The following is a 72,089-nucleotide window of genomic DNA, read 5'->3' as shown; positions in this document are numbered from 1 at the left end:
CCTGACAATACATAAGTTTAGTTATAAAGGTACATTTGAAATATTATTCTTAATAAAAATATGACATTATGCTTACATAGTCAAATTTTATTTAGTGCTTAAATTAAATGTTACTATTTTAATTTAAGTTTTTAAATTAATGGCATAATATGGTTGATCCTTTAAGTTTTAAATGCTATTTATTTTTAAATTTGTTATTGATTATTATGAAATTGGTTTTATAAGTCTACATTCACATAGTATTTTAAGTTCAATGTTTGCTTTTCTTTAAAATCTTTTTAGTAAGAGATGATACATTCAATTGTGAATATTTATTATTATTTTCACATTAACTATTTCCTATCATTTAGATGCATGGTGTTGTACTTTTCTTTCATCCTAGTTTTTTATTTTTTATTATTATTATTATTATTATTATTATTATTATTATTATTATTATTCTTTGAAATCTCTTTGCTTTTATGTTTGTTTTTTCTATTGGGACATAAAGGTGGACTTATAAAACAAATAACTTTGATATTTAGATAACTTTGATTGGTTGTACGTATAAAATAAATTACTTACTAATAATTAAGTTGACCTTTTTAGATAACTTTCATTGCAATTGTCAAGTTTATTTCAATTTTTGAGTTTTTTAAGAGATGGTACATTCTGAGTAATTAAATAAATTTTATTACTTGGGAAAATCATGTTACATTCTATGGATAGGCGTGGATAAATCTCATGTCAAGAGTTAGTGAAAAATACATAAAATGAGTCACTAGTTTTTTTTACTTTTTTTTTGCAATATCATTTGAAGATGAAAAACTTTGGTGTCATTGTGTTAAATGTGTCAACATATTTAGCGTTTGTAAGAGAAATGCATTTGTTCACATAATATGTGATGGCTTTCTCAAAGGATATGTTCGATGGGTATTTCACGGGGAGGTCTTGGATGCAAGTTTACTTACTGGAACAACTAATGATGAAGAAAGAGGGTTAGGTCCTAACATTCATGATTTATTACACGATATGATGGCTGAAAGAGCTATGAATGTTAATGTGGGTAACATACAAGCTAGAGATACTAGTGAAGAGCAACCCCAGGTCATAGAATTGATAGTCACAAGTTTTATGGTTTATTTAAGAATTTTTTTCATGTAGAAAACATGAGCAATTTATTAAGAGGCATAATCACTTTCCTCAGCTTACACCATATGAGATACCAAAGTTGTAAAGCGAAACTTTTCATGACTGGTTTCGTGATCATGTAAGTTGCACATCATGGTTTGGCATATGCAATTAAAGTTTTTATAGTTAGATTATTATTTTAACCAAATATGAAATTGGATAAGTTGCCAATTTGGATCAACAAAGAAATGCAAATATCATAAATCAACTTAGATGGCTTGATCATAATCCAACTAATACTATTAGGAAATAAACTAGTTATATCGTTAATGGTTTTAGATTTCATACAAAGGCACATGAGAGATACTTGAAAACTCAAAATAGTGGAGTTGTTGTAATAACCAAGATGATGAGTTATGCAAGTATAAGAGATGCACAACCTATTAATGGGGAAGTTAACTATTATGGGGTTTTAAAAGTTATCATTCAATTAAATTATACTAGCAGATTGAAAGTTGTGTTATTTAAATGTGATTAGATTGATATAAATAGAGGTTGCAAGAAGGATAAATTTAGTTTCACTCTTGTGAATTTTTCACATCTAGCTCATAATCAAACTAATGTGGTTCATGATTCTTTTATCTTGGCATCACAAGCTAAGAAAGTTTTTTATGTTAAAGATGAAAGACATAATGGTTGGGTTCTTGTCAAGCATGCAAAATTTAGAGATATATTTGATATGGGTGATGAATCATCCTTATATAAAGAGCAAAATAATGGAGAAATCCATGTTGAATTTGATGACACCAATAGTACTTCAAATTGGGTTAGAAGTAAGTTGATGATGAAGGAATGAAGGTCATGCCAAATATGAAAAATGAGCATGTAAAAGATCCCATAGATGAACATAATAGAGAGGATATTTTTTAATTCTATGTAATAGTTTAAATTGTTGTTAAGGTTTTGCAATGTAAGACATAGTTCATTATTATTATGTTTTTGTGTTACTAGCTTGAATTACTTAATTTTGTATGATCATGTAATATATTAGATTGTATTTGGTGCTTTATATAGTTTGTCACTATCAAGTTCTCTTTTATATTGTACTTAGTATATTTTATGTATTATTAGACTTGAATGGCATAGCATAGATGATTGAATATCACTAGGCCAAATCATGCCTCTAGTTCTCAATTGCAAGCATAATCTAAAGAATAGCATGTGCTTGTAGATCTAAAAGCTTTACAACATGAGCCTTTACAAGAATCTCAAGAATTAATTTCTCAATCTACAAATAATGAAGATCAAGATGAACAAGTTGAACATAATTCAAGTATAAAAACACTATATTCTATTAGTACAATTCTTTATGTGTTATAATGTTATAAAATTTCATTTTTTTAATGAATTTAATTATTTTTTTTACATATAATTTTTATATGTAGGAAATGTTTAACATAAAAAAGCTCGAGGTCCTACACGTATGGCTAATATTTAGGATTTGGAAGAAGGGGAGCATGTTATTGTTAAGGCCAATGACAATGCTATACCTATCGGTGATGAATCTTGCTTTTTAACTTGATTTATTAGTACCATGGTGAGAATGCCTACCTTTGCACCAATTAATTATACAAATTAGCATGAAATGTCGGATGATAAAAATGAAGAAATGTGAAAAATATTACAAGTATCAATACGATAATGTTTTAGTTGCTTGCTAATGCCATGATAATATTCTTTTAGTTTATAGTTAATAATAGCAATTCATATAATAAATATTGACATTTTCTTTCCAATTACCTCTTTCAAATTGTAGTCAAAGTTTGAATTTCACAAATCTAATTCTGATGAGCTCGTTGATGAAGAAATATTTCAAAAAATTAAGTCTTAGGCAATAAGAAACATGAGTGCTAACTGGAGGTAATGAAAAAACAAATTGAAGTCTGAATTTTATGATGAACACAAGACACTAGAGGAAATGGTTGCAAAGGTTGATGATTCATGAGTCAAAAAAATTCATTTCCTGTTTCTTGCTACAAAAGTTTGAATTTCACAAATTTGATTTTGATGAGCTTCTTGATGAAAAAATATTTCAAAAAATTAAGCCTTGGGCAATAAGAAACATGGGTGCTAAATGGAGGCAATGGAAGAATGAATTGAAGTCTAAATTTTATGATGAACACAAGACACCAGAGGAAATGGCTGCAAAGTCAGGAATCTCGAGTAGACAAAAGTCAGGAATCTCGAGTGCTAATGAGCTTGTTGATGAAGAAATATTTCAAAAAATTAAGTCTTGGGTAATAAAAAACATGGGTGCTAAATTGAGGCAATGGAAAAACGAATCTAAATTTTATGATGAACACAAGACACCGAAGGAAATGGCTGCAAAGGTTGATGATTCTCGAGTAGACAAAAGTCAATCCCTATTACTTGCTACACGTTAGTTGACTAATAAAATGAAGGTAAATGTTTACAAAATATACTATTTACTTTGTTTTAACAGTATGATAATAATTATAAAGTTATTATAATATATCTTTTCTTATTCATTTGTTTAAAAGGAATAAAGTGAGACAAACAAAACAAATTGCTCAAAATTAGATGAGCCTTATTGCACTGAAACAAAATCATTCTCAATGATCATTCAAACCTTGGTACATGTATTAATTTTTCTTGTCACACTCAGTTAAATGAATATAAAGTTTACTTTTTATATGTGTGATTTTGTCATTATAGTAATTAATGTTGTACCTCTATAGAAATAAGAAGCTAATGGAATTCTACCATCATGTGCTAAGGTGTATGTTTTTTCTTGTACACGTAAAGATGGAAGTGTTGTGAATGACAATGTAGCTGAAAGTATGGTATTTAATATTGTTATTACTCATTTTTACTTATTTTAGTTTCTTTATACTAAAATGTTTGTTTACAATTTTAGGAACTCATGAAAAAAGTTTGAGCAAAATTAGTGCTTAGAATTCTAAACAGAGTTCATGGAAAGATGATGTTTATTCAATAGTTAAAGGACCGAAGAGAAAAAATGTGTTCGTTGTATGGGTACAGTATCTACTTCATTTAAACAATATGGTTTTTCATCTTCTGAATTGGTTTAGCATAAGGTAGAGGTACAAGAGTTGAAGGCTAAAATTAAAGACTTGAAAAAAACTTTAAGTACTATTTTATTGATATTTAAAAGATAATTTTCTAATGAAAATATGGATATCTTGAATACTGTTACTCACATGGTGAATAGAGAGATATATATAACATCTATTTTAGTTTATATATATGTAAATTATCATCTTACTCATGAATCTTGAACTCTATTGAAATTTTTGTTGAATTATTTTTAGACTCTTAATGCTAGTAATGCTCCAAAAATCACACTTCAAAACTATCATTTTTCAAATTTAAGTCATCAACGTAATCCAAATGAAAATGGTAAACTCGTCATCACATGATGTATATATAGAAATGCTTTCTTGATACTTGTTTCTTAGATAGAATACCAAATCAATTTTGAATCTAGGTTTTGAATCATGTAATTATGTTCTTGAAACATTACCTATTGTCTTTGCCATAATCATTAAATTACACTATGATTTAACGCTTACTCTTTTTCCTTTGAAAAGGCTTTCTTGCTTTTTTTTTTCCTTTGAAACTTTCTTATGATGTAAGCATGCCTTGTAGTTGTAAACTTGAATGTTATAGTGAAAATATTTGTTTAATGATAGTTTTGTTGACTAAAATAATTTTAGGTTGGTTTCATTAAGTTATTATTTGGAATTAAACTAAAAGAATGAGGAGATTACACATGCAAATTAGGTTATTTCTTGTTTATTCATGCATTGAACTAATGAATAGGATGTTTATAAAATTATTTTTACTGCTATATAAATGGATGATTTCCTTCTATATATATAAATGAATAAGATGTTTATAAAATTATTTTTACTGGTATATGAATGAATGATTACCTTTTTACCTTCTATATATATAAGATAAATTACAAGAATTCGAATTGAATTTTTTATGCTATACAGGTGCTTCTTTGTAGAAATCTATGATGGGATCATTTATTTTATGAAGTTATTTATTTACTTTGAGCATTATGTTTGTAGGGGAATTTGGTTTTGTTTTAGATGTTATGCACTTTGTTGAAATAAGGCTATATTGAATACTGTTATTGAGCTGGATTCATTGAGCTTGTTAGTTATATGATATGGCTGCACTTGTTCACTTTTTCAAGACTTGTGATATTTTGTATGAAGTATAATATTTTGGTTTTGGAAATGGCTTGTAATAGGTGCATGTATGTTTTTTCTTATTGAGGTGGTTTTGCAATTATTTATTCATTTATGGATTTTTTTAAGATTATATAATTTTTAAAAAAATTTACCAACATCTTAACATTTACACTAATGCACTTAATCGTTTGAATATTTCAAGCGATACTAACAGTCACTAATTGTTAATAAAATATAATAACAAATTAAAACATATAAGTCTATACTAATAATCTCTAACCATCAGTATAGGTAAAAAAAAAATTAAAGCATACAATTTTATACCAACAGTCTCTAGCAGTCTGTGTAGGTAAGAAAATTAAAAAATACAAGTCTATATTGACGGATGCTAAGAATCGATATAGGTAAGAAAATTACAAGTTTGGCAGGCGTTAACCGTCAATATAGGTAAGAAAAATTAAAACATATAAGTCTATACTAATGAGCACTAGCCGTTAGTATAAGTGAAAAAATTAAAACATACAAATCTATATTAACGAGCTTTAAGCGTCAGTATAGGTAAAAAAAATTACAAGTCTATACTGACGAGCATTAACCGTCGGTATAGATAAAAAAAATTAAAACATATAAGTTTATACTAACAAGTGTTTACTGTTGTTAAAAGGTATAACAGTGAATCATACAACAGATGCTATACCAATAGATATACATTTATTGATAGTCTTAAACTGTAGGTATATCTCTTCGAGTTATTCTGACACTTTAAAAATTATTAGTATAAGTTTATATCAACAAAGGATATACTGACGGTTAAAAATTTATCAGAATACACATTTTTTACTATCGGTATAGGGTTTATTGTGCTATATTGACAGATTTTTAGATTTTAATGATGGTTTTTTTAGCGTCACTATATGTTAGATTTCTTATACCAATTAATAAGTTAAAAATCAAAATTAACCTAAGTGACTTAAATGCATTGGTTTCATTAGTTTTTTTTATTCTAATTTGTCTGGCAATGAATGTATATATATATATATAAACATATAGAATTGCATAATAATGTACACAGCCACATATCTTAAAAATAGGAAAATCTCAAATGTCTTTTAAACTATTTAGTAATATAATAAAACTAATTAAATCTTTAACACTAATTAATAACACACAAGATTGATATTTAAAGCTAATGAAGTTGCAAAACAACTAACAACAAATCTCAATAACTAATTTGTTTTTCTAACACATATAGAAATAATTAATAGATATCATCATTATCATCATCATTAATTAAAGGAGAAAACAATCCCATTTCTTATTCTGTATAGAATACAAAAGCCCAACTAACCTTTTATTGACAATGAGCCATGAATGACTTCTAATGAAGCTGTGGAGGTATGTTGGGCTATGGTGGCCTAGTGGTCGACCATAATGGTTGTATCAAACTTGGTCGAATGGCTATTGAGTTTCAAAACTCAAAAGTGAAAAAATGAAGAAGGGTGAAAAGATGGAGACACCAAAAAGGAAAGAAGGGTGTAAGGATAGCTAGAGAGGTAAAGAGGTGAAGGTGTGAAGATAATTGGAGAGACAACTAGCGATAGATGGACAACTCAGTGGTAGAGAGTGGGGTATGAAGTGGCAAGGAAATGTCGTAATGTTAGGAAAGTTTATGAGGGTTAGGGTTTTTTTGTAATAAAAAAACTATAAAATAAAATTATAAAAGGTAAAATAAAATTATAAAAAAAAGTAAAATAAATTGGTATTCTCAAACAGTTTGATTCCCTAAATCCAACATAAAAAATCAACCACCTTAACCAATTAACTAATCAAAATATTGAAAAAAACTGAATAACTTGATCCGATTTACCCAAAACAATAAGTTTTGGTTAGTTTTTCTAGTTTGAACCGATTAATGCTTTGACCTAATAGTAAAGGTTCAATTTTCCCAAGCAAAATAGAAGTTTTGATTCCTTTCATATTTGTACGCAAATCTCTGAACTAAATTTTTTTTTATAAATATAGGACTTGTGATCTTAATGCCTATAACCAATTTTCTATTTTTGACTAAAAATTAAGTGATGACTCATAAGTTGTAGTCTGATCTTGCTTTAAATAAAATGATAAACTAACTTCATACATTTGGATAACTTTGAAATAAATTATATTTTTAGGTTTTTGATGAGTTCATCCATTTAAACTATCAAATTTTAAGTAGAATTTGTTACAACTTTCTTGATTATAAAAGGTCTTTCTTAATCTATTATCTTAGTTCAGAATCCTATAACCAACATTTTAAATCAACATGTTAAAACTTATCATTTAAAGTGGTCTCAAACCTTTAAAATGAACTACTAATGACCTCTTTTTCACTACCAAGGTGTTAACTTCATGCTCATTTTTTCATGATATTCTTTAATGTTTTTCTAGCTAACTCAACCATGTAAATTGAAATTATATCAATTGACAATATTTTATTTGCTAGACAGTCAACACTATTTTAGGAAAAAAGTTTTAATGCATTTATAATAGTTTCCATTCCTTTGCAAAAATTTTGATGGCTTCAAAGATAGAATGAATTGGCTATTAATGGTTTCTTCTAACCATTAACCTAGCCTTAACCTACATTTGCTTGCACAACATTAGTTTGGTTTTGTTTAATCACTTGACCTAAGTTATACTATGCACCTAAATTTATGTGTACCTGTGTACACAAGCCTTGGTTTGATTGTATCACTACACCTTGACTAGCTTATGCCTTCAATCCATAATTTGGCTAACCATCTACACTTTGATTAACTTAGGTGCCTAAACTTGAAATTGGCAAAACATGCTCTAAAATCCTAGCTAATATGAATAATTGAGATTCTTGATCCTAAATTAGGTAAGACACCTAATCCTTGGTTAGCTTGCACACTTGGGCTTACATTAGGTTGAACTTCATAAGATTAGATTTGAACTAACTTGTGGAGCTAGCTACAGGTTGTGGACTAGGAATTGCCTTCTTTTTCTTCAAAACTGAATTTGTTCCCTGAGTCATTTGTCTTTGACTAATTGCAATTAATATCACCAATTTTGAGAATGGTCTTTTGCCTTATTTGTTCAATTCCTAAGCTAGGCATTTTTACTAAGTCTTTCTGATTGGTTACTAACTTGATTCACAACTAAATTTCCTAAGATATTAGCTTACCTAAATTAGACTGATCTAAACTTGGATTCTGATTAACCTAATAAGCATTAACATTTGCACTTTAGCCTTTTTAGGTATAGCATATAAACCTATTCTAGCTTTTGTTGAATTTCCTCTAATATTAGCTTGCTTATAAACTTGGATTCAACTTAACTTGATAAGCCTTAACATTTATCCTTAAGTCTAATTTAATTAAAATAACTAAACTTGTTTTAGAGTCTCCTTTAAGCTTTGATTAGTTTAGGAACCTAAACCTTAGTTAACTTGTATTTACAAGTCAAGATTTGGTTGAACCCTTGTAGCTTGAGTAAATTATGCCTTTAATCTTGAGCCTAGTAGAAAGCTTGCTTGTACCCATAAGTCAAGGCATGATCAAGAAAACCTTGGATAAGTGATACAAGTTGCTTAAGTTGAGAAAGAGGAAATAACTTCTTCTATATGTAGATAATTAGCATATGGAAGAACAGAGAAGAAAGATAGAGAAAGAAAAGAGTAGGGAAAAAGGAATGCAAGAATTGTATTACTCTTGTATGAATTTAATGGCCCTTACAAATTGTGTATCAATCATTGAGATACCCTCTAACAGACTCGAACATTAGCAAGAACAACTAATCCTATAAGTAACCTTTATTAACAACTTAACTAACATTTAACAAGTTTAACAAACTCTTTTAATTTTTGGACCTAACATGTTAAACACAATCCATTAGGCCCATATTACTACTTGCTTAAGCTTGTCTTACTACCAACCTTAATTTCATATTGTAACAAATACCCTTTTCTTCAAAGGATCGTTATCCTCAATGACCAAAACTAATATGGTTATGTTAAAATTTAGACAAGTTCTTTGAAGATGATTTTTCAATAATGCAAGTTTTCCATCTAATGGTAACATGGAAGCAAGTTAATAGTCATTGCTTGGTTTTTTCTTTGTAGCAATAGAGACACGTTTTGGGTTCATAACTTTAACAAGAAGAATAATCTATTCATTTATACCTTTCAAGCATTTGTCACCGTAAACATTGTAAACACCATCAAGTGTTTACTTGTGGGCTTGAATCTCCATCAAGCAAATAGGCTTAAGAAGTATTAGCTTGGCTATAAGTTGATAACCATAAAAAGTCCTCCTATCAATTAGAGCAATCTGACCACCACTTTATGGATGGCATCGGCATTGAGAATAACATTAAAAACTTTAAAACAATTAATTTTTATGTCCTCTTCAACCATTGTTCCTTCCTACAACGCCCAATTAATGGCCTTTGTGAAACCTTTCTCCAAGGATCGAGATTTCATGTACACTTGGTTGTATTTGTTAAAAAATCATAGTTTTACAAGACCTTTTAGGGACGGTCACATGGAATGACACAACAGGATCTAATTTAATGAAAGCACCATGATGTTAGTGTAAAAAAATACAAAACGTATACATTGTAGAAAATCTCTAACTGCCTTGTCGCTCTATTTTCTAATATGTCTTTTTATAATGTCTTATTGGACTTGAAAACAACAAATAACTAACAATGAGTAACGTAGTCTCAACCATATGAACTGAGAGTTCAATAAAACCCTTTTCTAGAGTTAAAAATTTTCTAAAGCTATTTACACTTACAATAAGCATCTTAACTGCCCTCACTTCAATTACCTCAATATTACATTAGGCTTTAGCCAATCATCAACCCTTTCAACTTTACAATTGCATTGCGTAAGTGTTTTGCTAGTCTTATGTAAGCTATTATCATAATAGGCTTTTTTATAGACCCTAAATGGTAAATGTTCTTCATTAGTAACTTTGCAACTTCTAAAGCAACATAACATAATCTCTTTCATAAAAATAGCTACGTACATAAATTGGAAATAACTTAAGAAGTCAATCACTATAAAGACACCCAATAAAGCATGGATAAAACAACTAACAAAACAATAAAAAAGAGATTGTTAAGTGGTGTCATTTCCTTATAAAAAGGACATGGCTTCAACATCCTTTACAAAGTAGCACTTGATCAAGTAATTTTTCATGAAGTAATTTTCAATATCCCATAACCATTTGTCATGATGGTGCCTTATACCAAAATTTTAAATCCAACAACCTCACAAAAAAAAAAATGAACTTCTAGTTTAGTGGTAGTGAAATGATCATAGATACTCAAAGCCTCAAAGCAAGTGAACTTTTACGTCTCAACTTTTTCTCCTTTCTCAACTAAAGCTCTCTTATTTGAGTCACTTCTTTTCAACTTGGATAAACAATGAGCAACAAAGTCTAGCTACAATTTTGTTAGCTAGTTAACCACTATCATCAACACTTTTCAGAAGTGTATCAATGCCACTAGCATCAGCAATGAACCTACATATTTCATCATTCACAACATCAAACTTTAATGTTATACTTATTGAAACCAGAGTAGGTGAACCAAGCCTTCCATGAAGTGATTCCATAAAAGCTCTTGCAATTTTGTAAATCATTACAGATAACCTAAAACTTAAGAAGCAAAAGCATAATTATTATCCAAGGTTAACATAACACATATATCATTTTACAAACTTTGAACATCGTATATAGGTTGTCGATTCAAAACTTGTAAAATCAGCTCATCAACCCATTTCATAAATCATTACTTAACAATTTCATTACCATGTGCAGCTATGATCACAATAGCAAAACTAAAACATATATTAGAATTAAGAAAGGTAGTGATTGGTATAAAATCTGGGGCTTGAATAGTGATGAACCCAAATCGATTATGGTCGGAGTAGGGACTAAAATAAAAAGCATAAAAAAAAAAAAGTAAGGCATGGGTTAAAAAAAGTAGAGAAAATGAAGGGTTTCTTAAATTTAAGATGAAAAAATAAGATTAAGTAAAGAAAAAAAGAGAGGTATGGCAATTCTAAAAATTTATAAAATGGTAAATAGAATTTCCATTCATTTGATAATTTCATGCTTTATTATGAGTTTTGGTAGTTTCTTAAGAAAAAAGATATTACTAAAGCTTTTGATACAACATTAAACTAGATATCAAGCTTTTAAGCCCCCAAGTATTATTCTAGGTTACCAGAATCATTAGAGGTACTAGACTCCTCTATTGACTTTTGATGTATCTCATATGACTTAAGTTCTAATAGTTTGTTTGTTGGTGAGTCAATCTCAACTTGATCAATGGTCTCTAAACTCTCTGTTAGGAATAGTGACTCAAATCTCATAAGAGATTTATTTGGGATTGATTAGATATTGTTTGATGAATAATAAGACTTGCAAAAAAAGAATTTTAAAAGAAAAAAAATTCTTAAAAGGTAAATTTGACTCGCAAAAGAAGAATTCTAAAAGAAAAAAGATTTTTAATAGGTAACATTGTATGGTTATAAATAAATGAAGTCTCAACAGGATTAGGTATAAGAAAAAAAAAATAGAGTTATAAGATTTTATAGGATAAACACCTATAAGACTATTGGAGATTTACATCTTATGAGTATATATGTTTGAATGGATTAAAAGAGACTGAGAAGGTCTACATAGGTATGGTGCATGTGAGTGAACTAAAAGAGATTGATAAGGTTTACATAAGTATGATAAGTGGGTACATATAGGTATATTTTTGTTTATGTTGAAAGAGTGCACATGGATTTATGTTTTTTGGGTAGCAAATATCCCTTAAGACTAGAGGAGATTGAGAGTGTCTTATGTGTATTGATTGTTAAGTGAGGTTGATATGATTTGTATATTTGTAATTTTTTATAACTAGTTGATCTTGTTTTTTATCCATGAACGTAGGTCGATTAGATCGAACCACGTTGTATTGTTATCTTTTGATTATTTGATTAATTGTTTGATTTTGCTTCCGTTGGTTTGATTGATTGGAGGCTTTTTGTCTAACAAAAGGTATCAAAGTTAAAGGTTCAAAACATGAAAAGAGCTAAAGGTTCGAGCTATAAAAAGAAACAAGTTCAAAAGAGCTTGATTCAATAGAAGAGTTTAAGTTCATATTTTAAGGATTGAGGATTGGTTTACGTGAAGCATAAAAACACATAAAAGAAGATAATTGTGAGACTTCTATTATAGGTAAAGCCAATATGTTTAGCTGAAGATAGATGATTTGATGTAATTTAAGTCAAATTGGAGATTATTGAAAAAAATGACTCAAATCTCATAAGAGATTTGTTTGGAATTAGTTAGATATTGCTTGATGAACAAGAAGACTTACAGAAGAAGAATTTTAAAAGAAAAGAGATTCTTAAAAGGTAAGTTTGACTTACAAAATAAGAATTTTAAGAGAAAATAGATTCTTAATAGACAAGTTTGTATGATTATAAATAGGTAAAATCTCCGTAGGGTTTGGTATGAGAAAAATATATAAAAAAGTTGTAAGATTTTATAGGATAGACACCCCATAAAACTACTGGAGATTTACATTTTATGGGTATGTATGTTTGAGTAGACTAGAAGAGATTGAGAGGGTTCACATGGTATGGTGCATGTGAGTAGACTAGAGGAGACTAAAAGAGTCCATATAGGTATGATGAATAGGTACATATGGGTATGTTTTTGTTTGTGTTAAAATGGTGCATATGGGTTTTTTTTTTTTTTTTGGTGAAGAATACTTTATAAGACTAGAGAAGATTAAGAGTGTTTTATGAGTATTGATTGTTGAGTGAAGTTGATATGATTTGTATATTTATAAGTCTTTACAACTAATGGATCTTGTTTTTTATCCGTGAATGTAGGTCGATTAGATCGAACCCGTTAAATTATTATCTCTTGATTGTTTGATTAATTATTTGATTTTGCTTTTGCTGGCTCGATTGATTAGAGGCTTTTTGCCTAACAAGAGGTATTAGAGCTAAAGGTTTAAGACATGAGAAGAGCTAAAAGTTCAAGCCATAAAAAGAGGTAAGTTCAAGAAGCTTGATTCAAGAGAAGAGTTTGAGTTCATGTTTTGAGGATTGAGGATTGGTTTACATAAAGCATGAAAACACATAAACAATGATTGTGAGATTTTTATTGCAGGTGGAGCCAAGCATGTTTAGCTGAAGATAGATGATTTGATGGAATTTGAGTCAAAGTGGAGATTATTGGGAATAGTGACTCAAATCCCATAAGATATTTGTTTGGGATTGTTTAGATATTGCTTGATAAACAAAAAGACTTACAAAAGAAGAATTTTAAAAGAAAAAGATTTTTTAAAGGTAAGTTTGATTTACAGAAGAAGAATTTTAAAAGGAAAGAGATTCTTAATAGGTAAGTTTGTATGATTATAAATAGGTAAAATCTCTGCAGGGTTATGTATGAGAAAAATATCTAAGAAAGTTGTAAAATTTTATCAGATAGACACCATATAAGACTATTGGAGATTTATATCTTATGGGTGTGTATGTTTGAGTAGACTAGAGGAGATTGAGATGGTCTACATAGGTATGGTGCATGTGAGTGGACTAGAGAAGACTGAAAGGATCTACATAAGTATGATGAATGGGTACATATGGATGTATGTTTATTTATGTTCAAAAAGTGTATACAAGTATGTATTTGTTTGGATAGAGAATACTTTATAGGACTAAAGAAGATTGAGAGGATCTTATAAGTATTGATTATTGAGTGAGGTTGATATGATTTGTATGTTTGTAATTCTCTACAACTAGTGAATCTTTTTTCTAATTCGTGGATGTAGGTCGATTAGATCGAACCACGTTAAATTATTATCTCTTCATTGTTTGATTAATTGTTTGATTTTGCTTTCACTAGTTCGACTGATTAGAGGTTTTTTACCTAACAAAAGGTATTAGAGCTTAAGGTTCAAGACATACGAAGAGCTAAAGGTTCAAATCATAGAAAGAGACAAGTTTAGAAAAGCTTAATTCAAAAGAAGCGTTTGAGTTCATATTTTGAGGATTGAAAATCAGTTTACATAAAATGTGATGACACACAAGAGAAGATGATTGTGAGACTTCCATTATAGGTGAACCAATCATGTTTAGCATAAAGACAGATAATTTGATGGAATTTGAGTCAAAATGGAGATTGTTGAGAATAGTGACTCAAATCTCATAAAAGATTTGTTTAGGATTGATTAAATATTACTTAATGAACAAAAAACTTACAGAAGAAGAATTTTAAGAGAAAATGAATTCTTAAAAGGCAAGTTTGACTTATAAAAGAAGAATTCTGAGAGGAAAGAGATTCTTAATAGGTAAGTTTGTATAGTTATAAATAGGTGAAGTCTCTGCAAGGTTAGGTATAAGAAAAAAATGTAAGAGAGTTGTAAGATTTTATGGGATAGACACTCCATATGACTACTGGAGATTTACATCTTATATGTGTGTATGTTTGAGTGAATTAGAGGAGATTAAGAGGGTCTACATAGGTATGGTGCATGTGAGTAGACTAGAGGAGACTGAAAAGATCTACATAAGTATGATAAACGGGTATATATGGGTATGAGTTTGTTTGTATTGAAAGGGTGCATAGGTATGCGTTTGTTTGGATAAAAAATACTTCATAGGACTAGAAGAGATTAAAATTGTTTTATGAGTATTGATTATTGAGTGAGGTTGATATAATTTATATGTTTGTAATTTCCTACAACTAGTGGATCATGTTTATCATTCATGGATATAGATCGATTAGACCAAACCATGTTACATTGTTGTCTCTTATTGTTTGATTAATTATTTCATTTTTTTTCGTTGGTTTGATTGATTAGAGGCTTTTTGCTTAACACTCTCCACCACCTTCGATGAACCATCTAATCTAGACATTATCTGTTTAAACATTTATTTATCTCATATCAAAATTTATCAAACTGAGCAACCACCTCATGTCTCAGCTAAATAATAGTGTTATCCAATTTCACCTCCAAGTTTTCAACATTCTTTCGTAACAAAATGATATCCCTCTCCAATTGAATCATTTTATCATTAATCATATCAGAATCTTAAGCCATGATACCAATGATACAAGCTACTAAGGGCAAGAAGGAGGAAATAGCTTTCGCTATATACAGATAGCTAAAAAATGGAAGAATAGAAAAAAAAAAAAAAGATAAAAAGAGAAAGTAGAGAAAGAGGAATCCAAGATCTGTATTACTATTATATTAATTGCATGACCCTTATAAACCTTCTTTCATTAATTGAAATACCCCCTAATAGACTCTTGACATCAACAGGAACAACTAATCTTACAATTAACCTGTACTAACAACTTAACTAACATTTAACAAGCTTAACAAACTCTATTTTTTATTGGACTGAACATGCTAAACACTTGAACAGTCCACTAGACCCAAATTATTACTAGTCTAAGCCTTTTCTACTACCAACCTCAATTTCAGCATGTAACAATAAGAAAGCATTTGGTTCAAGTGAAAGTTAGATTAATAGTTAGATTTTTACCTCTCAAAATTTAATTCCTTAATTTGGTTCACTGAATCTAATTTTTTCTTTTTTTTAAAATTCCTAACAGTGTTAAACAAAATACTGATAGCCCTAAATAAAAAACCCATATCTCTCTTCGATTTTTAAGATTCTTAGAGGATTGTAAAATTTGTCCTATTTTTTACTTTGAAAATAATTTTTTTACAATCAATTTTACCCTTGAAAATTAAGGTAATTGCATGATAAATAAAGATCTATTTTGACACACAAAGCTGGATTACTAACCACACAATTGGACGCCAAACAATGATCATGTATATTTGAATTTTTATAAATTTAAATATTTGTTTTCAATTGGTAAAGATTCAAAAAGATAATGTTTTTGAATTATAAACGTAGTTGCTCTTGCATAAAATAAAATTTTCAATAAAAAAATTTCATTTACACAATGTTGTTATGTCGAAATGTAGTAATATGTTATGAAAAAATTAATTATAATAAAAACAACACTTTTAGAAGAAAAACATAGTAATTGTTTCAAAATTAGGATTTTGAAATTTTTTTTTTATAATAAGCACTACATTTTTAACATATAAAACGTAGTTGATCTTAGAAAATAATAATAAAATAAATTTTATATTTTCAAAATCAACAACATTTCTTAGTATGAAAAAGGTAGTAATTGATAAAACATAATGTTTTCTTCTATAAAAACATAGTTGTTATATAGTTAGTATAATATAATATTTATTTTACTTTTAACTATGTTTTGTATGTAAAAAACATAATAATTGATAAAACTAAATTTTGGTTTATATTTCTCTATATCAATGGCTATGTTTCTTGTTGTAGAAACGTAGTCATTAATAAATCATATTAATTGATTACTTGTAACTAATAATATTTCTAAGATAGAGAACGTAATTTTTGTTGAAAATATTAAAAAAAATTATTTTCAAAGTTTAATAAAAATGATGTTTCTAAAATAAAAAACGTAGTTTTTATTGAAGACATGAAAAAAGTATTTTCTAGAATTCAACAAAGACGACATTTCTAAGATAGAAACCGCAATCTTTGTAAGAAAATATTTTCTAAGAAAAAAATACAATCTTTGTTGAGAACATGAAAAAATATATTTTTCAAAATTCAATAAAGGTTACGTATCTAAGAGAAAACTCAGTTTTTGTAGAAAAGATGATATTTGTAAGATAAAAATATAGATTATTGAAAACATGAAAAAAATATTTTTCAAAATTCAATTAAGACGACATTTTTAAAATAGAAAATACAATCTTTGTTGAAAAGACGATGTTTTTTAGATAAAAACATAATTTTTGTTAAAAATATGAAAACAATATATTTTTCAAAATTCAATAAAGACAATATTTCTAATATAAAAAACGTAGTCTTTGTTGAAAAGATAATGTTTCTAAGATAAAAATATAATCTTTGTTAAAAACATGAAAAAATAAATTTTTTAGAATTCAATAAAGATTAATTCCTAAGATAAAAAATTGAATCTTTATTGAAAATACAACGTTTTTAAAATAAAAATATAGTTTTTGTTGAAAATATAAAAATATATATTTTTCAAAATTCAATTAAGATGATGTTTCTAAAATAGAAAACGTAGTATTTGTTGAAAATATGAAAAAATATATTTTTCAGCGTTTAATAAAAACGACGTTTTTAAAATAAAAAAACACAATTTTTATTGAAAATATGAAGATATATATATATTAGAATTAAATAAAGATGAAAATTTTAAAATAAAAAACATATTTTTTGTTGAAAATATGAAAAAATAAAACATAAAATATTTTTATTTAATATTATTATATATAAATCTAAATATATTTACTTAATATTATTGCACATAAAATTTATCTCGGACTCCATTTCTGGAAACCCTAAAGAAGGGATTTACCACCCACTTCCAACCCTCACATCGATCTTATTGCGAAAGTCAATATATGTGTTGTTTTACTTAGGAATAATAACGTGTTATTTACATATCAATATTATAAATATCTCATGTTATTCACATATTATCAAGTAGAATATAATAAAAAACTTTGTTAGATAGTCTTATATTCTTATAAACTAAACACAAAAATTTTACATTCCTTAAGTTAATAAAAACTCAAGAATCACATATTTTCTTTTAATATCACTTTTCTCCCAATTTATTTTCTTTATGAAATCTAAGAATCCACGAATCATACGCACCATAAAAGTTCAACTAAAGAGTTTTAATGTCTGTTTCAAAGCTGGGTTTAGGGAAAGCTCCTAACTGTATTTGACATTTGCCTTCAAGTTTAGATTGGCTTGAACCCCTAAATTTCGATTAACCTGTGTTTGCAAGCCATAGTTAGAAACTTAAGTTTTGGTTGAAACTTGAACTTTCAAATTAGAGAAACTCGAGTTCAACTTTCAGAGAAAGTTTACATAGAGTAATTTACAGCACGTGAGGTGTTGGTGGCTCAGACGATTGGGCCGTTGTTGATGGAAGAAGAGGGCAAGCAACCGAGGTAAAACGCGTTGGGTGCACAATGAAGGGGAATTTCGATAACGTGATTTTATATTACCTGGACAATTTTTCTCGGTTCATTCAAAGTTTAGCACCTTGATAACTAAACGTTTCACCAATTGTTGTTGCTACTGCGCCTACTACCATTCTATGCCGTCTCTTGAGTTGGGAAACAATTAATTAAAGATAATTAAGATATAAAGCATTGCATTAAATATGATTTTCGGTTGTAACTAACATGAAACATTTAGAAGGGGCAATGGGGAATACTGGATGGGATCGATCATCAACGAAACCGAGACCAAGTAAACTGGTAAATATTGACAATTACTAACCATAATACCCTATATAATTTGTCTTTGAAACTACATAATATATATTCATGCACAGCTCATTCAGTCCATTAATTCTTAACATAAAACACCAAAAATGTGGAAATCAAACAACCTAAAGCACAATGAGAGTTAGACCTTCCCAAATTCAGGTGGCTGCTGTGCATAACTAGAACTGGTCATTCCAAGGCCCTCATTCTGATGTTTCTCCCATCCACCAGTATCAGCTCTAGAGTGAGCCCAGTAATAGAAGATTGATCCCAGTAATGATAACAAAGTAAGAGCAGCTGCAGCAGCAAAGACACCTTTCCTGAGGGTAGCACATGATAAGTCATCTCCGCCAAAGATTCCTCTGTATTTGGTGTGGTATGCATTCCGTGCTGATCCCGCCAGTAAACATGCCTCAGCTCCCAAAAAGCTTATCCTAATTCATTGTTCAAATTTTGTCACAGCAACAACAAAAACAAATAGTATAATTTTAGTGAATGAAAGAGATGCTCCTTGTTTTTGTACTCCCTCCCAAAATTTTGAGGATGAGAGCTTAATTTCCTAGTCTACTTAAAGGAATAATTTTGTTATAACAATATCAGAGTTCAGAAACATTTTGGCTTTTGGTTTACATGAAACAAACTACTATAGAAAGGCAATCTTTAATTTTTCCCAGCATAAGTTCCTTAGCATACCAAAGTAATCATACACCATTGATCTACCAAAAACGGAGGCATATTCTGCTGCATGTCCCAATCTTATCAAATACTAATCGAATTGGATCATTTTACTTATTCCTAAACTACAGGAAACCAAAACCAGCAACTCCTACTGTCCCCTACTTTAATTGCAAGACTTGCCCTTTTGTCAAATTTGTTAGATTTCGAACTTGTAATTTAGTCCAATTAGTTCATGTGATTACTCTTAAAAGATGGATTAAGCAAATCTAAAATTCAAATCTCGACACCTGCAATTTCTTCTCCTATCTTAGAGGTGTCAAATTGGCACAGCTCATTAAACTATTAGTCCATGTGTAAATGGGTCATGCCGGCCAAGTACTATTATTTAACGTGCTGTGTGGGTACAATCCACCAAAACTGAGAGTTATGGCCCAACCAGGCACATGGCCCACAACCCTTATGGGTCATGCCATGCCCAGCACAACACTATTCTTCATGCCGTATTGGACCGAGTATTGGCCATTGATAATTTCTTAAATTTTTATCTTTTTTGTGGATTTTTTTTTTCAACTATCCTTAAAAATTAATGCATAAAATTAATTCACAAGGCACATAATTCATATGGTTAAACAAAATATATATGTTTACCAGTAAAAATTAAAAGAATCAACCAAAATAATATATGAAAATTAACAAATGCTAATATTACATATATGAGTTTTTTTTAAAAAAAAACATGCATATCACATTATTATTTTATTTCTTATTTTCACTATATAATGATTCGTTTATATCATGTGTTTTGTCTTATTCTTGGTTTTTTTATAATCAATCTTTAAGTAATATACATTTCATAATTTTTTTTTAAAAAATGATAAATCAAAAAGAAAAAAATTATGATTTTATCTACTACTAATTTAAATATTTTATAATTAAATTTATTACACAATTTAATTTTTATAAACTGTTAACCTAAAGTATCAAAAAGATAAAAGAACATTCATTATATGATAAAAGTAACATAAAATATAACTAAAAATCAACATATTAAAGTCATTTATAATATCTATGGACTGACACAACACAGCATTTTAGGCCTTGTGTGTTGTGCCTTGCCAGCTCATGTGCCACGTGTTGGCACTAACCCTTGATGGATCGTGCCATGCCAACTCAATGGATCCAAAATCTATAGCCCAAAACAGCACAAATATATGAGTCGCGCTTTGACACGGCCCATGATTATAGCAATAGGCAGTGCCAAGCATGATTCATACCGTGCCGAATCCTGCTGTGTCATGGGCTGCCCAGCCCATTTGAGACCTATACCCTGTCTCTAAGTTGTGACCTCCTTTGTTAGATTTCTTCCAAACAAAAAATTTAAATAACTAGTTAAGATTGAAATCGCAAACCAAAGCCAACAAACAAAAAGTTTCTCTACTAGATCAACAACAAAGAAGAATCATTAATTAAATATAATAGTAAAATTTTTACACTTTGAAAGTATTATTATTCTATTATTTGTGTACAACCTGTTAGCCTCGAAATTAAGCATTAGGTAAAAGTGTGGGCTCCATGCATGTGCATAATTGACTACATCACTGAGGAAAAATCAGTAAGGGGGGGGGGGGGGGGGGTTTGGGAAGTTGCATCCAGACAAAACTAGCCATTTTCATTTCACAAAATAGAACATCGTTTCCACCAAGCACATAATCAGTTTCTAACTAAGAACAAATTTCAACCCTGAAACTTGTCGGTGGAATGTAATTAAAAGTACTTAGAAGAATAGCAGACAGATCTTGAAATGAACTCAGGCAAAGCAAAATGACAAGCTAAGCAGTGCTATTAAATCGAAGTAGTGGAGAGGGAAATAAGGGGGATTTGGTAGAAATTACCAGGAGAAAACGAAGAAAAAGATGGCGCAAGTGGTGGATGAACCGCCGGTAAGAAGGCCTTTTCCAAAGCAGAGACATCGAGTGACGCCGTTAACGATGGTCTGGCTTAGCAAAAGCAGACCAAAGGCACATAGTCCGTACACTGTAGAGGCGTCCGTACTATAGACGCAGTAGGTTTTCTCATCGTACTGATCAGGCACCACCTTTGCCTTCACAAAACAAAACCCATAAACAAAAGCAAAGAGTTAAGTTAAAACAAAGGAGAAGTTTTTTTTTTTTAGAAAAAAATCTACAGTTTAAAGTGAGAGAGTGAGAATACGAAGCTACGGCGCCGTTCGGCGCCGACGGCGAACACGAAGGCAATAAGATGGAGGGAAGTGACGATGGCTAAAATGGGGACAGACATAGCCATTGTTATCAGCTTTTTTTAGATTTTCTTCGTCTTGTTTTGGGATTTTTGTTTATATCTCTGCTTTTGAGGATAATAAAAAGGAAAAGAAGAGGGCCAAACCCTTTTTTCTTTTTTAAGTTTAACGCTCCTTGCCTTTTGTTTCCTTTCAGAGAAAGAAATAATGGAATTACAAATCAAGCCGGTGGAAGTAAGTTTAGATCGGAAAAGATTTAGGTAAAAATTTTTAAATGAAATTTGTAAAGTTTTTAATTAAAAATAATTAAATTAAAAATTAAAATTAAAATTGAAAATTTTTATTATATAAATTAAGTGTGTAAATTTTAAAATTTTTTTAAAAATTTTTATATATATTTTTAGATATATATTTTTAATAAAAATATTGATAAATTTTTTTATTATTAAATAAATATAGATTAAATTTAAATTATAAATAATATTTTTAATAATTATTTTATATATTATTAATTTTTATATTAAATTTTATTAATTTATCAATTTAAAATTTTTATTAAATTATTTTTTTAAAATGTTATAAATTTTATTTAAAAAACTTGATGTAAATTTTTTCTTTTAGATTAGTGTCTATTTCTTAGAAGCAGCGTATAGACAGGAAATGGTTGGACTCTTTTTTTGTTTTAGAATCGCGATTCAGAAAATAAGAGGTTGTAGGCTCAGCCCCAAGTAGCTGGACCCTTATTGGCTTGTTGGGTTCACAAGTTTTTAGATATTTTAGGATTAAAAAAAATGAAAAGATTATGAAAATTCGTATCACCCAAGGTATCTTTTACCAGAGCCAATCTTCAACTAGTTAAAAAATGGATCAATCAGAAGAGCCTCGTACATGCACCGCAAAGCGCAAAGATAGCTGGCAGAAGGATTGAAATTTTATGTTAGTCAACTTGTGCGACTTTCTTAAAGTGGCCCCAATTGGCCAATTATCCTTAATTCAACAGCCTAAAGATGTGAGAAAGATAATTTGGACGACTGCCGTTTCTCACAGTAATCTACCATCTTCTTCCCCACCATCTCACTCTGCCAAAAACATCAAGATCCCCAAATGAATCAAATCCATTTGTTTAAACTTACATCAGCTTTCTTTCCAGTGCTAAACCTCATTAGTTTCTTTTTACTGACAAGGAAAGCTTTAGCCGTGTATGCCAACTTCACAATCTGCAGCGAGCCAAGAAATTGTGGTAGGCTAAACATAAAGTTTCCATTCTTCATCCAGGAGCAGCAGGAATCTACATGCGGTTATCCTGGATTCAACATCTCCTGCAGAAACAGCACAAACCCGATCTTTAGCATGCCTGATGGCGACTATATCATCCATGATATCTTTTATCAGAGCCAATCTTTTAACGTATCAAAAGCTGTTGGTTTTGATAGAAATGCGGTTTGCAGCCATTCCATGCGGAGCATATCCATTCCTCAAGACCGGCTTTTATCTCCCCCTAGTCCAAAGAGAAATACTCTTACTCTTCAATTGCAACTTAACCTCGCAATTGAGTTGGAATCTGTCACAGTACATGGTTAATTGTGATGCAGACAATGAAACGAATACAAGTTGGCACTGTTCAATAACGATTCTATGCTGAATTTTGCCTCAAGAGTATTGTAATAAAACAGTAGCGGCACCGGTGGCTTTTTACGAAGGAGAGAGAGGGGTTGAAGATATACTGAATAGAGGGTTTGTGTTGAATTGGATAGCGAGTAACTGTAGCATTTGCGAGGCAAGTGGTGGCAAGTGTGGTTTGATTATAGTACCTACCATTTCAAGTGCTTTTCTCTGAATAGGCCTCATGCTTGGCGCTGTACGCCTGGTATGTATCTCTCTCTCTTTCTTTTTGTTAATGCATGGTCTAAGCTATTCAAAGAAAGAAATCTTCTTTTGTCGTCTTGGGAACTCTCTATCTCCTCTGTAGGAACAGCTGCCATTGGTTTGGCCATTTATCGGCATGCTCTGTTCATTGGTCAACCTTTCTTGGAAAGGGTAAGACTCTTCGCTGGCTGCTTAATACGCTGCTTATAGCCCCACTAATTAATCGTGTCGCTAGGTTGACCCCACAGGACCCCATTAATTAATTAATTTATTTTTTCGAAGTTAGGACAACATTTAATTTCTAAACTTTTCGCTAAGACCGTAAAAAAGTGGTTGCAGTGAGCATGAAATTTTGGTAGGATTAATTTCGAATTAAATTATTTAAAATTAAATTAATTAATTTTTTTAATTGAATTAAATTTATTAATTTTAAATTTTAATTAATTGAATTGAATTCTATTGATATAGTCAATTTTTTTATTAATTAAACAATAAAATATGCTTAAATTAAATTATACTTTAAACTCTCTTAATTTTCATATTGAAATAAATTAAATAAAATTATTCAATAAGATATTCAAATACAAAAATATTAAATTAAAAATTCTAACAACTTATAAAATTAAATAGTGGATTTTATTTTTTTAGTTTTTATTTAAGTTTTATTATATTTCAATTAAAATTTAGATTAATTCGATTTTTAAATTTAATTATTTGATAACTGAAATTTTTTTAAAATTATTTTTGAAAACACCAAAATTAATTTGATGGTATTTTGATTAATAGATTGAATTAAATCAATTTGATCATTAATTCATTTAAAACCAAATTTTAAATATCCCTACATGAATTTAAGTACTTAGATCGAAGTATTCATTATAATAGGCGCAGAGAGATATATTACTTTATGGAGCTTCCACTTACACTCCATCAATTACTTTCTAAATCCATTTTCTATTAACACCTCAAATTCAAACTCGAAACATAAATTTTTGTTCATTACATCCTATAATAACAATTTTTTTTTCCTTTTAAAACCCTTCACATTCATTTATTTTATTTCCTTCCTTTTTTCGGATTCATTGTTTCTTCAAAATCTATACCAAAATTTATCCTAAAAACTTTAATCCAAATCCTAAAATCACAAATTATAGAATAAATCAAGCTAGTAAATTTCATTTTAGAGGTAAGTTACGTTTGATTTTTGTTAAATTTTAAGATATTTTTACTTAATATCTTGAATAACGGAAATGTTTCATAATGAGTTTACGAATTTAAAAATTTTGTTAACTTTTATAAACTTATGAATTTGTAAATGTGTAAACTTTAAAATTTTAAATATAAAACGGTTAAAGAATAATTTAATAAAAATGAATTAAATAATTTTATATAAAAGGATTTTCTATAATAAAAAAAATTGTACATAAAGAACAAATATTGAAGTGCAAATAAAAGCTCTCTTACTTTATTCATTATACATGCATTTAAACTTGATTTATTTATCACTCTGCTTTTCCTCTCCCCTAATTTACACAAAATCATTTCTTTTTCTTTTTCATAATTCTCTACCCACAAACCAACTTCTAACTGGAAGTTTCAAAGTTGGGAAGAATTGCGTACTCCAGTATCGAGTTTTGGAGAAAACCGGTGCTTAAACCAAAACCAAAACCCAAACCCAAACCCAAGTTCAGCTTATAGGATGCTTGCGTAGAAAGAAGACGTTCGAATCTTTTGGAAATACAATACTCCTTGGATAAAATTTTGTGTTGGTTTGTGATTGAAAATGGTTAAAGAGAAGCTATAGTATGATATTTGGTAATTTCTTCCAAAAAGTTTGTTTGAATTAGGATTTCAGGTTTAGGCTTTTCTAATCGACTGAGACAATGCGTTAGAGTTCCACTGTCAAACGACATTGTGCCAGATTAACTGATGATACATCATTGAGTGATTGTTGTTTTCCGATCCTCTTCTGATGTAAACTGTCAAATTGCTTTCATGCCTCCAACTCATGAATGTCGTCAATGGTCATAGAGAGATGATTAGATCTTCCCTTTTTGTAATAAGATGATCTGATGCTCAGATTTGATCTTTGGGGTAGGATTAGATTATACAAGTTGGTACTAACCGAAGAAGTCTAGTTGATATATTTTGATTGGGGTTTGGGTAGGCTATTTGCTTGTGGTTGTTTTCCCTTGAAATTGAAGTTGATATATATGTAGAAAATACATCGTGCCATTCCTGCAGGGTCAATTACAAATATATACATTTTTGGTCAAAACTTAAAGCATATTCTGCCAATTAACTACGCCAAAAAACCGTCTTAAAACAACAGGGATTAAAGCTTCGAGTTGCAAACTTGGGATGCAACCGAATAATGCTAATGGCAATTTGTCCAGAATTTTTTTCCTTTCAAACTTTCAACCTTATTTGTGCACAGTTAAAAAAAATGAATTTTTGAATTTGAGAGATATCAAAATTTTTAAAAATAGATTATAAAAAATATTGATATAAGTAATAAAAAATAATATAAAAATTAAAGAAGTAAATCAAAAAATTTTTTAAATAAGTAATATAAAAAATTCAAAAATTCGATTTAATATGATTTTTTAAAAAAATTGTATACAATTAATTTAAGAGTTATGATATATAAAATTTAATTTATTGTTGTTGCAATAGTATTTGAACTTTGAATACTTTTGTTAAAAAGATTCTAGAATCGGTTTCTTAGACCATTAGACTAACAACTAGAACATGGAGAAGGGGAAAAAAAAGAGTTAATTGGCCAGTTTTCTTCAGATTTCAGGGTGGGTAAACGTGAATTAACTGCCCTAACTGCCCCAACTGCCCCAGATGTAATTGTAGTTAAGGTTCTTAAATACATCGTTCTTGGACCTTTTCAAAGGACTTTGCCAATTGTTTAAGCATTTATTTTAATCAATGATGACGTTGACTTGATTGACTCCTAAGATTTTTTTAGGAGATTATCACATACATTTTCAAGTCTATAGCTTTTCTGGTATAGTTTAGTTCATGGCAATGAAGTATAGATTTTACAAGTGGAAAACCAAGGAAAGAATAAGGATACCATGATCTTTAATGTATGCTAAACGGCCCTTTGAAACCAACTGAAGATGGTGAGAGATTATTACTTCTAAATAAGTTTGAAAAAGAATGCAAAATCAAGTAATATTAAGCACCCAGAATATTACTGGAACATTAACAATTAATTGAAATTTAAAAGGTGATCTGTTACTCTTTTCTGTTAACCTGTTCCTCAGATGGCTTTGCACAACTTGCTCAAATATTCTTGTATATTTTGATTGAAATCTTTATCATCATGGAGTTAGTTCCAGACGCAGAATCAAAATATGAAGCTTGCGAACCTAGAAGCTGTAGTAGTAGTAGTAGTGGTGGTGGTGGTGGTGGTGGTGGTCTAGATATAAGCTATCCTTCATATATTTACGGTGTTGGACTAGAGTAGAGTATTGTGGTCATCCAGGCTTTGAAATTGGTTGTGAAGATGGTAAACCTATCTATAAAACCTCCAGTGGTCGCTTTCTAATTCAAAGCATCTCTTAAGAGAATCAGACTGGTGAATTTAGAGGTGATCAGCACTACTTGCTTTCCTCCTCTTAAGAATTTCATCTTTGATCGATCTTCTCTTGATTTCAGTCCCTATCATGCCTATCTCTTTTTCTTTATAACTGCATAAACTCCTTCTCAGTTAATTATAAAAAAGTTAGGATCAAACGTGCCTCGAGTGCGATGTATAATTTTTATGTTGCTTAGTCCATGGGGATGAGGACTTGAATTGGGACAGAAGAGCCTGCGACCATTTAATTGCTTTACCTGTTCAGTTTGAAAGAGAAAACAATCAAACAATAAGTATCGACTACATAAAGGTTACCTCAGAAGCCTGCGGTGTCACATCTAGGATCTAGCTAAATTATTGTTCTTTCTATTAAACTCTTGCATATCTAGATTTGCCAATGTCTATGTTAAGGAATTCAAGTGGTACAAGCAATGCAGCGCTGCAGTGTCCCTGAATGAAACATACTTGATGTCTAGAGTGTGCTTAGCTAGAGAAATCAATTCAATCATACTATCAGTTCTTTCTTGTTTTGAATATTTTTTATTGAGATTCAGAGAAGAGAAAAAACCACCTTAGAAAAGCAAACGTTCTTTGAACTCGGCCTTTCCTTCTTAGCTTTAAGCCATGTCAGAATGGAGAAATTTTCAAACCAACTTTTAGCCATTGACAAGTAGGCTGAAATTATTGAGGTAGACATCACTTTAATTTTCAAAATTCTCGGTCTTAGCTTTGAATTCTACTCCGTCAATGGGTGCTACATTAGATTTGATACTGCCTGTGGAAAATAAAAGGAGGATCCATGTGGGATGAAGGAGAAGCAACGGCTCCTGAAAACTGCGCCGAAAATCATGATTAAACTAGTTGTTGATGACGACCAAACCACCATTGATTGCACTCATTAAAACGCTTCTTTTTTTTTTTCTTATTTTCTCTACCCCGATCCCTATTTCCCTCTCAATGACCAACCATGAAAAAGTAGGAAATTCGCTGTGCCCTGACCTTTGAGAAATGATCATTTCATTTACACAAGGTAGACTTGGGTGCAATCTGAATTTTCCCCCTTTTCCCGCCTCATGGATTCATTCTACTTTTCTCTTTCACGCCATTTATCTTTTAACTTTTTCATCAACCGTCCAAATAAATTCAGGACAACATTTTTTCTGTTCTATCTCATAAAGCGAAAGACTTTGAAATCTTTTACTTAACTATCATCTTTAATTTACTTTCCTAGACGTTTCAAACGAGCTGCAGCCTCCAATTTCTTGGATGCCAGAAATATCAATTTTGACTTGTAGGTATTCAAAGAAGTTGAGGAGATTGACAGGGTTTTACACGAGCGTCACACCCCGACCAATTAAAAAGACATCCCAATGCACATCACATTGTTTAATTCAAGTGGATACTGTACTTTTCTTGTCTTCTTTGAACCCCTTTTTGTCAATTCTTTTGTCTCATATTCTTAGTCTATTAATGTTTTAATCGAAAACTAGTATATGAACCTCTAGGTGCTAGAGGTTTTTTAAGATTCAAAAGATAAAATAGACTTTTTTTTCTTATTAATAAGTTAGCAAACAATTAGGGATATTTTAAACCTTTCAACCGAACCGACGTGTCATACTAACCTGAATTTACGAGTCCATGTCAGCTTAATTACCTTATTAAGACCATGTGTGGGACCCCTAAAACATTGATTTCGCATACCTTGAGTGAAGAGTCAATTGCCAAGTCAGTTTAGGCCTATCAAGTTACCTCTAACCCTTAAGGCTGGCCTTCGACAATTTAAACTGCATGTAATCCCCATCGTATAAGTATAAATGGCACCTCCTAGGTACCTTTCAACCATTTTACTTTTCCATACTTATTGCTTTCTCTTTTCCATTCTTTCCCTAGATCAATCACTGACTTAAGTATCGGCGCATAAATACTGATATCACCCTAACTTTTGTTGTTAATCACTCTTTTTCTCTATTGTGAATTTAGGGTTTTGCCTCTCATAGATAGCTTAGTACAAACATTTGACGTATTAGGTAAAGGCACTCTTCATGTAAGCCAAACTCTTCATGTGCCAAGCTAAACTTGCCACCTAGAAATAAAGCTATCGATAAAGGAGAAACAACTGTCACTACGACAAATACCTTACTCAACTAACTTAATCCAAATTGACCTGTAGTAGTATGCCTCATTATGGAGCAATTCCAAGTTTTGACCTAACAACTTCAATCTTTAAGATAAATGATCCAAAACCTTACCCCACCTTAAACTTGAAAGGCACCTAACCCAATCACCCCAAGAAACTCACATGTCCAAAAATTGTCAAGCTATGACAACATTGTAGCCTCATTCGGATCAGATGATGAGGAACAAACCACTTTAATGACCAACAATCTCAGACATACCTTAACACAAGCCACCACCCAAAAATCCAAACAAGCCACATTTGAGCTCTAATTGAATAAGGATCTAGAAGCTCAGATGTAAGCCATGGAAAAAGAATTGAAGAACAAGGCCATTGCCTTTGATAACGAGTTGAAATTCTTGAAAACTTCTCCTTTTATTGAGGAAATCGATCGAGCTATGCTACCAAAAGGGTTCAAGATGTTGACCTTAGAGAGATATGATAATACATTTGACCTTTTTTTATCATTTAGAGCTTTATTGGGCAATATGATGATGTAAGAAGCCAATGAAGCTCTAATGTGTAAGGGACTCGCCATTACATTTAAAAGGGTAACTTAATCATGGTACTTTAGTTTGGAACTGAGGTCCATCACTAATTTTAAATAGCTCAGCCATTCCTTCTTATCCAAATTCATTAATAGTTGACAAACAAAAAAAACTACATTAAGCTTAATATTGATCTACTAAGGTCGAAATAAATCCCTAAAAGAGTATGTCATGCATTTTAATGCTAAAGCTCTTTAGGTTAAAGATTTAAAATAGGCTGCAGCAGTTATCGCTTTAACCATTGGACTAAGTGACAAAAAGTATCACTTCAAGCTCACCTTCTCCTTAGAGCCACTAAATACTTTGGCCGATGTTCTACTCATCATTGAAAAATATGTCAATACTAAAGCTACATTAAAAAGTAGTTAAGGTGAGATAGGCTCATACTCCTCCTTAACTTGTGAAAAGCTAGAAATCTACAATCTCCATAAGGGAAAAGATTGGGATACCTTATGGCCAGAAGCCTAAGCCAATAGCAAAGCAATTACATTGCACTAAATTTCTTTTGATATAAGATTTTGATGCATATTGAAAGGGATCCCAAGCTCAGATGGTCAAAGCTATTAAGATAAAATATCTAAAAAGATCCTATAAAAAGATATACTTTTCATAAAGACTATGGCCACAACATTAATAACTACATCAACTTAAAGAATGAGGTTAAGAACTTGATCAGAAGAGGTCAATTAGGTAGGTTTATGAGTTGAAGAAGAAAGGGTTAAGGGATAAGAGATTTTAGAAGGAGAAATCAAGTAGAAAGGATAGGATAAAACTACAAAAACAAAAAAGAAAGAGATTGAGGGGGTGGTAATTTGAGAATTGAGCAAAAAGAGGATGAAAGGACTAATGTAGACAACAAGTCCACTGCATGCATTATAAATGTGATTATTAGGGGGACCTTTACATCAACCAAGAAAAAATTTAATCAAGGGATAGTAATGGCCATAAAATCCTCTACCAAGAATTAAAAAAGTTGGAAGGATGAACCGATCTCTTTTACCTCGAAAGATTTGAAAGAAATCTAGTTCTTACATGATATGCTATTGTAATCTAAGTTATGATTTACAATCATGTGATGAGGAAAATCCTATTCGATAGTGGAAGTTTTAATGTCCTATACTATGCCATGATGCTAAAGATGGGCATAACTGAGAAAATGTTGAAATCATTCAATGTCACATTGATCGATTTTAGAAATGAACAAGTACCTGTAAAAAGAACTACTAGGCTTTGATCTCATTGGGTATTAAGCCAAAGATTGTCACCTTGGTCATAGAATTCATAGTGGTAGATGTCCTCTTAGCTTATAATATGATATTAGGCTGACCTAACCAATCTATTATGAGAATTATTGGCTCAGCTATTCATTTAAAGATCAAGTTTCCTACATTAAAGAGGTTGGAGATGTTAGAAGAGACCAATCCATGGCGCGATAGTATTATGTGAAAACATGAAAGGTAATATTAGGAAGCAGATTGATAGTTTGACCAAAATCAATAAATCACAGAATAGTGAAAAGGTTAGGGTAAAGGTCAAGAAAGTTGGTGAAGTAAAGGAAAATAACTTAGGTAAAAAGCAAAAAAAAACTAAATAAAGAAAAGAATGGCGCTTTTAAATCGCTCTGAGCTCCCAAACTCAATACTTCTACATACATTTGGAATAAATTTAAAAAAAATTCATTCAAATAGCGTTTTGAAGCTGACATGTACTTATGTCAACTAAATCACGCTTTTAAGTTGGTTACATGAATAAAAAGCTACATTTTGTTCTGTTCATCATTTTACAATGTATTACTTTATTAACAAATCAACTAACTTCTACATCGAGATTCATTCTTCTTAAAAAAAAGTTCCAACCTAACTAAATAAAAAGAATTTATCGATCGATGACCTGAGTTCGATGTTGGCCAACCAAAACTAGTAGAAGACTTCATTTCTATGTCGTTCTATGAAAACAATATTGAAAAAAAAATGCAATTGAGACTAAGCTTGACCATAATGAACAAATAATTCAACTCTTGAGAAATAATGTCAACTTGTTGGCATAAGTTCCATCTTATATGCCCAGGATAGATCTTGTAGTAACGGTCGAAAGGTTACACATTGATCCGAACATGAAACTAATTTGGCAAAAGAATAAGATTTTTATGCCAAAAAGATAAAAACCAATACATAAAGAAGTCAATAAATTATTAAAGGTAGGCTTCATCAAGGAAGCATACTACCCTGAATGGATTACCAATGTTGTCATGGTGAAAAAGCACAGTGCAAAATGGAAAATAAGCATGGATTTCATTGACCTCAATAAAAGTATGCCCGAAAGATAGCTTTCTTCTGCCAAGCATAGATCGACTAGTGGATGACAGTGTCGAGAATGGCTTGCTCAATTTTATAGATACTTATTCAAGCTATAAATAAATTAAAATGTTGAAAGAAGACGAAGAGAAAATATCATTTGTGACTAAGAAAGTTTTGTATTATTGTAAAGTGATGGCTTTTGGCCTAAAGAATACAAGAGCGATATATCAAAGTAAGTCAACAAAGTATTTAATGATCAAATTGATTGAACGTCAAGGTATAATCGACAACATAATTATTAAAAGCAAAAGTTTAGCCAAACACTTGAAAGATCTAAATGAGACTTTCAATACACATTCAGAAAGAACAACATAAGGCTTGATTCGAGCAAATAAGCTTTTGATGTCACATCGATCAAGTTTTTCAACTACGTGATAAACCAGAGGGGGTAAAGCTAAACTTTGAGAAAGTTCAAGCTATCATAGATATGAATGTACCAACCTTAGTAAAAGAAGTACATAGATTAATTGAAAGAATTGCTACTTTAAGTATATTTACATCAAGATCAGCTACTCGGTGCCTACCATTTTTTTAAATTTTCAAAAAAATCTCGGATTTCATATGGACACCTTAGTGGTAGAAAACCTTTGAAAGGTTCAAACAATTTATTTCATCTCTTGCTATATTGTCCAAACTAAGGCCCGATGAGGTATTATATCATTATATTAACTACAGATCAGGCTGTTAGCTCAGTGCTAATTTGAAAAGAAAAAAAGAGACAAAAGTTAATGTATTTTGTGAACTCAGTACTAATAGGGTTTGAAATGAACTACAAAAAAATAGAGAGACTAGCTTATATTGTTGTCATTTCAACTAGAAAGCTTATATCATACTTCCAATCCCAAAAAATAAATGTCTTGATTGACCAACTACTAAGGCAAATTTTACAAAAGCTCGATATTCAAAAAGACAAACAAAATGGATGATAGAGCTCAATGAATACAATCTAAATTTTTTACCTAGATTAGCACTAAAATAATAAGTGCTAGCAAACTTTATAGTCTAATGCACCTCGACAAATATTGAGGAATAGTTTAAAGAGGTCAATGAATGGAGAAAAAAGAAGCACAAAAACTTTTTGTTAATGAGTAGGTCATAAACCAAAAGAGTGAGGTAAGCTTAATTAGCCCAAAAAATATGCAGTTTCAATATTCCTTAAAGTTTAGGTTCAAAGCCTCAAATAATAAGGTTGAATATGAAACGTTGATTGCTGACCTAAGGCTAACAGCCAACCTGAATGTAGAAAACTTTTTATGCACAGTGATTTTCAATTAGTCGTCAGCCAAGTAAATGAAAATTTTGAGGCTCGAGAAGAAGGAATAAAGAAATAACTCGATAAAGCATTGACATATATAGTTGTATTCTTGAAGGTTAAAGTAAGTAAGATATCGAAGTTAGAAAATACGTTGGCTAATTCATTATCCAAACTAGCATCTGGGATAACAACAGATAGCTGGAATTATTTATTGGTGAAAGAGTTAAAAATGGAGTATTAATGAAAAAGAGCTCAACCAGATTAAAGAAAAAAATCATGGATTATTGTAACTAGAACCAATATGATGATTGGTGAGCTACCTGAAGATAAAGTACAAGCTAAAGCTCTAGTAAGAAAAGTTCATCGATACATCATTAATGAAAATTTGTGTAGGAAATCTTTTAGTTTGCCTTACTTAAGATGTATGGACAAAAAGATGACAAATTATGACAAAAAAATCTATGAAGAATATGTGCAATCACACCAAAACTCAGCCATTGGCTTAGAAGGTGCTCATATAGGGATATTATTGGCTGACCATAAAAAAAAAGTGATCAAACTAGTGAAAAAGATGTTATAAATTCCAAAAGTTTGCTCATTTATAGCATCTCCCATCTATTGAGCTCATTCTCATAATTAGCTTATGGCCATTCATGCAATGAAAAATTGACATCCTCATTCATTTCACACCAGCCACAAGACAAAGGAGATTTGTGCTAGAAATCATTGATTATTTTATCATGTGACTTAAGACTGAAGCACTAGCTACTACGATTGAGTCTCAAGTCTAGAAATTTGTCTAAAATAACATTATGGGCCGATTTGGCTTATGTAAGGGCATAGTAACGGACAATGAGAGATAATTTGATAATCCAAAGTTCAAAAATGGTGTTACAACCTTAACATTGATCTGAGATTCACCTCGGTTGCATATCTCTAGTTCGATGGTTAGGCTAAGGTCACTAATAAAACTATACTTGAGGCTTTTAAGAAAAGGTTTGATGAAGTAAAGGGCAAATGGGCCAATGAGCTTCTTAAAGTATTCTAAACCCCTAGGACAACAACCAAGTCTTTACAAAGGAAACTTCTTTCAATTTGGCTTTTGGAACAAAGAATGTGGTACTTATAGAGATTAGCCTCCCTAGTCTTTGAGTAGAGCTTGGGTTTGAAAAGAGGAGCGAAAAGGCCCTTAAGGCTAATTTAGATTTAACTAAAGAGTAAAGAGATATAGGTCTGACAAAAATAGCAACCTATCAACAAAGCATTTTCAATTTTTACAATAAGAGAATTTAGCGAAATAACATAAAAAAGGGATATCTAGTGCTAAAAAAAGTGAAAGCTTCAAAGTTGAAGACTGAGGTGAAAAATTAGCCTCAAACTGGGAGGTCCCTTACATAGTTAAAGATGTCAACAATTATGAAATGTATAGGTTATAAAATCTAAATGGAAATCCCATTTCGAGGATATGGAATGTGGACAAGTTAAAAATTTCTTATCAATATAAGCTTTAGAATCGAGCTCATACTTGTAATTTGGAAGTTTATTGCATAGTTGAAGTTTTGGGCTAAATAAAAGCTTAAAGACTTTATATATCTACCTATTATGTATGGAGCTTGAGGTGATAACGTCATGTGAATGATCAAAAGAACCGAAATTCAAACTTAGACACAAATTGATCTTGCACTTTGTATTAAAATCTAAATTTTCATAACCAAATTGCTCGAGCTATTATCAAAGGATTGAGCTGATACATAAGGAATTATTTAGATTAGAGTATGAAGTACTTTATCCAGATCAACTAAATTCTTGAGATCGATCTACTTCCTCGAAAATCATTTGGATTTTAATTAATATTTCAAGTTAAAAATTGAGCTCAAATTTATTATCAAGTTAAAATAAAGTCTGAACTCATTCCAAATTCTTATTCATTTGTTTGTTCGTACCTTTTGAATACCAAGCTAAGATTAAGAAATTATTTGCACTTCATATTGAAAAGACAAACTACAAAATAAACAATAGGGAAACTGAGTGAACAGTTGTGCAAAAAATGATTCTATTCATAAAAATATATATGTACAAAGTTAAAACAAAAATTAAAAAAAAAAAAGAAAAACTATTTTAAGCCCCATTCTCATGCTGCTTCTTAAAAGTTGGTGTTTAGGGTTCTTGACTTAAGCTTTTACGTTAGGTTCCCCACTTTATGAGACCTCAACTTTAGCCTCAAAGGCAGCATTTATAATTGCTTTAATCTCTAAGTCCTCTTCATTTGGGGTAGCTTTAGTAGGTGCCATAACCTACTAGGACCTCAGGTTGTTAATGCTGATCAAGGATAAATCCAAATCAACATTAGGGAACTTCAACACCTTCAATGCTAAGTCAAAGAAGTCAAAGACTTGGTCTTGAGAAAAGTTCATTTGCATATTATAGAACTAGTCGAACATAAAGAGGTTCTGCACAGCTTGTTCCTTAACCTTTTTTATATATTTAAGCTCCTTCTTCAACCTCTCCACCTCAGCCAATGCCTCAATTAGCTTGAGGTTAGATTGTTGCTATAAGGACTCAATTACGACTTTTTGGACTAACATGTCCTTAAGCCTTTGAGTCAAGTCATTGACCTTTTTATGGAACTTATCATTAGTTTTACTAAACTTGGTGTTGAAGGCTTTGAGTTTTTTCGTCATCTCTATGAGAGTAGTAAGGTTTGGACATAGGTCTTGATGTCCTCTGTGATCTTAAAGTAATAGGTCAAAGCTTGGTACCAATACATCAGGCTTTACCTTACGCTTTGGGAATGAAGGTTAAGAGTTGATCAAAAATTAAAAAAGAAAAATCCAAGCTTAGTGATAGGAAATAATTTAAACCAAAAAGGAAATTTTTGAATTGAACTTGAGGATATGAATACCTTTCTTAGATAGGGTAACTCAAGTGATCTTCTTCACTACTATGGGATCCTCATAGGTGTTTTTTAAGGACTCAAACTCCATACTGATCACCATTTTCTCTGAGGTGGGTTGAAGTTCAACCATAGGCTTCAAATAAAAAGCTTCAGTTATCAGCCTCTTTTTAAGCCTTTGAGCCACACTATTCTATTTCATTTTCCAAAGTGTGACGAGGTTTTTGCCATTGACCTGGCCTTGCTGAGAAGGTAATGGATCGATTATTTTAATACCTCTTGAAGGGGCATTGAGTTGAGGTAAGCTTGTACCCCTTCATCTGATTTTAGGAGGCTAAACAAAACGGGACATGTCAAAAGCTCCACCTCAACCAGCCATATCTATAAAAAAAGAACCAAACTAAGAGTTAAAACAAAATTAAGAAAGACAAGCTCAATGTAAAGTTACCTGATACTTACTCTAGTATTTGACCTCCTTAAGAATGCTAGGGGAGGTTTACTCATAAGCATTAATTATTAACTTTCCCTCTTAGAGAAATTCTATTATTGTGTCCTGAGCACCTAGCTCATCATTACTTAAGGGGTTGACCTGGGCTTTTTCGAAAATGCCTAGCCTATTATTTATTTTTCAGTGTCCTTTAACTTTTTCTATACATAAAAGAAGACTTTTTAACTTTTTATAGAGCTCAGGCAGTTAACAAAAATCTTATTCACAAGATGAGTTGTCACATAAAATTAGCTTTGATCATGTGGATACTTATTCATTGTAAAAAGTTTCCTAAATAGAAGGATGGTGTGAACTAAACCTAGCTCTCTACAAAGAATAATAAAACTTATTATAGACCAAAAAGAATTTGGGTGAGCTAAGTAATAGTTAGATTGTAAAATAAAAAAAGCTTAACAATAATTAAATGTAAAGGAAACCTAAGACCGGCCACTATAAACTCTTAATACACCTAAATTTTATCAGTGTCTAAGGGTATGGTGATCTAATCATAGAAGATCAGCATTATTATATTGTATCCATTTGCAAGAAAGTCAAACTTGACCTTTATCATAGAAACGTAATGAATCAAGCACAAGTTAGAGCAGTATTTGGGTTATAAGTTAAAGCAATCTTTGGGTTGAACCTTGCCTTTCAAGCTCTTTATCACTTTTTTCAAGGTTATGTTTAAGGGATATGGGGAGGTCTTCATCATCGTCTTTGGCAACCTCTGTTTCTTTTTCATTTTCATCCATCTCCTTAACATGGTCAGACCTTTCCACCTACTTAAAGCTTTAAGCCTACTCGGTTCCAGAAGCCTTATTGCTCATTTGCTTGATTTTTGCAAAGGGAAGAAACCCCTGAGTTGGAACAGGGGCAAGGACCTCTACTATGTTAAAGAAAAAAGAAGTTGAAGATAAGTTAGAAGGTTTTTCAGACTTAGAGGACAAGTTAAATTTAGACTTTGAGCTTGAATTATTAGATTGTTGAGAAAAAGAAGAAAGGTGAAAGGGATAAAGATTATCAAAAGGGAGCAGAGAAAGAGAAATAAAGGTCAATAAGAGGAGCTGAATTGACCATAGCAATTGGCACTAGAGGTTCTGAAAGTTGAAATCGATTACGATAAGGAGCTCATTCATCCTATAATAAACCATTTCTCTATTTACTTAAACATTGTCCTCGATCTACTATTTGTCCTCAACAAACATCGAACTTAATCAATAAGCAATTTGACTATAATCTTTTCCAACTATGATGAAGGGAACCTAATCATCCTAATAAAAAGCTTTACGGTTGAGTTGACCTCCCCTTACTTTTACCTTAAAATTATCAGACATGTTAGAAGCAAAAGACAAAATGAAAGGGAAAAGAAACGTACCAAAGAGTTTGAAAGTAAAAAGGTCAAATGAAATAAGGATAAAAAAATTGAAAGTCAATTAAATCCAGTTAGCTCGAAATGTATAAATTTGTGATGTGAGATACTAAGGCCTAGAAGGCCTATTATATAACCACCTTAAAGATCAAATAGACATCTTAAATTAAATCACATCATCATAACGATTATCAATAATGATCTTTCGTATTCTTAGCCCTCACATACTTAACTGCCATATTTTCTCTCTTTAAATACAGATTCAAATGAATTTGTATAAAAGGCATATTGGTCATTCCAACGCCAATTCATCGTTCAAAGCAATGTGGAGCCTTGTCAGCTATACATCCATGGCACATCAAATCTCTCATAGCTCAAGACGAAATAAGTCATAAGTCTCATATCAGGTATCAAGATAATGAAATGACAAATGAATTGCAAATATCACAAAATGCAACGTCGGTCATACTAATCCATGTCGGCAATGCCACCGTAGACCTAATTAGTGTTACCCTAGTTTGCATTGACACTTGCCACTCACCACTTCAACCAAATAAGGTTAGAATACCCATTAAATGAAAATTTTTCAAAGCCCAGGCTCAATCAACAACTCGATCCTACCGAGGATAAGTCAAATCGGTTTAATCTATAAACATTAGTCTAACACCTCAGACTGCTCATAAGGAAACAAAATGTTAGAGGTATTTTTATGTCCAAAAGGGAAAATGGACTTTTCCCTTTATTAGTATAAATCAACAAAAAATCAAGGGTATTTTAGACTTTTTTGCTAAGTTAACTTGTCAGACCGACCTAAATTCATGGGTTCATGTCAACTTAGCCACATCATCAAGTCCATGCATGGGACCCAAGGTGTTAATTTGGTACTCCCTAAGTGGAGAGTGAACTGTTAGATTAGTTCGGCCCTATCAGGTCATCCCTAACCCTTAAGGCTAACCTTGGGAAGTCTAGGCTACTTGTAACCCCACCTTATAGGTATAAATAGCTCTTCTCAAGTACCTTTCAACCATCATGCTTTTCTATACTTATTGCTTTCTCCTTCCCATTCCTTTCCTAGAACGACCACTAACTTGAGCATAAGCATAAAAGTTGGGACCGCTCTTAGCTTTGTTGTTAATCACTCTTTCTCTATTATGATTTCAGGGTTTTTCCTCCCACAGTCAACTTGACACAAACAGCAAAATCAAGAGATATAGGTTAGTTTAGTTATTATTAGATCTCAAGTGAGGGAATTTGGCTTTGTTTCGGTTCTCCATCTGGGATCTTCGAATGGGTGCGACAATCTTCTTGATTTTGGTTATTCTCTAGCAATGCTTGCTACTTCACTCAGCTCAAGAAGAAGATAGAAACCGCCACTGCCCTGATTGCGCTGTCTTCCTTAGCGGAAATCTTGGTGAAATTAAATTCCCCTACACTTAAAGGATCCCCCCGAGTGTGGGTTGTTTGTAGTTGACGGTTGTGAGCAAAACAACCAGACGGTCCAGCTAGAACAGGGAGGACGATTGTATCGACTTGAAACAATCTCCTAAGTTGACACCATTACCATTTATGACGACGTGCTTGCGAAGCAGTTAAAGACCGAGGATTGTCTATCCTTGAACAATTTGAGTTTTCCGAATCTTCCATATGTCAACTTTGAAACAGGTTCCCGAATCGGTTCCGACCTAACCTTGTGTAAATGCAATAGCACTTTGAATACCAGCTTTCCAAAAGAATTCGGCCAAACAGTCTGCAAGAATTACACTATATACTATAGTCAACCGGAGAGAACGCCAAAGCCACCAAACAACAATAAAAATGATTAGATTGCCAAGCCTTTGTATTGTCCAATTATTCACCTCCCTTTTATCAATCCTCCACCTGACAAGAATCCACCGAAGAAAAACTCGCAACATACCAATCACTTGTTTAAATTATTAACTCCCAATGTATCTACCAAAGTTCATATATCCTCTCAATGTCTGAAGTATCATTTTAGAGGCGGTCGATGTCCAGTTAGCAAGCACTGTAGCAAAGGTATGTGCATACGAACCTTCTATAATATTTCTTTTTTGGATTACAAGGTATCCTGCTTTTTCTTTATAGCACATCATGCAACAAAAGATAATTAATAGATTTGATAATTCATATATTTATATTATATCTGTTCTGAATAAAATATGAAAATTATTATCACAATTTATATGAATATATCAAATATGAAACATATTTTTTAATTTTATTAAATTTATATATAAATTTTATTATTTCTTTTGAAATTTTTTATATCATTTTTTTGTCATATAATATTATCATGATTAAAATTGTCAGATCTAGTAATAAGATCCACAAACTAATTTCTTGCATTGAAATGTCTAAACAACATAATCGAACAGTAATGACTTATCATAGACATAGTGCACCCGCCCCCTTTTTTTCCGTGTAAAAACTGACTTTGTACTTTGTAACTACAAATGCAGGGAAGAAAAAGTTGGGATTGAAGCTGGGACTTGGTAAATCTCTCGCTTTCTAGCAACTCAAGTTATCAAGTCTGTTTCAGTAAAATATTTTTAAAAAATTAATGTGCTTGCTTATTATGCTCTCTGTAGGAATTGGATGCTCAGTCACTCTAATAATACTAAGGTTGTCCATCTATGTATTCGGACGTCGATACAAACAAAATTATGCTTCATCAAACTTTCTCAGAGGAAAAGCTACATCCGTTCCCTCTTCAAAATCAGACCTAGAAAGCAGTAGTACTGTCAGCTTTGGGCTCCTCATTTTCTCCTATAGTGAACCTGTGGAAGCCACAAATAATTTTGACGATCAGAAAGAACTTGGAGATGGAGGATTTGGGACTGTATACAATGGTAAGTGAATAAACTGCACGTACTTTACCATTACGAGATCACCTGTATAAATGAGACAGCTGCTTGCGAGCAGCCGTATAAATAGCTGCAAATAATTAAAGGATAAATTAACACAATGATAACTCAATTATGTTCATGTCTTTAAAGTATCGCTAAATTATTAAAAATTTTTATTTAATCATTAAAATTTAAATAAATATTTTTTTATACGATCATTAGATTCTTGTGATATTTTGATGTGAGAATGATACGTCAAGTGTTAGATGTCACATGACATTATCACATCAATAAATTTTTTTTAATTTATATTATCATATGAACAATATCATATAAGATGATGTGAGAATACAATATCACATCTAAAAATTGATATGATATTATCATGTCAAAACGTTGTTAAAAACTATCAATTAGGTGACAAAAAAATCTTTACTCAAATTTTAATAATTAAGCGAGCATTTCAAAATATTATCATATTTGAACGATTAATGTATATTTTATCCCCAGCTAAAGGCTTTATTGATGGAAATTCTCTTTGTTTTGAATTAGGGAAACTCCGAATGGGCGAGAAGTTGCAATCAAGCGACTATACCAACCCAATTATAGACGGTTAGAACAATTCGTTAACGAAGTTGAAATCTTAGCCCGCTTGCGCCACAAAAATCTGGTCTCTCTCTATGGTTGCACGTCACGCCGGAGCCGGGAACTTCTCCTTGTTTATGAATTCATTCCAAATGGCACCGTTGCTGATCATCTCCATGGTGATCGTGCACCATCCTGTTCACTCACATGGCCCATTCGCATGAGCATTGCCATAGAAACTGCAAGTGCATTAGCTTATCTCCACGCGTCTCACATCATACACCATGATGTTAAAACTAACAACATTCTCCTGGATAATAATTTTTCTGTCAAAGTGGCAGATTTTGGGCTTTCTCGGTTGTTCCCCAACGACGTCACCCACATCTCAACTGCTCCCCAAGGGACCCCAGGCTATGTTGACCCAGAATATCACCAATTTTACCAGCTTACCGAAAAGAGTGATGTCTATAGCTTTGGAGTTGTTCTCATTGAACTCATATCGTCAATGCCTGCTGTTGATATCAACAGGCATAGGAATGACATTAATTTGGCTAATTTAGCAATAAGTAAGATTCAAAAGCGTGCATTTGACGAGTTGATTAACCCTAATCTTGGGTATAATTCAGATGCAGAAGTTACAAGGATGACAATTTCAGTTGCAGAGCTGGCTTTTCGATGCTTGCAACAAGAGAAAGAATTGCGCCCTTCAATGGAAGAGCTTTTGGAGGAACTACAGAGAATACATAGTGAAGATTACAAGTTGGAGAACGTTCAGGGGGAGGAACAAACTGATACTGAGGTGCCAAGGAGTGTACAGCCGCTTCCTTCACCACTAAAGAGCGATCAGATTGCTTTGTTGAAGAATATCCTGCTGCCACCTTCACCAGTTTCTTTGACAGATAAATGGGTTAGCCAGAGTGCTACACCTAATACCGGTGGATAAGTTTTTCGTTACGATCCTGCTTAAATTCGAGTCTCATTGCCAATTGCAAATAGAGGGTAAAACATTTTCACTGTTCTTATTTGCTTTTTCTCCAGGGAATGTACATATCGTAAATGGAGCCATCATTCTTATATATAATATTCGTATTTTCAGTCATGGATTAGGAATTTTTTTGTGTTCGTTTATTACAATGGGTGTCTGTTGAGTACTGAGTGTTAGATTGATATTGGGGTTGTGGCTGTGTATGGAGGAAAAACAGCAGTGGAATGGTTAGAGAATTAAAAAAGATACATTCACATAACAACTTTGAGGTTCAAATGAAAACATTCACATAACAATTTTAAGGTTCATATGAAAATTTTAAAGTGTTCAGAAAATTTTCCTTTAAAATTTTTTTAATCCTATTGTTACATTGGCATCCTTCCTTGCATACTCTGCACATCTTTTATCTGGCTTCCCTGCTCTTCCCACCTAATATTTCTTCAATTCCAAAAAGTTTAGAAGAACCAAAAGATCTCAAAAATGCATTATTGATCACGCAGTGAAGATTTTTTAAATGCAAAGTCAGTTGAAAACTATAACCAATGGCATGGATATTGATTCATCAAGATCATTGCTTGTGCAAACCTACAACAAATTTTACCACTAGTGATGCATTGAATAATATCACTAAATATTTATTTTTAGTCATTATATATATTTTGTAATAAAAAATTAAACGTTACGATATTCGTCATGTTTGCACCGTTACTAAAAGTCTAATATGACGACACCAAAATATCATCACCTATTGTGAATCTATCGTGACAATGAATTCAAACACCACCTTATGCTTTTTTTGTTTTTGTGATGTTAGTTTTTATCAGTTATTTATGAAAAAAAAATGTCATTAAAAGCTATAATCATCATAAAATAAATGATAAATTTTGATATATTAGTGACAAAAAGTAAATTGTCATAGTATTTGTGGCATAGTTATAGTTACCAATGATTATAAGATAATGTCAAACGTAATAATAAAATCAAACGTCCTCTTATACTTTTTTTTTTGTGATGTTAGTTTTTGTCAGTTATTTTTAAAAAAAAAAATTTCATTGAAGGTTATAATCGTCACAAAACAAATGATAAAATTTGATATATTAGCGATGAAAAATAAATTGTCAAAGTATCGGTAACACAATTAACATCACAAATGATTGTAAGATAACATCAAACATGACAATAAAATCATACGTCACCTTATGCTTTTTTTTTTTTGTGACATTACATTTCATCAGCTATATATGAAAAGAAAATGTCATTAAATGGTATAATCATCACAAAATATATGATAAAATATAATTTATTAGTGATGAAAGGTAAATTTTCACAATATGGGTGACACAATTAATGTCATTAAATCCTATATATAAAATAAAATCGTCACAATCATTTTTAAGAATAATCTTATTTAGTGTTCTTGCAAATCCATTAAATATTTGAATTGGCTTTTAAATGCAGTGCATTCTCTAAAGTCTATCTTAAATCATATAGAAATAATATCGTTTAAAAAACAAAAAGTATGAACCATGAAATAGGTAGCCATTGAAATATTGTCTTTAAGCTCTCAATCCAAATTTTGGGTTAAGGGTGATTGTATTGATAGTGAGTTTGTGTCACTTAAAGTTACAATAAATAATTAATAGCAAATATCAAAACAAACCATAATACATACAATAAGATCAAAACAAATATAAAAAACAAACTAATTCATTTTATGCATAGCAAATTTTTAAATGAAACCCTACCTTATATTGAAGAATAGGCCTTTTCAAGAAATTCTTCACAACTATGGAGGTTTTATATGATTGCAAACACAAGATGCCAAAGAGTTAAACCTCAACCGTGGATTCAACATAGCACAATAATGAGAACTTGAATAGCTAGCATGTTTATAAACCTCTAATATTTAATGGCTAGCATAGCTAGAAAGAATTATTACCAAAAAAAAAAAAAAAATCAACATAAATTAACAGATTATGCACACATAGACAAAGGTATATTCAAGTATATACCTAGAAATTAAGGGATAGACACTTAGATTCCAATGGCTGCTAAAGCATTTGTTATAGCTTCAATTTGAGCTTGAAAAAACCCCAAAAGTTGACTTATATTGCTGAAGTTCTTCTTTTATCTTTTTAAGACTTTATTCTAAGTTTGTAGCACTTGCATATGAGGTTTTAATAGTAGGTTTAAGCCTGTATCCAAGTCCTTTAATGTATCCTGACCTAATACCAAGCACTTTATTCAATATAGCATCAATAGTTTTAGGTTTTGTTTCTTCTTCAATAGGAATTGATTGTAACTCCATCATTTTCTCTTAGCATTTAACAGAAATCTGAGTTAACTCAAAGAATCATACTACAACAATAAAATTATAGCTCTTAATTTAAAATTTCTTACATAGGCTATTTGAGCTTCAGCTGTTGACCATCTTTTATTTTTTGAATAGTGAGTTGCCTTAAAAAATTTCATCATATAAGGTTCTTCATCATCCTTGCGATATAAAATTGTACATATAATAAAAGTGTTTGTGACCAGAAAAGTATTCAAATAGAAAACATTAGTGTTTAACAATTTTTGTAACTTAAAAATTTACCATGTAATAGCTTCTAGCCACAAAAGCCCTCAAACATTGGTTATGAGTTAACTTGACCTTTTTTTTAACCCTTGCATTTGTCTCACACTTATAGATGTCAAATTTTGTCTGGGGTATTTTTCAATATGATTGATCTAGGGTTCATTTGTGAACATGGGTAGAGACCATTTAGGAGGACCATTTATGCCTCATAAAGGGCTCATAAATTTGCTTATTCAAAAATTTAAAGCCAACTTAGGTTAAATTCAATCAAACAAAGTCAAAATTGAAAAAAAACTTGATCAAAATAGCTAAGAGTCCAAATCAATTCTGAAAATTCAAAACTTAATTGAAATTAATGTGCTTTAAAATTGAATTTAAGATTTTTTTAAAATACTAAAATTTTCATCATGCCCCGAGAAAAGTAAAATTATCAAAATACCCTTATAAGGGTATTTTTGTAAATTAACCTTACCAAGCTTGGATTTTCATAAAAAGTTTCAAATCTTAATTTTATAATATTTCATGATTTTTGGAGTATTTAAAATCGTAGCAGTACCTCAAAAAGGATAAAATTACCAAAATACCCTTATAGGGGTATTTTTGTAATTTAGCTTTTTCGAGCTTGGATTTTTATGAAACTTTTCAGATTTTAATTTTATAATATTTCATAATTTTTGGTGAGTTTGAAACCACAGCAGTATCCCGAAAAGTGTGAAATTATCAAAATATCTTTTAAGAGGTATTTTTATAATTTGACTTTTTCGAACTTAAAATTTCACGAAACTTTTCAAATCTTAGTGTTATAATATTTCATGCTTTAAAATCCTAAAAATGACTATGAAAACATTGATTTTTAAGAAAATGACTATAAACACAAAAAATTTTGCACTAGAGGTAAAATGACCTTTTTTCATGGGTTTGGGGCATAAAAATTTAACATTTGCAGTGTTTAATATGAGTCATTAGATCTTTTGCTGACTCTTGATCCAAGGGCCAAAGATGGTTCCTTGAAAAGAAGAAAAAGAGGAACTTTGACCCTTGGATGAGATTTCATCCAAGGGTCCTTATTAACCAAGATTTAAATCTCTTCTTTCTTGGAGGAGGTTGCCGAATGAGTACAAAAGAGACTAGAAGCTGGTGGAACAGAGGGGAGGCGGGCTAAAAAAGAAAGAGGAACAAAAAAAAAAAAAGCTTCGGGTAAAAAGAAAAAGAAAAAAAAGAAAGACAGAAGAAAAGGAAAAAGGAAGGATTTTTAAGAAAAAAGATTCGGAGAGGTGAGAGCTTTTCATAGAGAACAACAGGAGAGAAACCAACCTTCAAAAAAAGTTCAAAAAAAAGAGGTGAGATAATCTATATGTATGCTCACATAAGGGTGCCGCTTACTACCATTAGTTGCTACACCATTGCACATCTTTCATTATATTTTCTATAAAATGTCTATGGTTGTTCCTTGTATGCTTTGATTTTGGTGTGTTCTCGGATGAAAGTTGGGAGCTTTAGATGTTCTATGTTTTTACAAAATGGTTGAAAGAGCCTCATACTCTTGTACATTCAATGGAAGCGCCGAGCAGCTTCTGCTTCCTCAAGTAGCAGCAGCATTTGGGCGCACTCCATAAAGCTTTCTACCTTTGCTTCTCTACTTTTAAGTCCTTGCTCTTCCATTTTTCATGACCACCCAGACTTTGAAAGTTTCTTCCTTTACTGCCTACGAGGTTCCAGCATCTCTTTTGTTCTTTTCCTTGCGTGAGATCCCGTCCCAACCTGGTTTGTTTCATAGCTACTGCCAATGGAGGATTATGGAAGCTCAAAGCTTCCCTTTCACGCATGGTTTCTTGTTCAAGATATGCTGGTTTCGTTTCCTCTCACGGTGGTAGTTATAAGTTTTGCTTGTTGTTTTATATTTTCCTGGTTTGATTGAGTTCTTGTGTGCTCTTTCATCCTTTCCTCGCCCCGAGCTTGTTGTTTCATAGCTACTTTGTTGGTTCATAGCTACTGCCAACAGAGGACTATGGAAACTCAAAGCTTCACTTTCACGTATGGCCCCTTGTTCAGAATATATTAGTTTCTTTTCCATTCATGGATTTTGTTTACACATGGGGATTCCTGACATGGAGTCATGTGCAAGGGTGAAAGCTAAAGCTTTGTTTTAAAAGAGGGCTACGGATTGCATGTTGTTTTTTTAGGATGGGAGAATAAAAATTATTAAAATAAAGAAACCATATATAAGACAAAAATAGAGAATGGCTGGGGACTCCCCAGGTATTTAGCTTGTTTTTAGATTGAAGAATGGAAAAAATGTATTAAAAAAAGAAAGCCATATAAGGAACAAAACCAAGCCTTCGTATAAAAGGTGTGGGGACTACACGTTTTACATTAAATAATAGAAGAAACATTAAAGAAAGGAAGACTAGACTATTCACATTCATTTTTTTAAGGTTAGGTCAAGTTTTGTTTTCTAGTTAAAATTTTTAAATAAATAAAATTTTACATAAATATAAGGCTTAAAATTTAATTCCAAGAAAGTTTTTTTTTTCTATTTGTGTTTGATTTTAATTATTCCCTTGCAAATTTTTTTTATGATTGCTTAAATTTAATTGTTAGTTAAATTTCTTGCATTCTTAATTTCTTTATTTTTTTAATTTTCATGCTCATTCTAATTTAAACTTCCGTACTTAAATCCAAATTTGATGTATTTTATTCTTCATGCACTTTAAAGTTATACATAATAATAATAATAATAATAATATTAATTATGGTTTTAAAAAAAAAAGAAATATATACTAAATGTAAGAATATAAAGATTATTTTTTGCAAATTATAAAAGTAAGTTTGTTCCGAAAATCTGTTTAGATGTTGAAAACTTTTAAAGAGATTTGTAAAAATCTTAAAATTTAAATCCAAACTTACTTAAAAACTCACACTCTTTTAAATTTATAAAGATTTGCATGAACACTTTTTGTGAAGAAATTTATTCTCGAATGTCGTCTAAACATTAGAGTATTTAAGAAATTTTATTTCATTAAGAATTTGAATATATTTCTATAGCTAAAAAAATAAATAAATAATTCATTTTGTTAAACTCTTGATTATAAAAATACAATAATACTAATAATTATACGAGATTTTTAAATATAACAATTCGTACATAAACTCTGTCTAAACGTTGAAGAGTCTAGGTAATTTTTTTATATTTGAAATCTCGATTTTTAAATTTTCATTTAATTATCATTTTTGCATATGTTTCGTTTTAAATTAATGTCTTTATTCATAATGTATATGTATATGTTTATTTAGTTATGTTTTTTTAATATTAATTATATTATTGTATTTTAGTTTTTCTTACCACATAAAAGTTTTCTTAAAAATTTTAAATTTTTAAGAATTTACATTAAAACCTTTTATAAAATAATCGGTTCTCAAATGTCGCATAGATACTAGAATATTTAAAAAAATTTCTTTCATTAAATAATTTTCATACATTTCCACAACTCGAAATAAATTTGTCAAATTAACTAAAAATAATAATGGGATGAGATTTTCAAATATAAAGTTTCACACCTAAGCTCCACCTAAATGTTGAGAAGTCCAGGTAGTTTCATTATATTTGAAATTTCGGTTTTTAAATTCATGCTTGATCATTATTTTGCATATATTTTTATTTATAATGCATACATATATATTTTATTTTAGTTAACTAGTTTAATATTAATCATATTATTATATTTTTGTTTTATCACATAAAAAGTTTTTTCTTAAAATTTTTTATTTTAAACAAATAAAATTAAAATAACATTCTATGAAATATAATTGATTGATACTCTGTCTAAATGTTGGAGAATCATCAATAATTATTATTTACAAAAAATTTTACAATGAATCTTAAATGAAAAGATTATTTTCAAATTCAACATTTACGTTGAAAACTTTAAAGATATTTTTTTAATGTGAAAATTTTCTTAATATTCCTCAATAAAAGATTTTTTAAAAAAAACAAAAAGAAATTATAGTTAAATTTCATGCAGAAAATCATTTTTATCCAGAATTACAAATAACGCATAATTAATTGATATCAATTTTATGAACGTTATAAGGCTGCTAATCCTTTCCCACCGTAACTAACTCTCGAACCTAATGTATTTTGGTAGGTCGAAATCATCCTTTTAGTAAAGTTTTAAACTTGTTTTATTGTTTTATTAAAAAGATAAAATTTTTGAGTGATTAATCAAACCCTAAAAAAGATTGATGACGACTCCTAGTGTTTTTCAATATTTTCAAATTCTTGCATCAAACAATTGAGTTTCCAGATCGATACATTATGATAACACCTCATTTTCATTTTAAAAAGAATGAAATAATATAAATATATTGATGTTTAATATTTGAACAGAATGAATAATTGTTATATAATTGCCTTAAACAGTTAAACATAATTAACCATTTAATAGAAAACAGATTAATCGCTTATCCAAATAAACCTAACAAATTACCATATGCCAATTAAACATAAATGAGAATAAGAAAATAACTTGATATTTAAAATCACTAAACAAATCACGAAGCTCTTCTCAATTTTCTTAAGTTAAGTTATACTTTGGTAGGTTGTTTTGACATGCCACTTCAGCATTTAAAATTTTTTTAAAGCACAAGTGAAGCTTATAATGTTGATTTCTTGACAATTTCGATAAAATTGACAAAATAGACATCTTAAAATAGTCATCATTCAATTTAATATGAAATTTTATCTAAAATAGAAAATGAATTAATTGATATGTTCAAATAACAAAAATTCAAAATTAACCATTAATAAGTACTCCCAATTGTTCTTTAATAGGAATTAGTACTCCCAATTGCTTGATTTCCAAAATTTGGCATCATGAAATCAAATTGCTCACTATATTAAATCCACTTGGAGTAACTTTTTAATATATCTTTCAAAAGCAAATGATCTTCTACCTCATCTTGACATTTAGTTAATACATTTAAGCAAACTCAACAAAGACAATGAATTTTACATTGTTTTCCAATATTGGTACGTACAAATTTTACAAAAGATGAAACTCCGACAACATACTTGTTAGAATATTTAAACTCCATTGTCCAACTTTTATCCATATTAATCATATGTTTCTAAAGAATTTGAACACCAAATAAAATTATCTTTTGAAATTAGATAACAAAAAAATCTAGTGACAAAGCATGTGAAACATTCAAAATAAATCAATCTGAACCAAGCATGATATAATCGAATCAATATAACTGCATATATACATGCTCTTGTTTTTGTTTTTGACAATCTTCAAGTGGTCCAAGCTAAAGAGAGACTTTTTTTTTTTTTTGCTGTTGCAAATAAAAAATAGATTTAAGGACTGTTTAGATTGCTTTATAACTAAACTAAATCAGAAAATTCATTCATTAAAAAATAACAAATTCAAGTAATTAACAATATCCTGTGTATTGATAAAAATCTAGTAAGAGATAAGTTAAAAACATAGATAGGAACTCTCAGCAGTTGAGCAAAAGAAATTTTAAGAAAGGATTTCAGAATTCACGTCAGAAATGAAGAATTTCTTTTTAATCAGATGCCCCAATTAGTCACTCCGCAGCAAACAGTAACATAAAATATCCCAATCTGTAAAGTCAGGTCACACCAAAAAGAGAAGAATTTCTATGTTTTCTCCTGAGATCATAGATCTCACTTAAGCTTTGTCCAGGTGTAGAATGCTGGACACAATAATAATGATAAGAGAAGGATCAAGGAGGCCACAAGAGTAATTCTTTTTTTTTTTTTTAAAGAGCAGAGTAATTTTATTAGTAAGTGAAGTTGAAAGACAAACTTCAACAAGAAATATTGAGCTGTTTTAATTCGTCATATATATATATTCCTTAATAATTTGCCAATCATGAGTCCCTATCCTGAAACTATATGTAACTTTTCTCTTTTTGAAAGCCTACAACTAATCCAAGCCTGTTATTTTAAAAGCCCATAAGTATTATTTTGTGATGCGTGGCAATAATCTTAATCACTTTCAGACAAAGAAATATTGAGCTGTTTTAATTCGTCATATATATATATTCCTTAATAATTTGCCAATCATGAGTCCCTATCCTGAAACTATATGTAACTTTTCTCTTTTTGAAAGCCTACAACTAATCCAAGCCTGTTATTTTAAAAGCCTATAAGTATTATTTTGTGATGCGTGGCAATAATCTTAATCACTTTCAGACATATACATATATATATATATATGGTCTTATAAAATTACGACCAACAATCATGGTTATAACTACTGAAAACAGGGGGTGATGAGTCAATGTCAATTTTCATGGAAACAGAAGCAACAATTCAATGTGACACTATATACATATATATATATATGTATGTATATATAACAACAGTTCATATAATCTGTTTCAGCCGAAAAAGAGTTCAAATTTATTTAATTGGCTCTAGTATCCGGTGTTCCAATTTCCAATAGATAAATTATTCAATGCTTGGGGACAACCAATAGCACTCAGTCCACTAGGTCCTTAATAAATGCACTAATCTGTAGTTAAACATAATGCTTAGCAGTTCCAGCTTAATATCAAGATAAAGCACTTAAAATAGTAATTCATTAACAAGTGCAGCCTCTTGGGAACTAAAACAAAATGATAATAACAGATAGATTATTTTTTCTAGACATTTGGTTGGATAAATAAGAATTGCACAACACTGCTTAACTGCAGTCTACATTATCCAACTTCCAATCTATAAAATCTGCTAATAATTTGTGCAGAAAACAAATATTAAATATCTAAAATTATGGTATTATGCTGTATGAAGTTGAAATCTAATTCCTTTCCTAATGATTAATTTCTTCAGATCTAGATGAAAGTGCTTCGCTGTATGCATTCTTCTTTTTCAAAGTTTAATTTATGATGATACTATGGTCTCATTATATTCAAAACTTTATCATTCTACAGTATGAGAACTTTGTCTTCAATTCTGTGATTATTTATCAGATTAACACCTTCAATCCAAAGATGCAATTGTTCAATTAAATGAATCTACTATATTGTAAATTTTGACTTTATAACTAGTTAAATCAAATCTAGTATATTTTGATGGCATATGTTTCTAATATACTCTGCGGTTATACTTTAATTATATTTCCCATGATCAATTCAAGAATAACTTAAGTTATATCAGATTGTGCCCAAAGTTCACTCAGCATAATTTTACGCAAAGAATGGGCAGGAATAGATAGAGATCCTATGCAGCCTAGCCCTTTTTCTTTAAAGTAGAAAGAAACACAATTTTCCCTCGGCGCAAAAGCAGGAAAAACATATCAACTCTGACGCAAGGCACCTTCATTCCATCAAAAGCTAAGATACAAAAGATATAAATCTCATCAATCATAAAGCAATCAGCTCTTTGTATCAGGTAATGACAGAAAGCTAACCAAAGGAAGTTTGGAACAGGGTGAAGCAATAAATCATAGCTGAGAGGATATTAATAAACTAGATGAGGAACATGAACACTGAGGAAGAGGGCAATAACTTGGAAAGACATTCTTTTAAGCGCGCGCGCGTGTGTGTGAGAGAGAGAGAGAGAGAGTCCACATAGCTTCAGGCTGTAAAAGGTTCTACTCTCCACTTCTCCACCTAAAAGGATTTCTAGCAGCATTATTATTATTATTTGGGAGCTAACGTTTTTAGTTGTCTTTAGATGATCTGTCTCATGGATAATGTTACGTAGAAAAAAAACAAAAGAATATAGTACACCAATCTTGTTTTAGCGCGTTACATAAAGCAACATGTAAAGAAACTACAAAGACCAAGAGAAAAGATGGTTCAAATTAGAATTTGCATTTTGGCAGAAAGTGTCACTACAAAAACAAGTTAAATAATTAGGCCAAAATGGCAATGGAAAAGAAAAGAAAAGAAAAGAAAGTCATCATTAGCACAAATATCACCAAGAAGATACTGGTGATCTTTTGAATCAAACTATACTATTTCAGATGTTTTCTTACAGGATCAGGATTCTGTAAATACATTTAATCTCATCCCTAAATCTACTGCAAAACAAGACTAGGAGAAAGATAAATAAATAATGAATAATTTGTGGATACAAAGCAAGAAAAAAAAAAACACAGATCCAATGTTAATATCTCTATTTTTTGTCCTAAATAAATAATACCATAAAATATTTCTTTTTCTTTAAACAAAGCAGTTCATATAATCTGTTTCAGCCAAAGAAGAGTTAAAATTTATTTAATTGGCTCTAGCATCCAGTGTTCCAAGTTCCAGTAGATAGATTATTCAATGCTTGGGGACTATAGGAGTAATTTTGAAGACAATCAATGTCAAGTACTAAAATATATATTTATCCTAGAGCTTAATGAGAATCAATGAACTTTTTTTGTCGTGACTGCCCACTAGCAAACATTGTCCACTCAGAAGTACTGTGGAAATTTATCTGTAAGTCTTCTTCAATCATGTGCTGTATCACCACTTGAATTGACTTAAGATCATCTAATCGATGATCTCCACTAATCTAGCCACGAGGGCCATTTTTTTAACACATATTTAAAGGTTAAGCAATAGGTAAAAGTGTTAGGTTTAGCTTAGGCCGCCCACTTAGGAGACCAAGACAAAGGGTTGATGCTACCATTTCAATAATGTCTCTCATGAAGAAAAATCCAACATGCTGAGAACATCCTATAATAAAAATCAAGGACAAATGGCTATGCTTTAGAAATTCATTAAGTTTTGAGCAATTAGAATTAAATAACAACTTTTAACCGAAATCAAGGACAAACCAGAACAGAAGATTAACTTGGCCAAGAAATTTGTTTCATACAACCATAACAGAAGATTTCCTAAACTGGAATTGTTCTTCAAAAATCCTTTATCCCTCATTTAGATTTTCAAATAAAAAACAAGCAACAGAAATTCTTGACATTCAAAACAAAACCTAAAACCAAAGATTAATGTGAACAAACAAATAATTTAAGGAGAGTGAAGATCGATTACAAACTTGGGCTTCTAGTCGATCAACGTGGGCTAAATTTGCTTCATCTAACCAGAGAGCAAACAAGAATGGTTTGAGAATAGCATAAGAGAGTGGCGCACCGGTTTGAGCAGAGGAGAGCTGAGTAGAGAACGGTTTCAACGTGATTAACTAGAGAGGAGAGCAGAGGAGAATCTGAAATTAAGACGGTTTTGGCAAAAAAAAAACACAAGATTGTTGGCATGGGATTTGGAGGGAGCGTGAAAAACCTAATAAAAAAATTTTAACGGTGCATAAAACTACTAGTATAAAATTTAAACGTAGTTTAAGATAAACTTGAATTAAAATTATTTTTTTGTATAAAAGCTACTAGTATGCAGTTAAAATTTTTTTATTTAAAGTTCATTTTTACTTTAAAATTTTTCTTTTACCAAAATTTTTAAATTAGAAATTTTTAAAATTTTTAAAATTTCTTTTAAAATTTTAAACAAAATGTGTATTTTAAAATTTTTATTATATGTAATATTTAATCTATTTTCTTTAATTAGAAAATTTTCATATATAAATACATACTTAGCTTAACTCATACCTAATATTTTTCTCTCTTTTTTTTCAATAGTTTCTAACAATAGATTATATAAAAATAAATAATATTTAAGGGTTATATATAAAAAAACATAATTTTTTTGCTAACAATATGTAATTTGTTAATAAATATTAAAATTTTAATTTTAATTATAAAAAATCAAAATTATAAAATTTTCTATTAAGTATTTGAATATTGATAAAATTTAAAGAACAAAACTAATAAAACCGTGCCAATGCATCGAAGTAGTTATTAATAATAGTACTTCATTAATTATTAAATAATGAAGCAGGATTGTAAATTATTTTCTAGTTGCAATCAACATCATTTTGATACTTTTAAGAACTTGGTCATGGGATAAGAAAGTGCCAAAATGGCATTGGGCCCTTTTAAGGTTTTAAAGAGCAAACAATTCTATATTTGTATCAATTAGTATCATTTTTCTTAGGGTATAGTTTAGCGAAACTTCAATTAAATTTTTTTTATGGATATTAATTACTATTTAATATTCATTTTTAACTTAAAAGTTATTAGTATGGTCAAGTGTAGTTAAAAAGTTTTCTATTTAGATATATATAATCTAAGTAAAATCATCACTTATAAATTATATATTAATTTGAATTTATTATTGAAGGATAAATAATATCATAACATTATTTAAAAATTTGTGATATTTATGTTATCATCATATAATACCATATATTGATGTGATGAAATTGCAATGTCATTAATAGTTAACAAAAGTATTCTGTGATAAAAATTCATAACATCACCTAAAATCTATCAGAAAACATTCATCACAGATAAAATTTTACATTGGTTACAAAATTATAACGTCACTTAAAATAAAAAACGTCATAAAAAAATTTTTCACCAAATAAATTTAGCTGTAAAAGTTTATAACATTTATGTTATTATCATATAACATCATATATTGACATGATGAAATTGTAACATCATTAATAGTTAACTAAAGTGTTCACTTTGTGACAAATATTAATAACATCGCTTAAAACCTATTAGAAAAAATTCATCATAGATAAAATTTTGAATTATGATAAAATTATAACGTCACTTAAAATAAAAAAAAAACGTCACAAAAATATTTTCCATCAAATAAATTCGATGATAAAAGTTTGTGATATTTATGCTATCATCATATAATACCATATGATGTGACAAAATTGCAATGTCATTAATAGTTAACTAAAATGTTTAATTTGTGACAAAAATTAATAACGTCACCTAAAATCTATAAAAAAATCCTCATAGATAAAATTTTAAATTGGTGACAAAATTGTAACTTCACCTAAATTAAAAAATGTCACAAAAAATTTTTCACCAAATAAATTTGGTGATAAGAGTTTTTGACATTTATGTTATCATCATATAACACCATAAATTGACACGACGAAATTTTAATGTCATTTATAGTTAATAAAAGTGTTCAATTTGTAACAAAAATTAATAACGTCACTTAAAATCTATAAGAAAAAAATTCATCACAAATAAAATTTTTGATTTGTGACAAAATTATAACATCACCTAAAATAAAAAAAATGATAAAAAAATTTCCCACCAAATCTTTTAGGGGTAAAAATTGGCAGCAAGATTTTGGTGATATTATCAAATGAAAATTTTCTATATCGAGATATAAAATATCAAAATAATATAAAAGTGTGATGAAGTATATTATTCGTCACCTTTTACATACTTTGCATGATGAAATATAACGCATCACTTAAAAAAATCATCATAAATTGTCAGATTTGTTGTAGTGAATTTAAATGGGTTGAGCAAAATAAAATGTATTTCATAAAAAAAAAAAATCATTCTCAAATCTCAACTAAGTTTAGATACTATTAGCTCTGCTAAACTCTAAATTTGAACATATGATTGCAATTGTCCATGGCTACATATATAAAAGCATTGTTCTTAATATTGCTCCAACATATAGATTACAAGAGGGATGAGGATGTTTATATGTTGTACCATAGTTGTTCCTCAACAAGAGGACAAATTGTAATAAGGCACACCATTGACTTTTTATAGTTATAGACACTCAATATTGTCTAAAAATTTTTCCAACATTCAATGGACATTTTTATTATTAGGCTCTAATTGAAAAATGTAATTTAGACCTAAGAATGAAAGTCCAATATGTTTTTATTCATTTTATTATTATTTTTAGTTACTTTTCTTATTATTTTTACTACTTTTGTTATTTGGTCAAAGAATCAAATAGTCAAAGTCAAAAAATGTTTTTAATTTATTTTTTAATTTAATTATTTTATTTTATTTTTGGTCAAAAGTAAAAAGAGGAATTGAGATTGAAATTGTGAAAGAGAATCAAAAATAAAATTTTCTTAATTTTGTGAAGATTTGAAATTTAAATATTGAAGTTGCTTTTGAAATTCTTGGAAGTTAAGTTTGTAAAAAAAAAAAAAAGAAAAAGGAGATTGGAAAAGTGTTTAAGATTGATTTTATTAAGATTCATTCATTTTTTTTCACACTCAAGAGGGATTCAATTCCTATATAAAAAGTTCAAATCAAACAAGCAAAATGAAGCGATAATTGGCAATTAAGCAATTTACATAGCAAATAGATGCAAACTTAGCGTGCAAGCAATTTTTTTGGTATTTTGAATTTCGGTTTGTTCAAAGGAAAGTTGTTTTTATTCCTTTTGGTGTTTATAAAATTTTTAATTTTTTTGGTTACTAGGGAATTTATGGAACCATTGGTTTTTAGGTTTCAAGGAGATTTTGGAAAAGTTTGAATTTTTAGGTAATCGGTTGTATTTTTTGACACCGAAATCTAGGTTTTTGACTAGCTTTTGGGATTTCTTGAATTTTTCAATGATCAATTTTAGAAAGAAAGAAGAGGATTTCAAGCTAGAAAGAAACAAAAGGAACAAAAGGAACAAAAAAATAAAAAAATAATTTTTAGCTTTTATAGCATCACGAAACGTCATCGTTTCAAAGGATCTAAGTTTTGCCTCAACTCGGACAACCCATGTGTTGACCTGATTCTCAATCAGACCTAATTGCAAGGTTTTTTTTTATTTTATTTTCTATTTTGCTTTTATTTCATTTTTTGAATTCTTTTTCATTTAAATTTTTTTAAATTTTAATTGTTTTGGTTTTATTTATTTATTATCTATTTCTTCAGTTTTAATCTTGATTTAATAATAAGAAAAAAAAATTTTATGAATTTTATGTTGTGATTTTTTTGCATGATTTTTTATGATATTATTGTATGATTTTATTATAACATTTTTGCATGATGTTTTTAATGATAATTTTGCATGATTTTTTTTTATGATATTCTTCTATGACATTTTTTGTAATATTTTGTATGAAATTATTTTGTATATAAATAAAAAGGGAATAAATTGTTCTTTTTTCATAATTTAAAAAGTCTGATAATGGAGTTTGTTTAAGTAAATAGTGAGTTTATATTGAATATTTTTGAAGTGAGAAAATTTTTTATGATGGATTTCAAAATATTTTTTTTAATATTTAAATATCAAAATTAATAAAATAAGAAATAAAAACTACTTTAATTAAGGTTTAGGTAAGATAACATGGGATTAATTTGGTGCCAATTTTAAGTGTTGTGGGAGTGCTAAAGCCTTTTTTAACATAACTGACTCTTGACTATAGTTTTGAAGATGTAGGCCATAACCCATTTTTTTTAGGGTCCTTTAGTCAAACTTAAAACAACTTTAAAAATGATATATTCACTGTAAACACCCATTCGCGTCCAGGCCTAATTAAGACTAATTTCTTCTGTATATATTATTGTAGTATAATAGTATGTTATTATTACTATTAGTATTATTATATCACATTATATAGTATAATATATTATATCATATTAGTACTATTATATTTTTATTTATCATTATTAGTATATCATATCATATTATTATTGTTATTATTATTATTATTATGATTGCTACTACTACTACTACAACTACTACTACTATATATTATTATTATTATATTATTATTATTATTATGATTGTTATTATTTATTTTTTTTCCTTTTTGTTTGAATCTACCTAAGGATACGAAAATCTAAATTTGACCAAAATCACAAATCTTTAATGCAAAGTCAATTGGTGTAAATGCTAGAATTAACTAGGATCAAATCAAAAACCTAGGATCACACTCGGATAGAACCAATCCCAAGATTCAAGCTTGAATTGATTATGTTCATTTCCTAAAAATCCTCTTAAGATACCTATAAATTAAAAGAGAAATCATAGAATAGGACACGATGATTTTAGAAAGGAACGGTGGAAAATTAGGAAAATTTTGGTTGTTGCAGGTCTGGAAATAATTCTGGGCAGAATAAAAGTCTTGGGATTTTGATTTTTGATTTTGGTTGATTTGAAAATTCTAGGTTAGATTTAGGTTTTTGGAGGTTGGATTAAGGTTTTGGAGGATTCAGGAGTAATCTAAGCAAAATTTGAAAAAATCTAGAAGTTCTGGGATTTTTTGGAAAAATCTAAGTTTTTGGGAAAAACATGAAGTTTTCGATGAGTTTTCCGATGATCGATTGAATTTTTGATCAAATTTAAGCCAATTTTCTAGAAACCGATGAAAAATTTAATTTTCAGTCGAACTTCTAGGTTTGTTTTAGAGAGAAGTCAGAGCTTTTGAAAGTTATAGAAAGAAAGAACTCGGGGATTATAAGGAAAAAAGCTGAGGATTGCTTTTTATACTATTCCAAAATCATAGCGTTTTGGAAGCCTCTAACCCACACGTCTACTCGATGACCTACATGTCGACCTACTGACTGACCTGACCTGACCTGACCTGAATCGCAAGGTTTCCTTTTTCCATTTTTTTTTATTTTTTTGATTTGATTTGACTTTATTTTTTAGCTCATTTTATTTTTAGTTTTTTTTTTGTTTTATTTTTGAGAAATTTTATTATTTTGTAAAAATTGTTTCTGTTTAAAAAAATGATTATATAAAAAGATATTTTAGTAAACAAAATAACAAAGAAAATTTTTTTTCAAATAAGTTTTCAAAATAAAAAAAAGATTTTTTTAAGTTTTCAGAAAATATTTATAAAAACAAAAAAAAATCCTTTCTTTAAAAAATAATCTTTTTTAAATAAAAAAGTCCCTATAAAATAAATTCATGGAATCCACCAAACTATTAAGAAATTTTCATGGATTTAATTTTTAAAATGGAATCCACCAAACTATTGAGAAATTCCATAAATTAGTTTTCAAAATAAGATAAAAATAAAAAATAATTTTTACCCTTTAAACTATTATACGATTGTTTCAAAGTAAGTCCTATCAAACTATTGAGAGACTTTACTAATTTTTTTGAATAAAAATACATTAATAAATTTGATAATAAAGTTTTTTCAGAGTGAGACACTAGTCTTCATGAATACTCTTGGGGTGAAAGAATTATCTTAAATTGCTACCAAACTATTGGGATAATTTTAGGATACATTTTCAATATTAATTTATCTAGTAAATCACAAATATGATCAAGGCTTGGATAATCTAAAATCAAACTGGTACCATCCTTGGATAGACGCTATTGGGTACTATAACTTTTCCCTAGCGTAATCGTACTCTTAAACCTAAAATCTAATTTCGCAAATCAAAATCTATTTCAGGTGGCCAATCACACCTAAACAAAAAAAATATTAGTGGTTACTCCTCTAACTCATGTCTAGCGGTAGGTCCACGGATTTATACATTATGACATTCACTTAAATGGCTAATCACGCATAGTAAAAATGATTGATGGTGACTCAATATTTTTTGGGTCTAATGGTTTCGTTTTCAAACTTGAACATTATGGTAGTTTGATGACTTTACTAGGGCTATGAGAGAGTCAAGCTAATTGTTAGTCATATGTTATCTTAAGCCTTAAATTAATGGATTTTTTTACTTATTTATATTTATTCATGATTTTTTCATGTGTACTAATATATTTATTTTGTATAGCATTCTAAGGCATGTAAGATCTAGTTTTGTGAATAAAATGTAAAGGGTTTATTTGTTCTTTCATACACATTACACATACACATTCATGCATAAGTTCTTGATCTAAGTTTTGTCCTTTATTAGAAGGAAGTGAGTACCTACACTCTCATAAGGTGATAACCTTAGTGTAAGCTAATGAAAGACACTCATTCAAATTGAACCCTTTCATTTGAAACTATAATGGGTAAAGAGTTGAATGTGTTACTAGTCTATAATGGACAATGATGTTAGGAATAATTTGAGAACTTTTAGGTTGTCAAGACCTTTAAATCTAGCATGTAGTCAAACACTAAGAATCCAAGCTTAAGTTAAAGCTCCACCATTCCCTTTGTATAGAAAACCCTTAAATAGGACACATGAAGGGATATCTCTTACCTATTACTTGAAAAATTCTTTTTTTATTTTTGTATGCCTTGTATATACTAACACATTTCTTTGATCTTATGTTCATGTATTTGCATCATCAAATTTATCATAAAGAGAGATTGCTACATAACAATTTTAACAAAAAGAATCTCGTTTATATATCTGGAAAATCAAGCAAAATCTCTTAATAGCTTAAAGGTTAGATTAGAAGTGGCTTAGTGTAAGAAAAGTGATTATTTACCATTCAACCAAGTGTTTATTCTGTCAAAAATAATTCACCTCAACCTCATGCAAAATGATTTAATGACTAGCATTTAGAGGTAGTGGGTAATGCAAGGCGAGAAGCTTTCCAAAAAAAATATAAGGATTTGGTGTTACTTTTTCCAATGACTGTAGATAACCAACTCATCAGGCCATGATACAATTTTAGGACCTATCTCATAGATGGTTCATGTTTAAGAAAATAGATATGGTGCCAATAATTGAAAACTATTCAATCTTGCTTTGCCTTAAGCTTTCAAATCTTATTAAGGTGTATTAGAAAAACAAGAATACATGTTATCATACAAAATTGGCTCATATGATGGGAATGGATGTGCAAATTGTTAATAAATTTGTGAGGAAAGAAAAAGAAATTACTTGTATCCTACAAGCATTTGAACAATGAACATAGCATGAAATTAATGCCCCTAGCTCTTTATGGGATGGTGAAGTTTCTAAAAGTCTTAGAACATCAATATTGCAACTATAGATTTTGTTGAGCAAATTGAATTCCATATCACTCGATTAACAATTTTAATCGAAACCATCAAATTATTGAACTATTGTCTATGAAAAAGGAAATAACACTTCATTGGGTGCGCACAACTATTAAGTATCTAGATAAAAAGTCATCTTAAGTGTAATGGTAGAAAATTTCATAAAACTTATATGATTTCTACTATTCTTTTAAGAAGTTTTATGATAATGAGTCGCCTAAGTGAAAAACCAAAGAAAATTATATTTTAGTACAAGTTTACAAGTCATGAAGTAGTACGAAAAGTAGCATAGATGCCATATAGGTTGGTGTTATGTAGTTGTGAAGATAAGTTCCGGGTTCCTCTTTTAAGTCTTTAGGGCGTAATAAGTTATTCACTAATTATTGTGAGGAAGCTGTTAGGATATGAAAAATTCATTCCAATAACATTTGGATTAAATTATCAAGAATTTTCATATACAGAAAAAGATACCTCAATGAAAATAACAAAAGTTGTTCGAATATAAAAGCAAACTAATAAGGAGGATGGAGGAAATATAATGAAAAAGATTGGTTTAGAATACTTCATGTAGCATATTAGATGGGGTGAAGATGTTGTGCTTCATTAAAAAAAAGAACCTAGTCATCCAGTAAATTTGGTATCACTAGATCCTTTGTTAGAAGTAAAAGTGGCTAAAATAAAGTTTCAAATAGAGCAGGATGAATTAAAGTGTGAAAACCAAAAACTTTAAAAGAAATAAAAATGTTGCAGAATTAATGTATAATGAAACAAGATGAAAAAATTCACAAGCTAGGCCAAGATCAAGATGAATGGAAATATACTTGTAATAATTTACATGATATGTTTTCCTTCATTATTTCAGACTTTGAATGCTTCAAGGAAGAAAATGAGAAGATACAGTTAGAGTTACAAAAGTAGAAAAAAGAATACCTTGAAGTTAAAAAGTGCAACGATTCACTCTTAATTGCTATTAAAACATTGAGGTCAATTATACTCCTAACAAAGATCAACAAAAAAACTTACTAAAAAATGTAGATGACTTTATATTCATATTGAAAAGAAGAAAGGTCTATCTAGAAAAAGAAGAAATTTGAAGCATTTATTTGTGCAAATCAGTAAAGCAGTCCATAAGGTGACAAAGATGGAAGAAAGGGTCATAGACATGAAAATAGTAGTGTAATCGATTGAGACAAAATGACAACTTCTACTTAATTTCATAAATGAATTACACAACCAGTTTCAATAGATTAAGGATTTCCTTTAGCAATTGTAGCTTTTGGCTTTGGACATTATTATTAGGTTTTTCATGGATGCTATTTTGGTATTATGTTAGAACATTTTTTTAAATTTTAATTGAGATTTATTTTGTTAACAATTGTTATACGATAAATACTTGTTAGATCATTCATTAATTCATGCATATATGTTATTTGGAAGTTTGCAAATGTATACCATTCTAATTATAAATTGTGTCAAAGTTTAGGGATATCTTAATCATCAAAGAATCTTAGGTAGCTTATGTGTTATTTATATAACACTTGCGCCTAAGTAAGAATCACAGAGCAAGAGCAAGCTAGCTAAATTGAGAAAATTAAGAAAGTCTAATAGATAAAAAGAGAATTGGCAAAAATGAAAGAACTACTAAAAAATGTGACAAAGAAAAAGGAAGGAATGGAGCTTTTACTTTAAATGAACATCAATCGCAAAGTGCTATACACCCTCTTGGTTTTGGACTAAGTCAGGCCCAAATGTCCTTAGGAGCACAATCCAAACAACTCTTATTCTCAAGGGAATATCCTTACATATATGTTGGAATATTGTTAACTTTTGCTTTGGGATAATTTTCTGTTTCATGAGAAAAGGTATTAGATATATTTCATGTCTCTGATTTGGATGATCTTAGAAAGAGAGAAAAATTAAAGGTAAATGCATTTAAAGTAATAAAAAATATAACTTCACAGCAAAAGTTGGATATCTTAGAAAAAAATAGACATAGGGCAATAGAAATAATATATTTCTATGGCTCAATGGACACAAATAATCTTTGTTTGATACCTGATGTTGTTATTCCTCTAGAGTTTAAGATTCTTGAATCTATGAAGTATGATAGAACTACATGCCCCGAGATGCATTTGACCATAGATTGTCACAAAATGGTTATGTTCACTCATGATGAGAAGTTATTTGTTCATATGTTTTTGGATAGCTTGACAAGGGCAAAAGTGAATTGGTGTTATAAGTTAGAAGTGGGCTAAATTTGCACATAGAGAGATTTATCTCGAGTAGTTTTAAAGCAATATAAGAACATGATGGAAATAGTTTTGGATCAATTGACCCTCCATAGCATGATAAAAAAACGGATGAAAGCTATAAGAAATATGTTGCTAGATAGATGGATGCTACATCACAAGTTCAACCACTCTTATTATTAGAGAAATGAATTCTCTGTTCATAGCTACCTTTCCGTCTTTATATTATGATATGCTAATTGGTAATGCTCTTTCAGAGTTTATAGATTTATTGTATGCCATGGGTAGGATTGAGGATGGAATAAAAAAAAAAGATTAAAGATACTCACATTAGGCTTCAATGTGAAAAGAAAGAGAATGCTTCTAATGAGCATTTATAATTGTTGAATGACCAAATAAGAAAAAATTTAGTGTGATGCAAGGACAATTTGACACTTATTTACTATAAATTGACCATTCATCTCATCCCTTTTATCCATGTGCCAACAATCTGCTGTAACCATTTCATCCTTATACTATAATAACTTTTGTACAAGCTTTTACTTTCAAAAGTGCACTTTGCATAATGACTAACGGATCAATACAACCTATCCTTTAAGAGGTGAAAGAAAGCTACAATGTATCACTCAATTCCAATGTTAAATACAGAGCCTTTTTCCTTTATTAGTTTAAACACACAAGATTTCCACTATTTATGTTAAGCTTAGAAAACCTTCTTACCCAAAATGGTATGATTTCAATCTTAAAATGTGATTATCATAATGGGGTTGAAGGACATTTCGCTAGAAGACTACATAGTATTCAAAGATAACGTTCAAGCTTTGATTGAGAAAGATCCAATAAAATTCAGAGAACTTATCTGTAGATATAATAATCATAGGTAATTTATTCTAAGGGATAGCCTTATAGCAATCTTGTTTGGTTTTTGTATTCTCATTTATATAGCATTCTTAAGAATTTAATATAGGATTTGACTTGTGCATGAAAGAGTTTTTGCTATTTAAAGTTTTTGTTTTTCTTATATAATCTTAAATTTCAATCCTATATGATTCATTTTTTTAAGGGCCTATAAAAAACTCTTTTTCAAAAAAGTGAAAACAATTTTAAGAAGATTGGTGATTTCTATCAAGAATGAACATCCCCAGATATTCCATTGATTCAGAACTAGGCCATTTAAGAGCTTATAAAAATGATCCTTGCTTCTATATTAACAATCCTTATTAAAGCTTTTGAGCGATGAAAGAAAAAAAAATTTGTAAAACAATACATAAAGCGCTCTCTTAAAAATTGTAGATTTTGATAATTTAATGAGTGTCAAGACTATTCCTAACATTTTACCACCCAAGTTTTACACAAATCTCAAATTCTTCAATTACTTCATTAAAGGCATAATTATTGAAAAGTCATTGTTTTCCAATATCCTTGTCGAACAACTTGTTCCTCTGTCAATCTTTTCTCTAAAGTTACCTTTTGTGCATATCTTAGGGCATATTTACCAAAAAGCCATATTACTTGATATCCCCAAATATCCTTTTGATTCATGTGACAACAATTAGAGTGAGCTGTGAAAATGAAAATTGTTATATTAGGCCTTTGCTTGATTAAAAAATTGAGATGATACATTTTGAGCGTGAGTTGCAAGAAACAAAAGAAAAAAAAAAGATGGAAATGTTAATTGTAACATCATCCATGTGAGATATTCAAAGGATTTTGAAATCAAGAATTTCTTTTCAATGGAATACCATGTTTGATATGATAAATAACCATTTTTCATATTCCTTTCACAAAAGAAAATATCCATTTGTTGCCCTTTTAAGCCTATTAAATTCTTTTTAAATGAACCCTAACAATGATCACCTACCACACTAGGACATAAGCATAAATGAGGATCTATTTGAGAATATATTAAATCCAAAGCTAAGAATAAGGAAAAAATACCTATAGTCAAAAGACAAGTTTGTAGTAAATAGAATTCTAAAATTTTGAACTCAATTTGTCTAAAGTGTATCATGAAAGCAAAAAAGGTAAAAAGAGAAAAGAAAAAAAGATGAGAAAAAAAATGCCCTTAGGCAAATAAATAATGCTTGGTTGATTACCTTTGAACACATTTTTTAGGCATATTTATCTTTTTTTTTTCAAAACCTAAACCCTTTGCTTTTGTTACGTCTTTTAAACAGTCCATTTTGATTAAATGTGAATACCTAAATTGAAAAGCCTTTTACTTAGGAAATCATCGTCACCATTTGGTTTTGGATGAATTTTGAATTCTTAACACATGTTGAAATAATCAACATGAAAAAAGAAAAAAAAAGAAAAAGAAAAAGTGATGTTTTAGGGTAAAAACACGAAAAGGCAGTCTAAAACAAGATTGAAACTTTGAAAGCAACTCATGCAATTTCACACAAAGTAAAAACTTATTAGAAGAAGGCATTTTGAATGAACCAATGAAAATTTGAAAATTTTTAAAAACCCAAGAAGATTAGCCGTTTTTTTAAGTTCAAAATTTTGAACCTTCGTTTTTTTCTTTTTTTAGAAAATTTGAGCATATTTTAACTAGTCTTGACATTCATTAAAATGTCACATCAAAAAGTTAAGATAGTGCTAAAATGAATTGTGCTTCTATTCCTTTGGTGAAAAGTTTGAAAACTTGCTTTTCATTTGTGAGCCTAATGAGGAAACATTAATATTCTTCTTCTTAGTAATAGTCCTAACATCAAAAACCATGCCAAACCATCTTATCTATCTTGACATACCAAATATTGATAGTAATCACTAATTTTTAAGAGATTAGATCACCAATTTTTAAGAGGAATAATGAAAATTTGATTTTTGTTTTGATCAAGGAAAATAGTTGTGGGGCAATTGCTGTGGTTTTTTTTAAAAATGTTCATTTAAATCATTATGTGATCGTTGCATTTTGTAATATTTAGAGAGCATTTGCATTTACAAATAATGACATCAATTATTAAATTTGCCAGTTAAGATTAGCGAATACATTTAAAAATAGAAAAGAAAAGAAAATTACAAATCACCGTGTTTGTAAATTTTTTAAAATAAAACATTTTCATTTTATCTTGAATGTTTCCATTTGAGTCAATGAGATAAATATTTACATTTGCATTTGTATTTATAAAATAAACGTTTGAGTCTAAATTTTGGATAGAGACATTTGCATTCATATCATTTTCTGAGGCATGTCATTATGAGTTGTGGAAAATGAAAAAGAAGAGAAAAGAATTTGTCAAGAACAAAGAAGAAAAAAAAAACAATAAACAAGAAAAGAGCTAGAAGAATACATTAATAACAACAATAACAAACTAAGTTTTATATCCCATAATTCTAAAGGCAGTTGTATGAAAAACCTAAAAAAGAATCATGTTAGGTCATAGGAGAATCTTTACCAAAACTAAGGGTGTATGATGTTGATCTTTATTAACATTCATGGCATTCATTATACACCTTAATAGAAAAGAAAATTGGAGATTTTGAATTATAACGTTGAAAAAAAAGTTGATGAGTTATAAGAGAAGATTTTGAATTTGTTTGAAATGGATTTCAAAATGCAGTTACAAGAAATGTTGTCTATATGAAAGAAACATTTTTTATAAATAAGACTTTTCAAGTTTCAATGCATTGGTTGATAAGAAGCTTTTTTGTTGAGATTTTTAAAGTTTTAAAACCTTTCTTAAGAAGAAGTCTTTTAGATTTTCCTTGATAATGTTTTTTTGGTAGAACATAATGGATGCATTTTATATTTGTACAATTCTTATTTTACAAAAATGTGTAAAGAGGTATAACTGTAGACATCATATTTTATCTAAGAATTTTTAGACATTAAATGGGCTTCGAATTTTATTATTGGGCTTCAGTTGAAAAATGCACTTTTAGAACTAAAAATGAAGATCCAAAATGCCTTTATTCATTTTATTATTTTTATTTATTATTTTTACTATTTTTGTTATTTGATCCACAGATCAAATAGTCAAAGTCAACAAAAAAATGTTTTTAATTTATTTTTATTAAATTGTTTATTTTTGTTTTTGGTCAAAAGTAAAAACAAAAAAACCAAGATTGAAATTGCGAAAGAAAATAAAAAAAAATTTAATTTTGTAAAGATTTGAAATTTAAAATTTGAAGTATGTATTTGGAATTCTTGGAAGTCAAGTTTGTAAAAAAAAAAAAAAAAAGAGATCATAAAAGTGTTTAAAATTGAATCTTGTTAAGATTCTATCATTCAATTCTTTTCCAAACTCAAAAGAGATTCAACCCTATAATGAGCTCAACACCTTAATCAAGAAAAAAAAGTAATAATCGGTAGTTAAGCAATTTACGTAGTAAATAGATGCAAACACAATGTGCAAACAATTTTTTTAGGGTTTTTAAATTTCAATTTGTTCAAAGAAAAGTTTTTTTGATTCTTTTTTGTATTTCTAAAATTTTTAATTTTTGGTTAGTGGGGAATTTTTAGAAAAGTTTTTAGTTTTTTTGCTATTTATTGAATTTTTGGGTTTTTGTTGAATTTTTTTATGAAAGCTTGAATTTTTTGGCAAGATTAATGATGGCTAACGATAGAATGAGTCATCAGTTTTGGGGTTTCAAAGAGATTTGTAGAAAATTTTGAATTTTTGACTACAAGTTGAATTTTCAAACACCAAAATTTGCATTTTCAATAAGTTTTTGAGATTTCTTGAAATTTTTTATGATCTATATTAAATAGAAGAAAGAGGATTTTAGGCTCTAGAAAAGAGAGAGGAAAGGAAAAAAATAAGAAAAAAATATGGTTTTTTGCTTTTATATAATCACGAAATGATGTCATTCTAGAGGACTCTAACCCTTGTCTCAACTTAGGCAACCTATACATTGATCTAATTCTTAACTCAACTCAATCGTAGGTTTTTTATTTTATTTTATTTTTTATTTCTTTTGATAATTCTTCTTTACATACTTTTTTCTAATTTAATTTAATTTAATTTTTGCTTTTTATTTATTTATTTATTTATTATTATGTTTCTTCAATTTTATTCTTGATTTAATAATAAGAAAGAGAAAAAGAAATTTGAATGAATTTTATGTTGTGATTTTTTTTTTTGCATAATTTCATTATGAATTATTTTTGCATATTTTATTATGATATTTTCTGTGATATTCTTTTATGATATTTTTTTATAATATTTTGTGCAAAATTATTTTGTAAATAAATAAAAAGGAAATGAATTGTTCTTTTTCATAAAATATTTAATAGATCTAATCATTGAACTCTTTAAGTAAACAATGATTTTATCTTCAAAATACTCATGAGGTGAGATTTTTTTTTTTTTGAAAGCCTAAGGATTTTTTTAGTATTTAAATATCAAAATTAATAAAAATAAGAAATAAAATCTGTTTTAATTAAAATTTAGATAAAATAATATAAGATTAACTTAATATCAATTTTAGATGCTGCAAGGTTGCTAAAACATTTTTTATACATAATCAATTCTCAAATTTAATCTTTAAAATATAAATCAAAATTTATTTTTTAAAATCTTTTAGTCAAACTTAAAATAATTTTAAAAAAGATAAATTCACTTAAATAACCAATCACACTTAATAAAAAATATTAGTAACAATTTCAGTTTTTTTATGTAATGGCCTTGTTCTTTGACTTAAACTTTATGATAATAATATTTAAAATTATCAAAATTTAAATCTTAATTGTTAAAATTAAAAGTTCAGCTATTTACAAACAAATTATGCTATTGTCGTCGGGCACACCACTGACATGGATGAAGTGAATGGAAACTTTTGTTTTGCTTGTTTCTGCAGGGAGGGTCAAAAAGGACTTTTCTAATTCTCACAAACAAAGACAAGATTTTTAGAATAGGGTGCACCGTTGCTTTTGCTTTCCACGCTTTTTTTTTTTAAACTATCTTAGTAAAATTATTTAATTATTTTTTAAAAAAACTTTTAAAATTTTCTAAATTCATAAATTTTAAAATTTTAAAAGTTTCAAAATTTTTTTAAAAAATATCATTTAAGTGGCATAAAAATTTTATTAAAAATATGGATCACTTTTTTTTATAAAATTGTTGAAATTTAGAAAAAATTTAAAAATTTACATATTATAATCGGATGCTCTTTTTATTAAAACTGTAATTTTTATTTATTAATTTGTAAATAAATTTTTAATCATTTGAAACAAATCGCATTTTTTTATAATATTGTAAAATTTTTTTAGGATACTAGATTTTTTTTCCCTCGACTGAATTTTTGAGGTTAGGAATTAGAGTTTTAAGATTTTTAGGAGATTGGTTAAATATATATGGTACTGTAAATCGAAGCTTCATTTTAGAAATGATATTTCTTTGTCATTTTCAGTTCTCTACCACAATTCTATGATTTTAGAATTTTATTGGAAAATGCACCCCGCTTGCTCTTTCTATCTCTCTTCAGGTCTTCCTTTTCATCTCTTCCAAGAGAAAAGAAAATTCCATTCAAAGAGTTCACTTTTGAAACTGTAAAAAAGACCGAACAAAAAGCATGCAAAACAGGAAAAAGCAACAGAGAAAACTCCAACATAGATTCTTTTCTCTTGCTTTGAAGCAAACAATACAAGACGAAAATCACCTCACAATCATTTTGTCAAGTTTCAAATTCCAAATCCTCCAATTCACTTCACTTAAATTGCGCATCAGATACACTACACCTGACGAAGAGAGACTGAGAGAGAGGGTCCGCGAAAAAAAAAATGGCGACGTTGCAGAAATTCAAGCTATTAGCGACGCAATGTGGTGTCAGCCAAAGTTCAACAAGAAGTCAGAGGACGAGTCCCGTGGTCAATTTCCCTCGTCCTAAAACCACTCTGCGAATGCTTCTCACCAGAACCAGTAGCCGCAAATCATCAACCTGTGGGGAAATGTCGTATCCACAGAGTTTCATAGGCAATTTACCTGAGAAAAAGAAGGGCGACAAGGATTTGAGAGGCCGCACTTTGAAGGATTTATTTGTATCATCTCCATTGTTAGAAGATGATGATGATGATGATGGCAAAGTTGTTAAGGAGAAATTTGGCGGGAAGACGGAAGTTGTTTTGGCGACGCCATTTAGTGGTCTTAATGGATTGGGAGGTGAACTGGGTTCGCTGAGGCCGGGTAGGACTGGATTCAGGCATAGGATGCTGATGAGGAGGGCTTGGCGTCCCACGCTTCCGACCATTCGTGAATAATTTGTTGAATTTTCAATGATGTTTTTTTTTAAGAAGAAGAAGAAGAATTTCTTATCCTGTTTCTCTCCCTCTCTCTCTCTTTGGTTTTTTTTGTTTTTTACATCCAAAGGTTTTACTTTGTGTTGTAAGTCTGAATTTTCATAATAATTAAAAGATTTTGTGATTAGCGAAATAATTATAATAATAATTATTATTAAATCTTAAATCCACTTACTAATTAAGATTATTAAGAATTTTTTATTAATGTATTATTAAAAAACATTCTTTCCCACTCACAAGGGAAGGGGAGGGGAGGGGACCAAAACCCTCAAAGTTGCATAGCATGGAGGTTCACTCCTCGACAATACCCTCTAAATAATATTATTATGTTGAAAATATATTATTTCACATATTCTTAATTTTATGCTTTTATTACTTAGAGGAAAGAGATTTAATAAAATTATTTAAGCAAATAATAGGTGTGTTTATTATCTAGTTAAATATTGAGTTTTTTTTCTAACAAATTTTATGGAAAATGAATTTTAAATTCAAGAAACACATAGACTTACTCGAGTCAAAACAAATGCACACATGTCAGGGTTATAGTTTACACAATTGCAAGAGCTATGATCAAGTTGTTAGTTTTTTTACAAAAATTCAAAAATAGATAAATTTTTTGATCATTC

At 29.7% G+C, this 72,089-nt stretch overlaps 3 protein-coding genes and 1 pseudogene across 3 annotated transcripts; 3 read left to right on the top strand and 1 right to left on the bottom strand.

Moving 5' to 3' along the window:
* Positions 1-18,722: 18,722 nt before the first annotated feature.
* LOC111287808 (uncharacterized) lies at positions 18,723-21,851 on the bottom strand. Its single transcript, XM_022878475.2, has 3 exons — positions 21,648-21,851; positions 21,329-21,537; positions 18,723-19,192 (listed from the first exon to the last, which is right to left on the bottom strand). The coding sequence occupies exons 1-3, from the start codon at positions 21,738-21,740 to the stop codon at positions 18,901-18,903; spliced, it is 594 nt and encodes a 197-aa protein (XP_022734210.2). The 5' UTR covers positions 21,741-21,851; the 3' UTR covers positions 18,723-18,900.
* Positions 21,852-22,462: 611 nt separating this feature from the next.
* On the top strand, positions 22,463-23,838 carry LOC149519263 (LEAF RUST 10 DISEASE-RESISTANCE LOCUS RECEPTOR-LIKE PROTEIN KINASE-like 1.2; annotated as a pseudogene).
* A 14,821-nt stretch (positions 23,839-38,659) lies between these two features.
* On the top strand, positions 38,660-42,879 carry LOC111287663 (LEAF RUST 10 DISEASE-RESISTANCE LOCUS RECEPTOR-LIKE PROTEIN KINASE-like 1.1). Its single transcript, XM_089760251.1, has 7 exons — positions 38,660-38,794; positions 39,398-39,450; positions 39,563-39,647; positions 40,060-40,270; positions 40,714-40,746; positions 40,843-41,107; positions 41,653-42,879. Exons 1-7 carry the CDS (start codon positions 38,660-38,662, stop codon positions 42,626-42,628), a joined length of 1,758 nt encoding a protein of 585 aa, XP_089616377.1. The 3' UTR covers positions 42,629-42,879.
* A 27,810-nt stretch (positions 42,880-70,689) lies between these two features.
* LOC111288963 (uncharacterized) lies at positions 70,690-71,590 on the top strand. Its single transcript, XM_022879877.2, has one exon. The coding sequence runs from the start codon at positions 70,948-70,950 to the stop codon at positions 71,422-71,424; it is 477 nt and encodes a 158-aa protein (XP_022735612.1). The 5' UTR covers positions 70,690-70,947; the 3' UTR covers positions 71,425-71,590.
* The last annotated feature ends 499 nt before the right edge of the window (positions 71,591-72,089 follow it).

The sequence above is a fragment of the Durio zibethinus genome, chromosome 4 (genome assembly GCF_047325235.1).
Source record: "Durio zibethinus cultivar Kanyao isolate XHJ-2024 chromosome 4, ASM4732523v1, whole genome shotgun sequence".
Taxonomy (NCBI): domain Eukaryota; kingdom Viridiplantae; phylum Streptophyta; class Magnoliopsida; order Malvales; family Malvaceae; genus Durio; species Durio zibethinus.
This window is presented reverse-complemented; position numbering and strand designations above follow the sequence as displayed.

Excerpts from the sequence above, each read along its gene's own strand:
- LOC111287808 (XM_022878475.2), bottom strand. The coding sequence starts at position 21,740 with ATGGCTATGTCTGTCCCCATTTTAGCCATCGTCACTTCCCTCCATCTT. Across the intron at positions 21,538-21,647 it reads CCGAACGGCGCCGTAGCTTC|GCAAAGGTGGTGCCTGATCA; the intron begins GTATTCTCACTC and ends TGTTTTGTGAAG. Across the intron at positions 19,193-21,328 it reads TTTTTCTTCGTTTTCTCCTG|GATAAGCTTTTTGGGAGCTG; the intron begins GTAATTTCTACC and ends ACAATGAATTAG.
- LOC111287663 (XM_089760251.1), top strand. The coding sequence starts at position 38,660 with ATGACAAATGAATTGCAAATATCACAAAATGCAACGTCGGTCATACTA. Across the intron at positions 39,451-39,562 it reads AGCAAAATCAAGAGATATAG|CAATGCTTGCTACTTCACTC; the intron begins GTTAGTTTAGTT and ends GTTATTCTCTAG. Across the intron at positions 40,271-40,713 it reads TAGCAAGCACTGTAGCAAAG|GGAAGAAAAAGTTGGGATTG; the intron begins GTATGTGCATAC and ends CTACAAATGCAG.
- LOC111288963 (XM_022879877.2), top strand. The coding sequence starts at position 70,948 with ATGGCGACGTTGCAGAAATTCAAGCTATTAGCGACGCAATGTGGTGTC.